This window comes from Staurois parvus, unplaced genomic scaffold, assembly GCF_062004578.1.
Source record: "Staurois parvus isolate SC_StPar_1 unplaced genomic scaffold, SC_StPar_1.0 ptg001400l, whole genome shotgun sequence".
Lineage (NCBI taxonomy): Eukaryota > Metazoa > Chordata > Amphibia > Anura > Ranidae > Staurois > Staurois parvus.
The window spans coordinates 1,005,528-1,077,616 of record NW_028319196.1 but is presented as its reverse complement, the minus strand read 5'-3'; the positions used below and the strand labels follow the sequence as shown (position 1 = coordinate 1,077,616).

General features: G+C 43.3%; 1 protein-coding gene across 1 annotated transcript; it reads left to right on the top strand.

The window, feature by feature from the left end:
- Nucleotides 1–22,913: 22,913 nt before the first annotated feature.
- LDLR (low density lipoprotein receptor) lies at nucleotides 22,914–52,768 on the top strand. The gene is made up of 18 exons (XM_089661887.1): nucleotides 22,914–23,144; nucleotides 39,040–39,162; nucleotides 39,278–39,400; nucleotides 41,360–41,737; nucleotides 41,865–41,987; nucleotides 43,428–43,550; nucleotides 43,771–43,890; nucleotides 44,069–44,194; nucleotides 44,316–44,487; nucleotides 44,584–44,811; nucleotides 45,509–45,627; nucleotides 45,747–45,886; nucleotides 46,428–46,569; nucleotides 47,231–47,383; nucleotides 47,487–47,756; nucleotides 48,314–48,394; nucleotides 49,155–49,318; nucleotides 51,312–52,768. Exons 1-18 carry the CDS (start codon nucleotides 23,075–23,077, stop codon nucleotides 51,345–51,347), a joined length of 2,691 nt encoding a protein of 896 aa, XP_089518013.1. The 5' UTR covers nucleotides 22,914–23,074; the 3' UTR covers nucleotides 51,348–52,768.
- The last annotated feature ends 19,321 nt before the right edge of the window (nucleotides 52,769–72,089 follow it).

The following is a 72,089-nucleotide window of genomic DNA, read 5'->3' as shown; positions in this document are numbered from 1 at the left end:
CATTACAATAAGTCTACGTTAAAAAAAAATGAGTAAAACTCCGCTTTAAAGCAGAGCTCCACCCAAAAGGGGAAGTTCCACTTTAAGGACTGCTCCCCGCTCCCTATTAAGGATTGGCACCTTTGGGGGGCGGGGGGGAGCGTGTACCTGAATTTGACAGGTACCCGCTCCCACTCCCGGTCTGATCGCCTAGGCGATTAGAAGCGGAAGGTGTCCTCCCTCCCTGTAGTCTTTTGGGACAGGTGACAGGTCCCAGAAGACTACAGGACCATTCATGAAGGCATAACATTGTGTATAGATATAAAAAAAAAAACATTATAAATACCTTTATTTTCCCACTTTTTATAAGTGATGACATTCCATCTGTTTTCAGCTGCATAAGAGCTGGGGGAGGAGAAACAGCAGAACATTAGTCTTCCCAATGAATGGCTGTGCAGGGGGGCGTATCAGGACAAGTCAGATCATTAGAGGAGAGCAGAGTTCCTAGCACAGCCAGAAAACTGACCACGCTGTGCTCTCATGCCCAGGGTGGTCAGTTTTCGATAGGAAACAGAGGGATTGGCAGGAACACCAGGGATTTCACACAAAGGAAACAATACAAAGAGAACAGGATACTTTTTTTATACAAGTACATAGTACAGCAGGCACATGTCAGGAATATGAAATGTTGGGATTACATACATTTGCAATAAAAAGTATGTGAACCCCTTGGGATTACGTGGAGTTTTGCATGAATTGGGCATAAAATGTGCACTGAACGTCATCTAAGCCACAACAATAGAAGAACACAGTCTGCTGAACATAATACTACACAAACATTAGATGTTGCCATGGTTTAATTGCACATAACATGTAAACATTCACAGTGCAGGGAGGAAAAAGTATGTGAGGCCCTAGCTTAATGACTTCTCCCAGAGCTAATTGGAGCCAGGAGTGAGCCAACCTTGACTCCAGTCAGTGTGATGATATTGGATGTGTTGCTGACAGCTATCCTGCCCTTAAAAAATACACACCTTTTTTGGTTTTGGGTTTACTGGATTCAAGAAGCACTGTCTGATGTGAACCATGCCTCGCAGAAAAGAGCTCTCAGAAGACCTACGATCAAGAATTGTTGACTTGCATGAAGCTGGAAAGGGTTACAAAAGTATCTCCAAAAGCCTTGATGTTCATGTGTCCACGGTAAGACAGACTGTCAACAAATGGAGAAAGTTTAGCACTGTTGCTACTCTCCCTAGGCGTGGTCCTCCTGTAAAAATGACTGCTAGAGCACAGCGCAGAATGCTGCATGAGGTAAAGAACAATCCCAGAGTGTCAGCTAAAGACCTACAGAAATCTCTGGCACATGCTAACATTTTTGTTGACACATCTACAATAAGGAAAACATTAAACAAGAATGGAGTACATGGGAGGACACCACGGAGGAAGCCATTGCTGTCCAAAAAGAATATTGCAGCACGTTTGAAGTTTGCAAAAGAGCACCTGGATGTTCCACAGCACTACTGGCAAAATATACTGTGGACAGATGAAACCAAGATTGAGTTGTTTGGGAAGAACACACAACACTATGTGTGGAGAAAAAAAGGCACAGCACACCAACATCAAAACCTCATCCCCACTGTAAAGCATGGCGGAGGGAGCATCATGGTTTAGGGCTGCTTTGCTGCCTCAGGCCTGGACGGATTGTTGTCATTGATGGGAAAATGAATTCCAGAGTTTATCAAGACATTTTGCAGGAAAACGTATGACCATCTGTCCGCCAACTGAAGCTCCGCAGAGGATGGGTGATTCAACAGGACAATGACCCAAAGCATACAAGTAATTCAACAAAACAATGGCTGCAACAGCACAGAATACGCCTTCTGGAGTGGCCCAGTCAGAGTCCTGACCTCAACCCGATTGAAATGCTGTGGTATGACCTTAAGAGAGCGATTCACACCAGACATCCCAAGAATATTGCTACACTGAAACAGTTTTGTGAAGAGGAGTGGTCCAAAATGACTCCAGATCGTTGTGCAGGTCTGATCGGCAACTACAGGAAACGTTTGGTTGAGGTTATTGCTGCCAAAGGAGGGTCAACCGTTATTAAGTCCAAAGGTTCACATACTTTTTCCTCCCTGCACTGTGAATGTTTACATGTTATGTGCAATAAAACCATGGCAACATCTAATGTTTTTATATTTCTATATAGCAACACTTACACCCTATAGTATCCCAGAAAAGTTATCTACCTCCACCCTTGAAGGCCAACTAGACAAAATATATATGACTTTTCCTTTAAATAAAATAAAATAAAATAACACCAACACAAAACATCAAACCATGAAGAATTGTCCAAAATCCCACAGTGTCCAAAAAAAGTTCAAAATAAAAAATATATAAAAATCAAAAGCTAACAAAAAATAATCCCCACAGGTGTAAAGTAAAAAAACGTATTCTTCTTCTTTCATCACCAAAAAAAAACCTTCTTAATACCCGCAAATCCTGATGTTCATACACCTCAAAAAAGGGGAGAAAAACTCGACATAGTGTCATACCTTAAATAATATTAAAACACACGTGCCACTCACTGTGCAACATGCAAAATATCTAAACGAGTGTCTATACACATGCAAATATATAAGTGAATGTCAATATAAGTGAAACACATTCACATAGAATGTAAAAAACACTCCAAAATAATCACTGCCAGTGTATATCACCACACCCTATATATCAGTGATGGCCAAAAACCCAAATCACCCCTCTCCAACTCTTGTGCAGATGGGTAATTACCCTATAGAAGAAACAGCAGGGCAAAACACCACTCTGGGTTAATTTCTCCTCACATCGATTTTCTCCAAGACTAGGGCCACTTCCTCCACCTTCCTCAAGAAAATCAGTCACAGTATATAAAAGATATCCTCCTTTATTGGTAACTCACATAAAAATTTGGATGGCAACAGCTCCTCCTCACAAGGGTACAAGCATGGACAGGTTCAGGGAAACATTGGCCGCATGTTCCCACTTCCAAGATGGCCGCGATCGCACTTCCGGTCAACGTCGATACGTCTGACGCCACGTGTCCCTAAGTTTTTTTACTTTACACCTGTGGGGATTATTTTTTGTTATTTTTTGTTAATTTTTGATTTTTATATATTTTTTATTTTGAACTTTTTTTGGACACTGTGGGATTTTGGACAATTCTTCATGGTTTGATGTTTTGTGTTGGTGTTATTTTATTTTATTTTATTTAAAGGAAAAGTCATATATATTTTGTTTAACATCTAATGTTTGTGTAGTATTATGTTCAGCAGACTGTGTTCTTCTATTGTTGTGACTTAGATGACGTTCAGAACACATTTTATGCCCAATTCATGCAAAACTCCATGTAATCCCAAGGGGTTCACATACTTTTTCTTGCAACTGTATTTTGCAAAGCAAGCCTTGCTCTGTCCTGAAGGAGCAGTGTTCAGGTTTGCTGTAGTGTGTTTACAGACATTAAAAATCTGTTATAAAAAAAAACCATGGCTGATTGGACAAAAGTTCTGTAATGTCTGTAGGTACATACAGAAATTAATTTTTAATGATGATATTTTATTTTATTTTATTTGATTTTATAATAATGCTTAGAGAAAATGCCATTTTGTTTATTATTATTTACTACTGCTCACACTACTAATGCTTACTGTATATACAGTGCTCAGCATAAATGTGTACACCCCAACAGATTTGTCAGAAAACCTTTACTTTCATTTCAGAATCAACATTTTCTATGGGACACTATACTACAAAACACTCCCACATATGCGGCCATTGATTGCAAACAAGATTTGTTCATTTATATAAATAAATAAAAGAGAGCACTCTCGTGTCAGCAGCCAGTGCACTAAAGGTGATCACAGCAAACCTTATAGAACAACCAATAAAATAAAGTGCATAAATATTCTCAGTATGTCATAAATTGTCCACATAAAAGCTATAAGCATAGATGAACAGTTCATAAAATGAGATCCACTTGTTATAGCAGAAATACCAAGACTTGTGGCAGGAACAAATGATAAAAATGCGAACTCACCGGACGCGCATGAATAATGCACATGTAATCAATATCCACTGAGATCACGTAGGCAGGTGGAATGGGTGAGCTTCCAGGATAAATCATCAAGTCTTGGTGATGTGTAGTTAAACTGCTAGCTCCAGAGGTCCCCTTAAGGTTGGACGGGTGCACAGCCTGGGTACAGGGCTCTCTCCCTCTGGTGGTGGTGGATCATAAAGGATGTCCGACCTCCTGATGTGCGATCCACACTCCGAACTACCAGCCAGCAACCGACCAAATGCTTCACTGGAAGACAAACTACAAGGTTCATCATGCCTTGCAGGAAAAAAACTAGATTTGTTCATTTGCACACACAAAAAAGTATTTTTCCTAACAAATTAATTAAAGACCATGTTGTAAAAATTATTACACCCCAATGTAAGTCTTAGACTGGCCATACATTATACAATTATCTGCAGATTTTTGGTTTAGATTTACCAAAAACCATATAATAGGAGGACAAACCTAAACAACACTTTCAGTTGTATCCAATTAGGCAGGCCCTTGCACTACATAGTTGAAGGTAAATCTAAAGGAAATTGGGCAGAAAATCTGCAGATAATTGTATAATGTATGGCCAGCCTTATGCAGGCCATAGATGGGGAGAAAAACTGCAGATTTTTCTTTTAAAAAACGAAAAATCGGTTGTTCAAGTGGCCGACGTTACCATCAATGGTAAAAAAAATCGGCCGATTTTCTACCCGTCTAGAGCCGGCAAAAAGTGTCCCTGCAGAGAGCTCTGCTATTTCTTTGACAGTTCTCTGACAGTTCCTTGACATTTATAGAAGTTGCAACAATGTATCTATTTGTTTCCATTTAGGATACAGATGTTTTTATTCGGAAACAAATAGATACAATGTTTCAACCGCTGTAAATGTCAAGGAACTGTCAGAGAACTGTCAGAAATAGCAGAGCTCTCTAGAGAGACACTTTTTGCTGGACTGGAATTCTTCTTATTTTCATCCTACTTCTTCTTCTTCTTCTTCATCCTCATCCTCATCCTCTTCATCCTCATCTTCTTCTTCTTCTTCTTCTTCTTCTTCATCCTCGTCCTCATCCTCTTCTTCTTCTTCTTCTTCTTCTTTATCCTCATCCTCTTCTTCATCCTCATCCTCTTCTTCTTCATCCTCATCCTCTTCTTCATCCCCATCCTCTTCTTCTTCATCATCCTCATCCTCTTCTTCTTCTTCTTCATCCTCATCCTCTTCTTCTTCATCATCCTCATCCTCTTCTTCTTCTGCATCCTCATCCTATTCTTCTTCTTCATCATCATCCTCATCCTCTTCTTCTTCATCATCATCATCCTCATCCTCTTCTTCTTCATCCTCATCCTCTTCTTCATCCTCATCCTCTTCTTCATCATCATCCTCATCCTCTTCTTCTTCTTCTTCATCCTCTTCTTCTTCTTCTTCATCCTCATCCTCTTCTTCTTCCTCATCCTCTGCTTCTTCCTCATCCTCATCCTCTTCTTCTTCATCATCCTCATCCTCTTCTTCTTCATCATCATCATCCTCTTCTTCTTCTTCATCCTCATCCTCTTCTTCTTCTTCATCCTCATCCTCTTCTTCTTCATCCTCTTCTTCTTCCTCTTCATCCTCTTCTTCATCGTCTTCCTCTTCTTCTTTTTCTTCTTTTTGTCTTCCTCTTGCAGGTCACTGCTCATGCGCAGATTTTTTATCGGTAAAAAAATCGGCCGATTTGCCCACTAATTGCCGCGAAAATCGGCCGATCGGTAAAATCGGCCGATTTTTTTCCAACTTTACCGGAAAAAAAAAAACGGCCAAAATACCGAAAAACGGCCGACCAAATCGCCCACTAACGATCCGAAAATCCGATTTTCGACCCATCTATGGCCTGCATTAGGAGCAAATCTAAATTTTAGACAACAAAATCCTAATTAACAAGAATTCAACTCCAGGTGAGTCTAATTATTCATTAAACAGGTCTCCAACAGACTGGTGATTATAAAAGGGTGTTACGTAACAAAGAAAACCCCTTCCCATTTCATGCTGTCAGCAATGGCACCACATGGAAGAGAAATGTCACAAGGTCTGAGAAAGAAAATAATTTATTTACACAAAAAAGGTGAAGGCTACAAGAAGATCAGCAAAGCTTTACTTATCAGTCAGAATACTGTAGCAAAAGTAATACAAAAATTTAACAAAGATGGAACTGCAACCATCTCACAGAGACGCCCAAGCCATCCACGGAAGTTAACACCTCGACAGGAGCGTCTTCTGATGAGAAGGGTTAAAGAAAATCACCATGTAAGTTCACTGTAGTTAGCTAAAGAAGTAGAAATCCAAACGGGGGTGATTGTTTCCAGTGACACAGTGCAGCATACACTGCAGAGGAATGGCATGCATGGATGTCGTCCACGAAGGAAGCCTCTCCTAAAGCCCATGCACAAAACAGCTCACCTAGAATTTTCCAGGGCCCATGCTGAAAAAGAAGACTACTGGGACTCTGTACTCTGGAGTGATGAGACCAAGATAAATGTTTTTGGAACTGATAGCTTCAAAACAGTATGGTGTTGCAAAGGTGAGGAGTACAATGAAAAATGCATGGTGCCTACCATGAAACATGGTGGTGGCAGTGTCCTTCTGTGGGGCTGCTCGAGTGCAGCTGGTGTCACGGAGCTGCATTTTATTGATGGTGTCATGAATTCACAGATGTACTGCTCTATATTGAAAGAGAAGCTGCTACAATCACTCTGTATCCTTGGTCGTCATGCACTTATCTCAACGTGACAATGATCCAAAACAAACATCTAAGGCCACTGTTGCATTATGAAAGTGCAGGGTGCAAGTGATTCAGTGGCCAAGTATGTCTTCTGATCTGAACCCAATCGAGCACATATGGGGAATTCTGAAGAGACAAGTTGAGCATCACTCTCCATCCAGCATTCAGGCTCTAAAAGAGGTCATTATTGAAGAATGGAAAAAGATCGATGTTGTAATATGTCATCAACCTGTTCATTCCATGCCTAGAAGACTTGGTGCTGTCCTTACAAATCACGGAGGTCATACAAAATACTAGATGGAGTAGTTTTTGTTGTGGGGGGTATTCAATTTTGCATCAAATAATTTTGAGTAAAACTGAAGAATTTATAATCTTATATCTATAAGTTATATTACTAACCTTACATTCATGTCACGAGCTAAACAAATGCTGAACTCAGTTTTGTCAAAATGTTGGAAATTATTCTTGTGTTCACTGAGATATTGAATACAATCTTACTTTTCAAAAGGGGTGTACTCATTTATGCCAAGCAATGTATATGTAAAATAATAAAGTGAATTGTACCACATGGCCAATGCCGTGTTTTGTTGACACATGGGAAAAGGGCCTCTATCATACAAATCTAGATGTCAAATTCCAGGTTTCTGTTTGCAAACAGCACACTGGCTTCAGATAAAAGGGATCAGATACCTATAACTGTGTCAAGTTCAAGATCACATATACTGCATGGCCTTGACTCTGCATGTCATATTATCTCTGTATTTTACTAGATGTTACCTCCAGCTTTCTCCTTTATAACCATGTAATCTATCATCTTATCATACAAGATACATGTAGTACTTTTACTACATTATTTACCACCTCTATGATTCGAAAAAAAGCCAAAGAGTGTTGTGTGCTAAATAGCGGAAATTTAAACAATTTATTGATTTTCAGATATTAACTATGTAATTGGCTTCCAGCTCAAGACAAGTTTGGAAAAAGAAAACTAAGGCGGACAATTCATCTAAGAACTGATCAGCTGCAATATATTACATTTTTGTATTTGGGCTTGGATACACTTTAACCACCTTCCGCCCGCCCTATAGTAAAATGACGGGCGCAAGGTGGTTCTCTCGTTCTGATAGGACGTCATATGACGTCCTACCAGACTCACTGCGCATGCGCGGCTCAGGGAGCGCGCAGCGCACCGATCACCGGTGCACTGTGTCCCTCGGACACAGCGGATCACGGAAAGAGCCGAAGATGTCGGCTCGGTCATGTGATCAGCTGTGTCCAATCACAGCTGATCACATGTAAACACGGAAATGCTGGTTATCGGCATTTCTCTCCTCTCGAGCTGTCACGCTGACAGCTCAAGAGGAGAGCCGGTAATCGGCTTTCCGTGGAGGGGACATGTACACTGATCATCAGGGCACTGATCATTGTGCCCTGATGATCAGTGTGGCCCCAGAAGTGCCACCTGTCGGTGCTCATCAGTGCCACCTGTCAGTGCCCATCAGTGCCACGTGCCAGTGCCCATCAGTGCCACATCAATGCCACATATCAGTGCCCATCTGAGCTGCCTTTCAATGTCACCCATCAGTGCCAGTCAGTGCCACCTATCAATGCCAATCAGTGCACCTATCAGTGCTGCCAATCAGTGCCAGTAAGTGTCACCTATCAGTGCCAGTCCGTGCCGCCTATCAGTGCCAGTCAGTGCCGCCTAACAGTGCCAGTCAGTGCTGCCTAACAGTGGCAGTCAGTGCCGCCTATCAGTGCCAGTCCGTGCCGCCTATCAGTGCCAGTCAGTGCTGCCTAACAGTGCCAGTCAGTGCCGCCTAACAGTGCCAGTCAGTGCTGCCTAACAGTGCCAGTCAGTGCCGCCTAACAGTGCCATATATCAGTGCCATGTATCAGTGCTTCCTTTCAGTGCCCATCAGTGATCCCTGTCAATGCCCATCAGTGCAACCTACCAGTGCCTCCTCATCAGTGCCACCTATCAGTGTCCATCAGTGCAGCCTATCAGTGCCCATCACTGCAGCCTCATTAGCGCACATCAGTGAAGGAGGAAAATCACTTATTTACAAAATTGTATAACAAAAACTAAGAAAAAACTTTTTTTTTCAAAATTTTCAGTGGTTTTTGGTTTGTTTAAGAAAAAATAAAAATCCCAGAGGTGATTAAATATCACCAAAATAAAGCTCTATCTGTCTCAAAAAAATGATAAAAATTTCATATAAGTACAGTGTTGCATGACCGCGCAATTGTTATTCAAAGTGTGACAGCGCAGAAAGCTGGAAATTGGCCTGGGCAGGAAGGGGGTATAAGTGCCCTGTAGGCGAGGGGTTAAGGGGTGTAGCAATGGAGGTTTCGGGTTTTTTTCACATTCATGTTCTTGTCTTTAAAAGAAACAAATGATTGATTGCAGATGCTGGAATAATTTAAATTACCTGATATTGGGTCACAAGGATATTATCTTACCCTGCTTAAAATGCATTCTTACTGTTACCAGTTATGTAATAGAATGTTATAGCACCTCTTCTTCTAGCTACACCCATAGCATGACCTCATCTTAGATTTCAATTCATGTCTTATGAAGCCTCTTACTATATTAACTCGATAACAATCGCAGAAATGGGAGAGATGTGAAAGAGCAGCAGTGGTTAATGCAAAATGTATCTCCAGTCTCCTATCAGATATATTTTCAAATGTTCTGTAATGCTCTGAAAAATTTATGGAATCCACTTGATCCCTGTGGGTTATTTTCTCCATTTCCCTTTACTTCTTGTAGATCCTTTTTAGACAGTTTTGATAACAAGGATTAGACTGGATGGTCAAACTGGGTTTGTTTATAATCACAACTCCTTGCCAGAACTAGGGTTCTAAAGCTGAGGTTGTGTTGGGGAGACTGACCTGCTACTACTTTGGATGGAGGTGGCTTTGCACTGACCCATCTTCCATGTGGGATTTGCCTTATAATGGAACACCAAGAGAACTTTTCTTGTTCTTTTTTTAAGCTTCCAGAGGGAACAGTTATTGTAATTTTACTCCCAACTAATAGAATCTCTGTAAGTGTATAGACCGAGGGTTCTCAACCATTTTTGAGACTAGAATTTTCCAAAACCTTTCATGCTCCAGCAGTAGAGTATAAAGTTCCTACTCATCCAATTAAAATGTGGGAAAGCAAAACATATATTCAAGATTTGGAAGGCTCTGGATAGGGCTGGGTGTCATGGGATGGCAGAAGGGGCTGGATTGTGAAGTGGGTTGGGGGACTCTACAGCGTATCTGATGGCCCTGTATGGGATAAAGTTGATAGAGGAAGCTGGGGAACACTGTGGGAAGTTGATAGGTGCTCTGGGACACTGTTGGAGGTTAAGAGTGCACTGTGGAGGGCTGAAGGCTCTGCAGCAAGCTGGGGGGTACTGTGGTAGGTTGGGGTTACCTGTGGAGGCTGAGAGCTCTCAGGGGGTAGTGTCGGCCACAATGGGAGGCTAAAGGGCACTATGAGAGCTGGGAGGCTCTGTGGGAGGGTTAGGGATCTGCAGCTGGCTGGGAGCCCGGGAGAGGGGAGGCCGAAGCCCAACAGATGGCCACACCAGTGATTAAGAACCACCGGTATAGAACATTGAAAACCATATTTCAATTAATTCCTTTCACATTGGTCCTGAAGAAGTAGATTTAGTTGTGGGCGGGGCTGACTCGTACGGTGCGCACAGGGCCTTTTTTTTATCACTTTGCTGTGTACAGGTGTCTCACAGTTCCATGATACATACATCTGCTCAGGATGCGATATTTTGAAGGAAACACTACATTGAAGTGTCCTGTTCCACCAGTCCAGCTAGACTCCGCCACCCATCTCCCAATGACAGAGTGGATCCCACTGGAAACCAGCGTGGACCTCATGCACACACATAATTGTTCTGCACCATACAGCTAGGTCCCTAGGATCTCTGTCACATGGGGCTCATCCTGGTTGCTGGCGCACCAACGGCTCAGGAAGTAGGCTCTGAATCGCTCACCTCACTATACATGAGACCCATCACCCCTGCCGGTACCGTTCTTCTACTCTGTGGCTCTCATATCCTCCTTCCCTTCTGCTTGTGACCCCTAGAAACAACATGTCACCACTTCATCCCTTGTGTGCATCTACACATCTACATCATCTTGTGCGCAATACAGGTTTGTGTCTGCCCCAGCATACCTGCTTAGGAAAGAGTCTATTGCTGACATCTTCTAGGAGGACTGCAAGTCCCTGCAATCCCCCCAACATGTGGAAAGCTCCAGGACATAGCTTTGTAGCAGCTTTGCTGGAATCAGGAACAGAAGCACTCTACCACACCTTGCTGGCTGTCTTTGTCTTTCCTTCTCATACAGCAGGCTATGTGTTGTGGGCCTACAGGTCTCAGAAGCCCCAGGCAAGTCGGCAGGCACCTCAAGTGGGCAATCTCTAGTGAGGACAGATGGAAGAGAAGACTGCTGAAGCAGGGAAGAGCAGAGCTCCTCTTGGGCTGGATGGTGTACTGGAGGATTGGGTTACATTTACAGCTGTCAGCCTGTCTTCCCCATGTGCTGGATTCCTCTGGGCAGAGCTACCTCCTGAATATATATGCACAAGCAAAGGGGCAGCGAGCTGCAAGTGCTGACTGAATGAAAATTTTCCAGCAGAACTGTTCATGAGAAGTCGATTGATAGAAATCTGTCCACCGACAGTTGGATTGAAATTTGGCCAGTCCCTGCTGCCAAATTTTGAACTATGTATGGCCAGCTTTAATGTATAAGCAAAAAGTTTTCCCAGCACACTTTTAGATGCACACATTTGTAGATGTATGTGGAAGCTGCATTGCCTCGCCAAGGCTCCTCTGTAAACTGTGGTCCTAACACTTATATTTGAGAGTCTCCATATTGGATATATATGGGAAATATGGGAGAAGGTATGCCTGGAGGGAGCCCATTCCTACTTAAAGATTCAGGGACACATTAGAAGCCCAGCAAGAGGACAATGGCAGGTGAAGGTTTACCTGCAAATATACGTGGAAGCCACACTGCCTTGTCCAGACTCCTCTGTAAAGTGTGGTTCTATATCTGAGAGTCTCCAAGTTGGAGCATATATAGCAGTGGATAAATTAAAGGCAGATATTCCTTGTGGGATATGTTAATGTAATTTCAAAATCTGATTTCAATTGTTTTAGATGTGCAGCTTTTATTAAAAGAAAAAATATAATGATCCTGCTATAAAGGGTTTTTTTCCCAATTATGTTCCTGTGGCATTTAGCAGGAAATGGTCAAAGACTATGGGCATGCTACACAAGATGGTCAAAGAGTGTAGACATGCCACAAGAGATGGTCAAAGACTACCAGCATGATACAAGAGATAGTCAGAGACTGTAGACATGCAGTAGAAGATGGTCAAAGACTATGGGCATACTCCAAGAGATAGTCAAAGAGTGCAGACATGCCACAGGAGATTATTAAAGACTACGGGCATGCAACAAGAGATGGTCAGAGAGTGCAGATATGCCACGGGAGATGGTCAAAGACTATGTGCATACTACAAGAGATGGTCAGAGGGTACAGACATGCTGCAGTAGATGATTAAAGACTACGGGCATGCTACAAGAGGTGGTCAGAGAATGTAGAAATACAACAGAAGATGATCAAAGACTATGAGCATACTACAAGAGATGGTCAGAGCATACACACATGCCACAGGAGATGATCAAAAACTACAGACATGCTATAAGAGATGGTTATAGAGTATAGACATGCATCAGAAGATGGTCAAAAATTATGAGCATACTACAAGAGATGGTCAGAGCATGCACACAAAGAGATGATCAAAAACTACAGTCATGCTACAAGAAATGGTTAGAGAGTATAGACATGCAGCAGAAGATGGTCAAAGACTATGAGCATACTACAAGAGATGGTCAGAGCATTCACACATGCCACAGGGGATGATCAAAAACTACAGACATGCTATCAGAGATGGTTAGAGAGTATAGACATGCAGCAGAAGATGGTCAAAGACTATGGGCATACTACAAGAGATGGTCAGAGGGTACAGACATGCTGCAGGAGATGATTAAAGACTACAGCATTCTACACGAGGTGGTCAGAGAATGTAGAAATGCAACAGAAGATGGTCAAAGACTATGAGCATACTACAAGAGATGGTCAGAGTATGCACACATGCCATTGGAGATGATCAAAACTACAGACATGCTATAAGAGATGGTTATAGAGTATAGACATGCAGCAGAAGATGGTCAAACACTATGGGCATACTACAAGAGATGGTCAGAGCATGCACACAAGAGATGATCAAAAACTACAGTCATGCTACAAGAAATGGTTAGAGAGTATGGACGTGCAGCAGAAGATGGTCAAACACTATGGGCATACTACAAGAGATGGTCAGAGCATGCACACAAGAGATGATCAAAAACTACTGTCATGCTACAAGAAATGGTTAGAGAGTATGGACATGCAGCAGAAGATAGTCAAAGACTATGGGCATACTACAAGAGATGGTCAGAGAGTGCAGACATACTGCATTTGATGGTCAGAGAGTGTGAACATGGTAAAAACCTGCTAAAGACTGTGGACATGCTTCAGGAGACAGTCACAGGCACATTACATAAGGCTGCTAATGACTGGAATAGAGAAGCAAAGACCACCATCTTCAGGGGCAGCACAAAAAATATGAAAGGACAAAGTATGGCCCCTAGATCACAGGTTGGGCACTAAGGATTTACATCAATTGATGCAACGTAGTAAGATAGTGATTGCAATAATAATAATAATAATAACCCCTTACTTTAGGGCTTCTAATGGCCCTTGCGGTTTGCTATTGCAGCCAATCCTTGCTTAGCTCTTGTGCTGAACCTCTGTATGTATATAGGTTACAGATGTCAAAGTCCTATCTTGTGTTTGAAAACAGTCCAGCAGTCAGATAAAAGGGGTCATCACTCAGATACAGTCACTCGAGTTATGAAATCGCCCTGTAAAGACGTCAGCGCAGAGAACTTTCCATATTTCTGCGAGTGGCGGGAGGAGGTGGTGTGGAAGGAAGGCCGAGGCCTGAAGCAATACACAGGTCACATGTCGTTGTGCTCAAGTAATAATAATAAAGATGGAGATTTGATAACTGAGCTTACTAAATCATTTGAGCAAAAATACAGCCCTGTGACACTGCTGATGCAACACACCTTGGCTGGAAAAAGTGGCAAAATTATCACAAGGAAGGTGTGGGGTACCCTGTGAAATAGTGATATGAACAAAGACTGCTATTGCTGAGCTCTCCTGAAAATGCTAGTTGCCTGGCTGTCTATGGCCTCAACAGTTTCTAAGCGACTGTCTAGATTGGGAGCTGCATGCTTTGTCAGGGTTTAAGCAGGGGTGTCAAACTGCGGCCCTCCAGCTGTTGCGGAACTACAAATCCCATGAGGCATTGCAGGACTGACAGTTGAAAGCATGACTCCCAAAGGCAGAGGCATGATGGGACTTGTAGTTTCTCACCACCTGGAGGATCGCAGTTTGACACCTGTGGTTTAGAGAGTATGCAATTATATATTATACACCAGGAGATGGTGAAAGACTACAGGCAAGCTACAAGGCATCTGATGGTCAAAGACTACCGACATGCCAAGAAATGGTCGGAGAGTGCAGACGTGTGGCAGAAGACAGTCAAAGACTACAGGCATGCTGCAAGATATGATCAGAGAGTGTAGACAGGTGTCAGGCGATGGTCAGAAACTGCAGGCATGCTACAAGAGAGTGCAGACATGGCATCTGATGGTCAAAGACTACCGACATGCCAAGAAATGGTCGGAGAGTGCAGACGTGTGGCAGAAGACAGTCAAGGATTACAGGCATGCTACAAGATATGGTCAGAGAGTGTAGATAGGCATCAGGCGATGGTCAGAAACTACAGGAATGCTACATGCAATGTACAGAGAGTGTCAACATGCAGCAGATGTTCAAAGATTACCAGCATGCTAAAAGATAGTGCAGATGTGCGAAAGGAGATAGTTAAAGACTACTGGCATGCTACAAGATATGGTCGGAGAGTGTAGACGGGTGTCAGGCGATGGTCAAAAACTACAGGAATGCTACAAGCGATGTACAGAGAGTGTCAACATGCAGCAGATGAATAAAGATTACCAGCATGCTAAAAGATAGTGCAAATGTGCGACAGGAGATAGTGAAAGACTACAGGCATGCTACAAGATATGGTCAGAGAGTGCACAGGCCATACAAGACCATGGCCATACAAGACTATGGCCATACCAAGACTACGTCTATACCAAGACCATGGCCAGACCAAGCCCATGACCATACCAAGACCATGACCATACTAAGACCATGTGACCTTACCAAGCCCAAGACCATGACGATACTAAGACCATGGCCATATCAAGATCATGACTATAATATGAACATATACCAAGACTATGGCCATACCAAGACCATGGCCATACCAAGACCATGGCCATGCAAGACTATGGCCATAAGACTACAGCTATACCAAGACCATGGCCATACCAAGACTATGGCCATACCAAGTCCATGGCCAGACCAAGCCCATGACCATACTAAGACCATGACCATACCAAGACCATGACCATATCAAGACCATGGCCATACTAAGACCATGTGACCTTACAAAGCCCAAGACCATGACGATACTAAGACCATGGCCCTATCAAGATCATGACCATAATATGAACATATACCAAGACTATGGCCATACCAAGACCATGGCCATACCAAGACTATGGCCATACCAAGACCATGGCCATACAAGACTATGGCCATACCAAGACCATGGCCATACCAAGACTATGGCCATACTAAGACCATGACCATACCAAGACCATGACCATATCAAGACCATGGCCATACTAAGACCATGTGACCTTACCAAGCCCAAGACCATGACGATACTAAGACCATGGCCCTATCAAGATCATGACCATAATATGAACATATACCAAGACTATGGCCATACCAAGACTATGGCCATACCAAGACCATGGCCATACCAAGACTATGGCCATACTAAGACCATGACTATACCAAGACCATGACCATACCAAGACCATGGCCATACTAAGACCATGTGACCTTACCAAGCCCAAGACCATGACGATACTAAGACCATGGCCCTATCGAGATCATGACCATAATATGAACATATACCAAGACTATGGCCATACCAAGACCATGGCCATACCAAGACTATGACCATACCAAGACCATGGCCATACCAAGTCTATGGCCAGACCAAGCCCATGACCATACTAAGACCATTACCATACCAAGACCATGACCATACCAATACCATAATGATACTAAGACCATGTGACCTTACCAAGAGCAAGACCATGATGATACTAAGACCATGGCCATATCAAGATCATGACCATAATATGAACATGAGCATACTAAGACCACAACGATGCCAAAATTAAGACCATACCAGGATGGGTTGCAGGATCATTCCTAGTCCTTTCACCAGGAAGGATAAGAATTATATCAAAGTATGTGTTTGAGATACAAGATTCTTATTTTTTATTTTGTCTTTTAGTTCATCCCAACAAAAACATTTACATTTAAAGCAAACCTCCTGGACTGATATAAAAGACATAAATTAATTCTGCTCTGCATTCAGTAATACATCATTATGTTTTTTTTGTAACAATATCTGCTTGTTAGAAGCCATTTGAAATTTCTGTACAGCAGTGCAGAGTCTGGGAAAAGGAGAATTAGATTAGGGAGCCACTCAGTTGTGCTGTAGTCATCATGTCATAACAAGACTTGTTTGTTATCAGACTTGTACCTATCAGCAAGTACTTGCTGATAGGACGAGAGGACTAATAGTGACAGGAAGAGGAGCTGCTTTTCTTTTTTTGATGAAGTCACTATGTTTGGTGGGACAGGGCCTGTAAATGTTACTGAACTGCAGCCAAAACAAATCAGGTCCCCTGCTCTGCCAGCTGAGGATGTGCTGTGTGGCACAGCTGTGCAAATCTTTGCACACCCCTTATGACTAAGTGCGTTGGCACGAAGCGCGTCAAGGAGGAGCTGTACGCCGTGACATCACGCCGCCGGAGCCTCGAGCAGGTCCGGCGGCCATCTTGGATTTTCATATGGTCAGTGATTTTTGTGCTTTTACTTGTTTTACCCACGGGTGAAATAAATTATACCTTAAGAATTACTACACTATGGGCAACCTTTTCTTGGGCTCTTTAGGAGCTTACAAACCCACAGAGCCCATCACGGAGGATGGCTGAGGTACTGCAGATGACCCAGAGGAAGGGAATTCCAGATCAGGCTGTATGCATCCTTAAAGGGACCTCCGGCTGAGCACAGTGTACTATTACGCATCTGGTGAGTGCGTAATCTTACTACTTACCCGGCACATCACCGAAGTATTGAGCATAGCATGTGGAACACCGATTTGAGATCATACCTACCTAGATCTCCACTATTGTCACTTTATGGACATTGAATTGTCATTTCCATGCAATTGATAGTCGTTTTTTGTCACTTTACATATCAGCACTGTTAGTCACTTTATTGGGATACTATTTATTGTTCCTACTCATTGCCGATTGCACCATTTATTGTCACTTCATTGGGACATTGGTTTATTATTCCTTCATATATTGATGATTGGATTATTATTAGCACTTTAATATATCAGCAGTATATTTTGCACTTTATTACACATTTGTGACTTATATCAGTATTCCACTAGTGGTTTTAGTCTTTTACAACGCTGCATCTATTATATATTACATTACAGGGACCGTTTTTTTTTTTCTTCTCGCTGTTTATGAATCTCGGTTTTCAGGCAGTTTATAGGAACAATATTTTTACTTTTTCTCCAAATGACAGTTCGGGATTGTTAACCATGTCGTACAATCACTCTTATCTGGGTGGTGAAGGGCCATGTGAATGAGCCCCAACCTGCTTGTCTCCCTTTATATAGTGAGGCTCAGTACAGAAATCCTCTATCAGGCCTCATTCACACGAGCGCTGAAGCCTGTAAGTGCATGAATAGGCTGCATGTTTATGTGACTTGAGATGCCAGGCGCTACATGCATGGGGACATGCAGACAGACCATGCGCAGGACATGCTGCACCCAAAGAAATGCAGCGGAATGCCAAACAGGTCAACTGCAGCCTCTGAACTGCCCTGTGTACTGCTCAATCAGGGCTCATTTTCTGCACAGAACGCAGGTTCTTGCTGAAGATCCAATATAAAACACGAACAAGAATTTGCATTGCGGGTGCATTTAGGGCCGCTTCACACCACGTGCAGTGCAGTGCTTTTTTCTGCTTCAAAGTAGGTTGTATGGGTTCCAATGGCATAGTTCACACCAGCGCAGTGCGTTCCAGTGCTTTTCAGTTCCAGAAAAAGAAGTACTTTTTTCCTGCACAGAACTGTCCTGGAATGCGGTAAAAAGCATCAAAAAAGCACCGGACCCCCTGTACGGTGAACAAAACAGGAAAAGCATTGTCTTTATGAAAGTATAGATTTTGCAACTGAAATGAAAAAAAAAGGAAAGAAAAGCATCTGGAATGCATCCGGAAACACATCAAAAACGCATAAAAAAGAGCAGGGCTTGACAAATTTGCTTTGAATCTAGGAGCCAGCTAAAAAAGTTAGGAGCCTTTTTTTTTATCATAGCATGAGTTGTCAGCGCCTGGGACAAGGCAGCTTTTGGGCGATCTGATTTGCTGCGCAACAATCATGACAAAACCGCACATTTTAGTTACCATTTAAAATAATGTTCCCCACCGTGATCTCAAAACCCCACGTGTACATGGAGCAGCCCTGGTTCACACATATTCGATTTTGGATGCGTTTTCAAACTCCCAGATCCGCATGACAGGCTAAATATTATAATAAGGTTCATGTACACTGCGGCTGATAAACTCACGTTTAAGAGCTGTTCAGCGTTTTTTTCAGCAGCCCCTGAACTCTCCCTAATGTTTTCCTATGTGTCCATGTACACATCGTTGTTTACAGTCGTTTACAGGCATTTGAGTTTGCAGTGGTTTTTTTGAACGCAGAAAACTTGCGTTCAGCAGTTGATTTTTTTCAGCGTTTCAAACATAAAACGCTTGTACACGCAGCTAAAGGCTGCAAATCGTGTTTGACATTTTTTTTAACTCTTCCAGTTCACGATGCTGTCCAGAGCCTTTTTTCATCATGAAAAATGCATGTAAAGCGTTTTCAAGGTGCTCAAATGGACAAAACACTGAACACAGGATGTTCCTACCAAGCTTGTCACACATGGCAATGACCAATTCACACCTCAGACCTCTCCCACCCTTGGAAACACAAGATATGTTAATGACCATTCACACCTCAGACCTCTCCCACCATTGAAAACACAAGATATGTTAATGACCATTCACACCTCAGACCTCTCCCACCCTTGGAAACACAAGATATGTTAATGACCATTCACACCTCAGACCTCTCCCACCATTGAAAACACAAGATATGTTAATGACCATTCACACCTCAGACCTCTCCCACCCTTGGAAACACAAGATATGTTAATGACCATTCACACCTCAGACCTCTCCCACCCTTGGAAACACAAGATATGTTAATGACCATTCACACCTCAGACCTCTCCCACCCTTGGAAACCCAAGATATGTTAATGACCATTCACACCTCAGACCTCTCCCACCCTTGGAAACCCAAGATACAGTATGTTAATGACCATTCACACCTCAGACCTCTCCCACCCTTGGAAACCCAAGATATGTTAATGACCATTCACACCTCAGACCTCTCCCACCCTTTGAAACACAAGATATTTTATGACCATTCACACCTCAGACCTCTCCCACCCTTGGAAACACAAGATATGTTAATGACCATTCACACCTCAGACCTCTCCCACCCTTGGAAACAAAAGAAATTTTAATGACCATTCACACCTCAGACCTCTCCCACCCTTGGAAACAAAAGAAATATTAATCCCTTTAGGCTGGCTGCACACAAATGTGGGGCCTCCCGGCGTCTGGGCCTAGACGCCGGGCGGCCGCACATTTGCGTTCAGGTAAGAAAAAACATATGTGCTGAGAGCACGCACCCTGCACGCTCCCAGCTCACATGTCCGGTACTCACGGAAAGGTCCCGGTCTGCTCTTTCACATGATCCCTAAACCCCGCCCCCCGGCTTCTGAAACTCTTAAAGGGCCGGGAGGCGCTGGCGGGAAGGGGTTAAGGACCATTCACACCTCAGACCTCTCCCACCCTTGGAAACAAAAGGGTGATCAGGCTGTATAACGTGTATGTTCCAGTGAGTGTATAGTGGTGGAGGAGTCACAGGGAAGATCGCTTTTTTGTGCTGCTAAATTGCATCTGCAGTGGAGTTCGTTCACCATCATTATTTGGAATGGACTATTTCACCATCACTTGGTTCACGTTCAGTATCATGCACCTGCACTTTATGATTGGTCACATATATTTGTTGCAATCGGTTATATTCATTTTTTGCTACATTTGAACGGAATTTACACGTTTCTGCTGTCTTGTATGCACTTTGTCACTTGTGATTGCACAATTTAGGTTTGAATTTATTCTCACTTTTATTCATTTGTAGCGCTGCACTGTTCGTTTATATGGGCTAAATATTATGTGTTCCTACTAAGGCGGTTCACACAGACGCTTCTGAGTGCCATACTGAAAAGGGTCCTGTGTGAGTTTGTAGAAGTGCGTTCCAGACTCACAAATTATAGAGAAGAGTGGCATGCGTAGATAAGTGTTCACATTGACAGGAGTTGTGACATTAAAATCAATGAGAGCTATTGTTGCATTGAAGTCTATGGGGCGCAATTTTGCATCGAAGTCAATGGGAGGTATTTATACATTGAAGTTGATGGGACACGATTTTGCATTAAGGTCAATGGGATGCGATTTTGCATCGAAGTTAATGGGAGGTGTTTATTCATTGAAGTCAATGGGACACGATTTGGCATTGAAGTCAATGGGACGCGATTTGGCATTGTAGTTGATGGGAGATGTTTATGCATTGAAGTAGATGGGATGCGATTTTGCGTTCCAGACTTGCAAATTATAGAGTAGAGTGGCATGCGTAGATAAGTGTTCACCTAGGATTGCTATTGACAGGAGCTTTGGCATTGCATAGTCAATGAGAGGCATTTTTGTATTGAAGTCAATGGGATGCGATTTTGCATTGAAGCCAATGGGAGGTGTTTATGCATTGAAGTCGATGGGACACGATTTTGCATTGAGGTCAATGGGATGTAATTTTGCATTGAAGTCAATGTGAGGTGTTTATGCATTGAAATCGATGGGATGCAATTTTGCATTGAGGTCAATGGGACGCGATTTTGCATTGAAGTCAATGGAAGGTGTTTATGCATTGAAGTAGATGGGATGCGATTTTGTAATCCAGACTTGCAAATGATAGAGTGGCATGCGGAGAGGCATTTTTGCATTGAAGTCAATGGGGTGTGATTTTGCATTGAAGTCAATGGAAGGTGGTTTTGCATTGAAGTCGATGGGACGCGATATTGCATTGAAGTCGATGGGACGCGATATTGCATTGAAGTCAATGGGACGTGATTTTGTTTTGAAATCAATGGGTGGCAATGTGTGAACCCAAGCACCAGGACACAATTTCTAGTCACCATGGTGACCTGGCACCTCGGATTTGTTGAGCCCAATTTTATGCATTGAAGTCAATGGGACGCGATTTTGCACTGAAGTCAATGAGAGGTGTTTATGTACTGAAGTCGATGGGACGCGATTTTACACTGAAGTCAATGAGATGTGATTTTGCCTTGAAATCAATGGGTGGCAGTGTGTGAACCCAAGCACCAGGAAACAATTTCTAGTCGCCATGGTGATCTGGCACTTGGGATTTGTTGAGCCCAATTTTTTGCATTGAAGTCAATGGGACGCGATTTTACATTGAAGTCAATGGGATGTCATTTTGCATTGAAGTCAATGGGACGTGATTTTGCCTTGAAGTCAATGGATGGCAGTGTGTGAACCCAGGCACCAGGACACAATTTCCAGTCGCCATGGTGACATGGCACCTGGGATTTGTTAAGTCTTGAAAAAGCGCATGCAAAAGCGTTTTTGTGGTGTGAACTGGCCCTTAGAAGCGTACAGCGTTTAGATGCATGCAATATTTTTAATTTCAGTGAATGACTACACATTCGTGCGCTTTTATGCATGTAGACGCAGCTGTGTGTACAGGCTCATCGACTACTATAGTGTTGCATTTAGCTGCACAAAAAACTATAAACTGCGCGTATCTAAACGCATTTTTTCTGCCCAGCGTGAATGAGCCCTTAAAGTCAACAACATATTGGTGGCCTGTGTGCGTTCTTCAGCGCACATCAAACGCAGGAAAACACCTGTCTGTACAGGCGTGCAGATGCAGGTGAATGCCACGCCGCTGCGTCCTCATAGACTTCCTGGCTCTAGACGCACAGACACACCGCCCATCCACGGACTACGGGCCGCGCCGCTGTGTGAATGAGGCCCAATAGTAACAATAATAAACAATTTCACTGTTTTTTTTACATCCAGTGCTTCTTTTTGCTTTTTATCATTCTAATTATTGAATTAAATTAGAAATCAAAATCCAAGGTTCGATGAAGATTTGCAAAAAATAACATTCGGCGTCTCACGGGTCGCTACGGGCAACCCCTGCGTTTACGGTTACTAATATCCCCGCGTGGGGCTTAGCGATGGGATTATTACATTGGCTCGATTCGCTCACATAAAAAGGCTTCTCTATATTTAGAGCAGGATGGTCGATTCCCCGTCTAATCGTCCGGATCCATATCATCATTATCCCCATATCCTCCCAGCGTACGCAGGCATTTGAGGTATGCCTGTAGGAGGGCCTGTGCTGCCTATAGGAAATGAGTCAGCCCCAGGGTGTGTGCCTGTCTCCATTGCCCAGCATAGGAGTGCTCTGCCTATGTCACATCATGTGTTGTGTGCTCCTCCTCCTGGGTAGGAACAATACCATCTTTAAAAAATCACACCACTTTTTTGCCCCTCCCCCTCCACTACTACTAGTGTGCAAAAAAAAAAAAATTAACTGCAATTCACTGGTGACTACCCTAAACACAGTGCAATCTGAAGCAGAGCTGTGTCACTCTCCTCCATCGTACAGGGGGAAGCCCACATCACACTGATACAGCGGGGGGATCTGCCCTTTAATTCTCCAGACATAGGGATCAGCAATAAGGATCTAATGATGACACCTTCCAGGTCATCTCTGGCTCTCATGCTGCTTTTATTCCAGCTGACATCTGCTAACTCAGGTAAGTGTGCACTCTGTACATCTGGGTGTGTCCACTGGCTGGCCCCTTCAATGTATGACACCTGAGTCTTCTGTCCAGGATGCTGTGGTTGGGATCTGCATGTGTTGGAGGGATCAGTGGAGGCAGACCGTTATGTGACTATAGGAGGCGAGGGCTGACCAGGGGGCAGCGGACAGGTGCAGCATACCTGAGCAGTGCTACAGAGGCGGAGCCTTTTATAGTATGGAGGGGAGGGGGGGCTGCTTCATTACTAGGGGTCACCCAGGGCTCTCTGAGACTTGTAGTCGTACATGAAGGCAGTAGACAGGGCAGAGGGGGCTCCTTTATTTCTAGGTGTCACCCAGGGCTCTCTGGGACTTGTAGTCCTACCTGAGGGCAGCAGAGGGGGCTCCTTTATTGCTAGGTGTCATTCTGGGACTTGAAGTCCTACATAAGGGCAGCAGACAGGACAGAGGGGGCTTCTTTATTACTAGGTGTCACCCAGGGCTCTCTGGGACTTGTAGTCCTACCTAAAGGCAGCAAATGGGTGCAGCATACCTGAGCATTGCTATGGCTGTGCCCTCTATGATATAGGACTGAGTCCATTATTAGGTGTCACCCTGGGCTCTCTGGGACTTGTAGTCCAACCTGAAGGCAGCAGAGGGGACTCCTTTATTACTAGGTGTCACCCAGGGCTCTCTGGGACTTGTAGTCCTACCTGAGGGCAGCAGAGGGGGCTCCTTTATTACTAGGTGTCATTCTGGGACTTGTAGTCCTATCTGAAAGCAGTAGACAGATCAGAGGGGGGTTCTTCATTATTGGGTGTCACCCGGGGCTCTCGGGGACTTGTAGCCCTACCTGAGGGCAGCATACCTGTATGTTGCTATAGATTAGCCTTTAAAGTGGCTCTTTCATTGCTAGGTGTCACCCAGGGCTCTCTGGGACTTGTAGTCCTGCAGCAGACAGGACAGAGAATGCTCATTATTACTAGGTGTCACCCAGGGCTCTCTGGGACTTGTAGTTCTGCAGCAGACAGGACAGAGAATGCTCATTATTACTAGGTGTCACCCAGAGCTCTCTGGGACTTGTAGTCCTGCAGCAGACAGGACAGAGAATGCTCATTATTACTAGGTGTCACCCAGGGCTCTCTGGGACTTGTAGTCCTACAGCAGACAGGACAGAGAATGCTCATTATTACTAGGTGTCACCCAGGGCTCTCTGGGACTTGTAGTTCCACAGCAGACAGGACAGAGAATGCTCATTATTACTAGGTGTCACCCAGGGCTCTCTGGGACTTGTAGTTCTACAGCAGACAGGACAGAGAATGCTCATTATTACTAGGTGTCACCCAGGGCTCTCTGGGACTTGTAGTCCTACAGCAGACAGGACAGAGAATGCTCATTATTACTGGGTGTCACCCAGGGCTCTCTGGGACTTGTAGTCCTACAGCAGACAGGACAGAGAATGCTCATTATTACTGGGTGTCACCCAGGGCTCTCTGGGACTTGTAGTCCTACAGCAGACAGGACAGAGAATGCTCATTATTACTGGGTGTCACCCAGGGCTCTCTGGGACTAACCTACAATGCAACTGTGTTATTATGAGAGTAGAAGGCTGCAGGGCATGCTGGGCCTTGTGGTTCTACACATGGCGGGCCCAGCAGCATCCAATTTCTCCTGCTATTATGGCAGATATCACCGGGCAGGGGAAGGCAGGCAAAGTTGTGCCGGTTGTTCTTCATTTATTATTTATAATTTCATTATTACTGTGAACCAAGGGTGGTTCCCTGCAGGGCATTCTGGGAGTATTAGTGCTACAAGGATAGCCTCCTGCTTCTCTGGGTGTCACTAGGGACAGAAGTTAAGGTGTCAGGCAATGCTGAGACTTCTGGTGCGTCCATGATATGTCATTTATTATTGTTTTAAAGCTAGGGTTGTTCCCTGCAGGGCATTCTGGGCCTTGTAGTACTAGAGATGGACTCCTGCCATTATGGTCATTGGGGTGTAGGCTGCTGGGAACAGAACCAAAGTTGTCAGGCATGGCTGGGCTTTCCTTTATTTTTATATTTATTTTTGTTTTTTATATATTTTTTAATATTATAAAGCAAGGGTGCGTTCTCACACACGCACACTGGGACTTGTAGTCCCACACTATGGATACAATGGCTGGTTAGGTCAGCCATTCCTGTCAGCTTGGCATGCTGTCAGCCATTTATGGGGGTCCCCTGCTGCTGCTGGGGGGTGGGAGCAGTTTTACCTCAGATAACCGCAGAAACTGAGGCGTGTGAGGTGAAGGAGGAGGGCGGACGTGACGTAATATGGGGGGGATACACGTTCATGGTTTTATTATGTGACTGATACATACTGTCATTATCGGGGGTGTCAGTGTGAGGCGATTCCATAGTGATGGACGCTGTACATCGGCACTTGTCACTGACAGATACAACCACCGGCATTCACGCTGCAGCCACGCCCCGACTCCACACAGGATGCCGCTGCCTTCTTCTGATTGGGTGACGTCATATCTGCCGATAGTGAGCTCCCTCCTCCGGTGAGGAGATGGAGGGGGCGTGGTTTCGACTTGGCAGCCTCAGCTTTCTCCGAGTGGAATTTCCCGCCCTTGGTCTTAAAGGGCCCTTGAATTCACTTTTTAATAGAAATCCTTGCAGCAGTAGAGCATGATGCTGTCGTAAAAAAGGAAATAGTATAATAAAGAAGACGGTATAAGAAAGGAGGGGTTATGATAGTATAATAAAGGTGACAGTAGAAGGGGTGGGGAGGTCACTTGTCTCTGTGAGCCTTTGGTCATATGAAACGTGTCCATGCAACTGCTGGGATGCAGAAAGAAGTAATGGGGCTGCTGCTGCTCCGCCACTTGTTTTTGCGTCATATGACAACAAGGTGGTGCAAGGCAGACAGGCTTCTGCTACTGACAGAAGTGTCAACGTTCTAATAATCTTTCATACCTCAGAACGTAATATAACGAAGCAAACCTGTGTGTTTCAGCATCAGGGTCTCTAAGAAATGGCTTCCTCTCCTCACTGCCAGGGTTTAATAAAAATGGTAGTGTGGCGACAGGTCCTCTTTATGAAATGGCTCACTTCCTCCTATTGCAATGGTTTTAATAATAAACAGGGCCAAGGAGCGTGTCACTCTCCTCACTGCAAGGGTTTTATAAAAATGGAAGTGTGGCGACAGGTCCTCTTTATAAAATGTCTCTCTCTCCTCACTGCAAGAGTTTTATAAAAATGGAAGTGTGGCGACAGGTCCTCTTTATGAAATGGCTTCCTCTCCTCACTGCAAGAGTTTTATAAAAATGGAAGTGTGGCGACAGGTCCTCTTTATGAAATGGCTTTCTCTCCTCACTGCCAGGGTTTTATAAAAATGGAAGTGTGGTGACAGGCCCTCTTATGAAATGGCTCACTTCCCCCTATTGCAATGGTTTTAATAATAAACAGGGCCAAGGAGCGTGTCACTCTTCTCACTGCAAGGGTTTTATAAAAATGGAAGTGTGGTGACAGGTCCTCTTTATGAAATGGCTTCCTCTCCTCACTGCAAGAGTTTTATAAAAATGGAAGTGTGGTGACAGGTCCTCTTTATGAAATGGCTTCCTCTCCTCACTGCAACGGTTTTATAAAAATGGAAGTATGGTGACAGGTCCTCTTTATGAAATGGCTCACTTCCCCCTATTGCAATGGTTTTAATAATAAACAGGGCCAAGGAGCGCTTCACTTTCCTCACTGCAAGGGTTTTATAAAAATGGAAGTGTGGCGACAGGTCCTCTTTATGAAATGGCTCACTTCCCCTATTGCAATGGTTTATAGGCCAAGGAACACATTGCTCTCCTCACTGCCAGGGTTTTAATTCAAATACAAGTGTTTTGACTGGTCCCCGTTAAGAAATGGCTGATTTTCCCTATTGCAAGTGTTTTAATAATATAAAATTGAAGTGCGGTGACAGGTCCTCTTTAAGCAAATGGCTGACTTTCCCCATTGGAAGGGTTTCTATTTAAAAACAGGGCTTGTTTAAGGAGTACGTCACTCTCCTCACAAGAAAGCATGTCATCGCTTCTTGCAGCGAGGGAATCCAGGGTGTGGCGTGCCGATAAGAGCGGCCGCTTACCAGCGAAGTCATACATTCGTGATTGCTTCATGGCTTTGTAGTTTTCCTAGAACATCTGTAACGTAGTAATAGAACAATAGTAGAGGGCGATGGCGGATAAGTGGAGGACCTGGCTGAATTTCACCTTTGACATCAGCCAAACAACGTTGTTTATTCTCTCCCCGCCAAGAAAGTGTAAAGCGAAGGGTTAATCGTATTCCTGGATGGTGCTGATCTGTAAAAACTGCTTAAAAAATGGAGTTGTTGTCAATAGCGACCAACAAGTGCGTCAAAGGAGATTAGCTGCTATAGGCAACCGCTGTGAGATTTTGCGCCTGTGTTGTTAAAATGCGTGGCTGCACTTGCATTGGCACCTGGTGCTTTCCACCACCTTGGTGGACATTTATTCTTGTTTTCCGGGGATGTCCACATGGAACCTCTGCCTGTTTTTTTACTAGTTCTCCCAAGCAACTCTAAGGTTACCAATGCTTAGCAACGCTGCTCGGACATCATAGCCTACCTTGTGAGGCCCATTGGGTTTTTTGCGCATGTGCAGTCACGCCTGCTGATCGTCTGGGGATGGGGGGGCTTATTGTCAATGGTCTTCAAGTAGAAGGAAAACCAATACAATAACCCACCTTTTGAGGCCTCAATAACACGGTGCGGTTAGGGAAGATGATCGCCCTTGGGCGCAAGCTGTTTGCATCCAGAGGCATTCATCTATCTCCAACTGCAGGTAATTGTGCCACGTACTATTATATCGGGATAGCTGCGCCTACTGTCGGCCTGTCAGGCTGAGCGACCGCAACACTCAGTGTTGTCCTGTGAATCCAGCAGGAATACACTGGACTCTTGTTGCAATTGTAATAAAAATCCCATGTGAATGAGGCCTAGATGTTGCCTCCCCACCGCTCTTTAATTTCCTTCATATAGTTACTAATAAGCTTGATGTGAATACCTTTTTTTTTGTTAGTGGTCACATGACCGCAAGGCTTTAGCGTGTACATCTGTCTGTGTGGCCGGCGGTGTTTATTCTCCCGTGGCCAACATTGCCTTAGAGCTAAGGACGCCGGAGGGATGGTGCATGGGGGTGACGCCAGTGCTCTAAAGATTTGGCAGTTTTGTGGGCCCTGGAAATTTTCTGTCAAGTGACCAAATGGAAAATGTTTTTTTAAAAGAGGTGTTTACATTGAAATTTATTAAAAACTTTATGAGTAAATATAATAGTAGTGATGGGGATTGGGCAACATTTAACCTCTTGGTCCCACGTAACACATATGCATGGCGGCAGCGAGGGTGAGCCTTATTGTATGCAGCACATACAGTGACTGAGGTTTCGGTGCTGGCATTGCGCAATAAACTGTTTCCAGCTGCTTAATCTCTTGCCTCCCATGTAACGCATCTAGGTGTGGCGACCAAGAGGGTGAGCTTTAACGCACATGTGCCCCACATATGTATCCCATATGTGGGTTTTTGTGTTGGGATTGTGTTCTATGCACGCTCCCAGCAAAGTTAACAAGATGGCAAAGACTGCGGGACCAGCTCCTGATCCTGTGACCACTGCGACAACCATTTACAGTGGCCACGTGATCGGGCAGACCTTCTTCCCCGGGCATAAAAGTCCAGTTAAAGGGACACCAGGGCTGGGCTTTAATGCCAAGAGGGTGGGATTTAACGCCCATGTGCCCCACATATGTATCCATAGACGGGTGGGTTTTTGTGTTGCGATCATGTTCTATGCACGCTCCCAGCACAGTTAACAAGATGGCAAAGACTGCGGGACCAGCTCCTGATCCTGTGACCACTGTGACAACTATTTACAGTGGCCACATGATTGGGCAGACCTTCTTCTTCCCCGGGCATAAAAGTCCAGTTAAAGGGACACCAGGGCTGGGCTTTAATGGCAAGAGGGTGGGATTTAACGCCCATGTGCCCCACATATGTATCCATAGGCGGGTGTTTTTTTTTTGCTGTGATCATGTTCTATTCACGCTCCAAGCACAGTTAACAAGATGGCAAAGACTGCAGGACCAAATCCTGATCATGGGACCATTGTGACAACCATTTACAGTGGCCACATGATTTGGCAGACCTTCTTCTGCCCTGGGCATAAAAGTCCAGTTAAAGGGATGCCAGCAGGGCAAGAAGGGGATAAATGTTGGATGGCTATATTGCCTTTCCTTCTACTTTAAAGTGTACCTGAGTGCTCTTCCATACTATGATTATCAGCCACCTCTAGGTGCCTTCTTGTTGCATTTAATCATCTGGATACCACCCCTGAAAGAACTGACCAGCATTCTAGTATCTAGCTCTGTCCCATCACCTGTGGTCATAATATTGGTTAGAGAGATCACCCATTGGATGGTCGGATTCCTTGAGAGCCCCAGAGCCACTCCTTTCTTGAACTCACTGAAATATCTCAAACAGCTCCTTTGAAGGACGCACAAATGTACATATTTGAGCGCATGGCAAAAACACTCAAAAACTGCATGTGCCTATAATCTGGCCTATAACTTTGCAGGCGGGTGAATAAGTCTGCTAAGTGAAACAAAAGTTTGAGGTCAGAGGGCATTAAGTACTGGACTATATAAGCAATACACTAGGAATAGAAAGTAGTATACATTAGCATGAGGAAAGCATTGAGGCCTGTAGGGTGATCACCACTCCCTTGCTTATTTTACTAACAATTTGCTATATAAAAACTGTACAGTAAATGAACGTAGCACAGCGTATTTGTATTTTATGTATATATAGGAAATTCCTTGGCTCATGGAGTCTGCAGGCTGGCATTGATGGCGCCATACCATGCCAAAATCCCATCCCTTTCCCAGAGGCCCTGGTTTATTTTCAGAGAGAGCACATGTTTATTACTAACGTCTTCTACTTTAAATATCTTAACGGCCCTTGGTTTATTTTGGTCTATATGACGTGTATATTGAATGTTACCAGGCTGTAAATAATGAAGTTTACTGGCAGGTCATTGGAACATTGTATTGTGGCATTCAGAAGACCTATAGCAAAATACCATGCCCTTGATTGGAAGTAGAAGGTGCAAGGATGTAATCTACACTTTTTTCTGCAGCCCTGGCCTACAGGTCCAAAATGCAGGTGTGGTTGGAGACTGGAGACATGGTGTAGGACACAGACAGAGTCTGAGAGCATGTTACAAAAAGACTATGCTCCCACTACTGACTGCTGGGTTCTGAGGGCCCAGCAACAACTACCAAGGGCCATGTCACCCTTAAGAAGGTGCAAAAATATAATCTACACTTATCTCTGCAGCCCTGGCCTACAGATCCAAAATGCTGGCACCAGAAAATTCCTACAAGGCAAATATTTCTCCAACACCTTACAAACTTGTAAAGGCAGTGGTTGTCAAGGTATGAGGCATATGAGACCACCTGTGGCCCCTGACATCACCAGCGGGCAGCACGTAATGTTCATTCTGTTTATTACTACAGAAGACTGTCTGTGAATATACCACAGGAGATGGTCATAGAGTGTGGACATGCTGCAGGTGTGGTTGAAGACTGCAGACATGGTGTAGGACACAGATGGAGTCTGAGAACATGTTACAAGAGACTATGCTCCTACTACTGACTGCTGGGGTCAGAGGGCCCAACAACAACTACCAAGGGCCATGTCACCGTTAAGCATTGGTTGGGCATCAGGGGTTCTAAAATGCGCATATGCTGTGCCCTCATTGAGTTGAGGAGTTTGGTAAACTTTTCAGGTTGCCAACTCCTGGCAAGCATTGGTGGCGAGATCAAAACTAAACCAAAATGACCCAAATGCATTGTGATTTTTATGTGTGTACTAGACTGTTCCCTTTGCCTTTGAAAAGCTTAAATCCAGAGCAAATGCTCCTTACACCCATGTAAACAAGGCCTTGGGGTGGCTCAGTATACTCACAATTTAAAGTAGAGTGCATATACTTGCATGGGGAGGCTCCAAATAACTTTTAATGTTTAGAAATATTTTTAAAAATTTCACAAAATAAATTGTTTGATCAAATTAGAGAGAATTTATCAGGACCCATTTTATATGCAAGGCAGTTATAAGAAATGTGCAGAAACAAATTTCTCTTTTGACTATGTTCTGCCATTTTGTAACCTGACTTGCAGTGCTGAGGTTCTTTTGTTTTACACTAGTTCAGTTCTTGTTAGATCAAATATATATATTAAAATTTTTTTGCTTAAACCTATTTGCAAATTGAAAATTAAGCAATTGCAAAAATTTTGAGCGCATTGTTCCCCTTGCTATTCTGAGTTCACATTCCTCTGAGTCAACCATTTTCAGTAATATAGAACAGTTGTGTTCTGGCATCCAACATAGCAACAACCATCTCCAGGAGTGCAGGCCAGGCTTACACCCATAAGGGCCACGCCCTGTGTTGCTTGCGAGTTTATGAAGCCTATAACTTGTGGTCTATTTATAAATGTGTTCACACAATGTTCACCTACGATTCACACATTTTTAGTTGGATTCAGTTATAAAAATGTGTGAATTCTGTGTGAAAACACTTATAAATAGGCCCCTGAGCAGGGGTGGACTGACAACTCATGGGGCCCCCGGGCAATAGGGGATCATGGGGCCCCTGTGTCCTTGCCCAAACTCAAAAAAGCCTATGAAAAAGGTACATGGGGCATCTCATGGGGCCTCCTACTGACCCCGGGCCCTCGGCAGTGCCGAGTTTCCAAATGGTTAGTCCGCCCCTGCCCCTGAGTGTCTTCCATTATAATTATATGGTACATATTTAATCTCATATTGCTTTTGAGCAAATAAAAATGTTCAGTAAGAAATTTATACCAATTTAAATCATTTGATGAACTGTTCTCCCAGCTATTTGCGTTGGGTGGTGTGTGTCTGTGTGGGTGGTGCCGCTGCGGATCCGTAAGAAAATCCGTGTAGCCGCACCACCCGCACAGAGAAATGCGGACCCGCGGGTGCCATTAGTTCTAATGGCACGCCGCCTGCACTGAAAAAACAACCGTACTGGGAACAGAGGTTCCCGTGCGGGCTGCGTTTTCCAAAGGAGTGTAGGGACTTCTTCCCCGCATGTCACGGGCATGGGAGTCCATTCAAATGAATGGGCTCTCTTGCCCGTGCAAAACGCGGCACGCACGGCCGCAGAGATGTGAATCGGGGGTCATCCACTATAAGCGTACAATGGCTGTCCATCAGAAAAGTCAGATAGGCTGCTGATTTTCAGATTAGAAGAGGGCGTGGTTTGAGTGTAATATAAAAGGTGTTTATTGGGCTGAAAGACAATTGGCAACTGGCATTTACAACTAAAAACACTTGTCATTGTGTTTAGCTGTACCTGTGAGTTGCCAATTATCTTTCACCCCAATAAACACCTTTTATATTACACTCAGGCCGCGCCCTCTTCTCTTCTAATTTTTGTACTTCGAGTTATGCAGGCCATCGAAAATCGTCCGATTTTTCTTTTAAAAAACGAAAAATCGGTCGTTCAAGCAGCCGACGTTACCAGCAACGGTAAAAAAAATCGGCCGATTTTCATCCCGTCTACAGCCGGCAAAAAGTGTCCCTGCAGAGAGCTCCGCTATTTCTTTGACAGTTCTTTGACATTTATAGCGGCTGCAACAATGTATTTGTATCCATTTAGGATACAGATGTTTTTATCCAGAAACAAATAGATACATTGTTGCAGCCGCTATAAATGTCAAGGAACTGTCAAAGAAATAGCAGAGCTCTCTGCAGGGACATTTTTTGCCGGACTGGAATTCCTCTTCTTCATCCTCTTCTTCTTCCTCCTCTTCTTCTTCATCCTCTTCTTCATCCTCTTCTTCATCCTCTTCTTCATCCTCTTCTTCCTCTTCTTCATCTTCCTCTTCTTCTTCTTCTTCATCCTCTTCTTCTTCTTCTTCATCCTCTTCTTCATCCTCTTCTTCTTCCTCTTCTTCATCCTCTTCTTCTTTTTCTTCCTCTTCCTCTTCTTCTTCCTCTTCTTCATCCTCTTCTTCATCCTCTTCTTCCTATTCTACTTCTTCCTCTACTTCATCCTCTTCTTCTTCATCATCCTCTTCTTCTTCCTCTTCTTCATCCTCTTCTTCTTTTTTCTTCTTTTTGTCTTCCTCTTGCAGGTCACTGCTCATGCGCAGATTTTTTTATCGGTAAAAAGATCGGCTGATTTGCCCATCACTGCCGCGAAAATCGGCCGATTGGCAAAATCGGACGATTTTTTTTCCAACTTTACCGATAAAAAAATGTGCCAAAATACCAAAAAACGGCCGAACAATTAGCCCACTAACGATCCGAAAATCGGCCGATTTTCGACCCATCTATGGCCTGCATTACTTTGATCTCTTTATAGGTGCAGCACCAAGTGTCTAAGGCCAACAGGAAGTTGCCCTGGATGCTCCAATTGGACTTCATGGACTTTTTGCTGAACTTTTTTAATTTTTTCCGTGTACACGTGTCACTAATCGCACTGCCTATTCCTTTTCTTCCACCTTTTTTCCCCATAGCTTACGTGTTGTTCTATAAAATGACTCCAAAATATCAAATTACAATTTATTTCACTTCTCTGGTTTATCCATTTGCCAGCTTTTAGGTTATATGATATCTTTCTTAGTAGTGGATATAAAATCGGGGTAAAGTTCAGACGTGGGTGTTTACCGTACCATGCTGTTAATGTGTAAGCCAAATGTGACTCTCGTAGCACATGCTACCAAGTAGATGATGAAACTTTATACTGTGACAGCATCCTTTTCAGTAAAATGGCTCCCTATACCCTTTATTTACTGGCATAGTCAAGATATATTTTTTGACAGGCCAGCTTAATGACAAAATATCTACTTTAGTCAGCTTAATGAGAAAAGAGCTGCAGGTTATGTCAGTGTCAGCATGGCTTGCATCGGTCTTGGGTGCTTTGTTTTAGACGTTTAAAAGCCTTGAAGACTGGGACCACATCCTGGTGAACATGACGCAAATGCTTCTTGTGAAATAGCAAAGCATCGGCTGTTCTGTCACTCATCCACTGAAGTCATTGCCAAGGTTTCCTTTTTCCTGCCAACCACAGATCGTCAATTGTGTCCTTTTTATTTTATTTTTTTATATTCTAGCACGTCTCCTGTTTTTTGTATGGATACACGTATTAATGGTTACATCACCGATCTGATATCCAAATACCACCCAAAACGTACTCTCCGCTCCTCACAAGACCTCTTACTTTCTAGTTCCCTGGTCTCCTCCTCCCGTGCCCAACTCCAGGACTTCTCCAGGGCTTCCCCCATCCTCTGGAACTCACTACCCCAATCCATCAGACTGTCACCTGCCCTACTCACCTTTAGGCACACCCTGAAAACCCATCTCTTCAGGGAAGCCTACCCCGCCCTCAGCTAATTGCCGATCTTCTCCACTCTTCCTACAACTCCATCCCCCACAGCTATTTCCTCCTGTACCACTATCCCCTCCCTCCTAGATTGTAAGCTCCAAGCAGCAGGGCCCTCGAACCTCTTGTGTATTGTATTGTATTGTTACTGTACTGTCTCGTGTACTGTCTCCCATTGTAATATACTGAGCGAATGTTGGCGCTATATAAATACTGTATAATAATGGTTTAAAACAGTAGAAATGTGTTTTTAATATGTTTAAAAGCAGTATAATATATATTAGGGTATAATATGCGGTTATAATATAACTGATATGTTGAAATAACACAATTGAGGACCTTTTTGCACGGGCGTTGTGAAAAAATGTGTGTTTTACTGCACATTGCTACAATAACGCATGGGTATATGTGCATAACTGCTGCATGCCATTGTTTCTGAATGGCATCCCAATGCCCACGTCCTGTAGATCCCAATGCATACATCATAGTGCACTACAACTTGCACTGTCCATAATTTTATAAGGGCACTCCATTCTAAAATGGGAAAAACTATTCTAATAGTTTTATATTAAGCAACTACATCCACACATGTAGGACACCCAACGTTAGAGGTGATTTATTCTTCCAAAGCAAATAGACTTTTGCACACTGGTACTGACTAGTATACCAATGTTTCTCTTCTTCCCCCAGTTTTTATCCATCAATCAGCTAATGTGACCCCAGCACTGATAGAGAAGGAAAGGGGAGGGTCAAACAAGAATGCTGTGCAGGCAACTGACATTCTCCTTATCAATGGATGATGTCATTGGTTGTCAGGATGCCGGCAGCTAGAAGGTTGTAATGGTGCACAATGAAAACCTGTGGCTTTGTGTAACTAAAAGACAGGCTCATTCCACCTGCTGGTTTGTATACAAGTTTTGGGAATGTTTTTAGACATTTTGCCAAGGCACCCCTGAAGAAACCTCAAGGCACCCCAGGGTGCCTGGGCACTCTGGTTTAGAAAGGCTGACTTAACCAGTAGAAGAGAAATTCTGAAAGTAGGATGCTGGAGGGAAATCACCAAAGTTTGCATTTAGACAGAGCTGATAACACAGGGACATTTTATGACTAAGCCTGTTGGTAGCTGAAAAATTCCATGTGTGAATTCTCAGATACCGCCAAAAACTGTGCCAACTTGTCCCACAGAGCCAGTGTAGCCTGTCATCTCAGAATACTAGAAGGAGTAGTTGAGCATGTGGATAAAGAGCGGGTTCTCTTCTCAGTCCAGGAAAGGCTGGCAGATATTGAGCATCTCAAATTTCTGTCTCCTTCTCACATGAAAATGCTGCAGTGCGTGACTGACTGGATATAGACCAGGCTGACTTTATGTTGGTATGGGAAATATTCGCTACGCCTATAAAAAAAAACAAAAAACCTCAGGTGTTTCTCACCATGTTCAACTTTACACCAGCTTTAAAAAGAAAAAAAATCAATCTGCTCAGTTTTCTATTTCTACTTTCTGATTGGAAAATATAAGAGCCATGATTTTTTAAGGAAAAAATATTACTGTTAAAGTGGTTGTAACAGAACCGACCCAGTCTGTGTTTGGGTACTTCCATTATAATACCATTTCCCCGTCCGAACACCGACCACAGACACCACAGCCGACCAAACAAGACTAGACAACACCAGTCTGTCTGATCATGGAACTCTTTATTTGAAACTCGAACTGGCTCTTTATACACTCAGGGGGCAATCCCCCCTCCCTGCATAATGGCACAGGGCAGGGAAATCCCCATTCAGTAACAAGAGACACACAGGTATTCAAACTTCACAACAGCAGACAGTCCCATCAGAAGGAAAGGCTGCTGGAGACACCCCCCCCCCCCCACTAAGCTAATACACATAAACACATACATCCCATAATAGTTTGCTCCCAAGCAAGACACACAATAGAGCAATGGGATGCAACCACATGGCATTAAACAATCAACAACCCCTCATCCCAATATTAGGACAGATCACCCTGTACCCCTAACAGGCACAGGGTGACTTACACATAATAGGGATATGGGGAGTTGAGACAGGGGTCTCCCCACCTCTATAAAGCGAGCTGGGTTTCATGGGCCCCCCACCCAAAGTGACTCCCGTCACAGTGGTGGTATTTGCTAAATACACTATGTGACCTGACCATCACACCTACATGAGCTTTTGGACATCCCATTCCAAAACCATGGCCATTTGTATGCAGTTCCCTCCTGTTTTTGGGGCTATAACATCCTCTGCTCTTCTGGAAAGATTTACTACAAGAGCTTGGAGCGTGTTTGTGGGAATTTGTGCCCTTTCAGCCAAACAAGCATTTTTCAATTCAGGTAATGATGTTAGACAAGAATACTTGGCTCATCATCGGTGTCCTAACTCATCCAAACAGTTGTTTCAGTAGCGTCGAGATCAGGACTCTACGTAGACCACACAGGCTCCCACACCAAACTCATCAAACCATGATGCCTTTATAGACATGACTTTATACACAAGGACATTAGGATGGAATTGCCCCTTGCTATATTGGCCTCCACTCTTCTGTTGAGGCTTTCTGCAAGATTTTGGAGTGCATCTATGAGAATTGCACCTATTCAGCCAAAAGAACATTTGTGAGATTAGGTACTGATGTTGGCTGAGAAGACAATCGCAAAGGTGTTCAGCTTTGCTGGTCAAGTAATCTGAAGCAGTTAATAAGTAATCAATATGATTCATCCTGTTCCTTGCTGAGCATTCTCCACCTCCATGGTATGATAAATATAGTGAATGTTACATGCAGGGAACTTGCCTATAAAAAACAATTGTATAATATGTTACGGTAGACTAAACTTGCCCTTTCTGTGGAAAAACTGTACAGAAATGACACATAACTACACCCCGCAGGTTGTTTCATGTTCAGGAGATATAATCTACACTTGACGTCTTGACATGAAACATATTTTATCGACCTGCTGAACGCCAGACATGTATGTTAAGCGAGTGTATGTCAACGGTTTATATGTTTAGGTATCAATGTCTTATAGTCATGAATAAAGAGGATGATTAGCAACCTTTAGATGCCATTTAAGTTTTATTGACCTTTTTGACATGATCCCTTACTATATACACTTTAACCACTTCCCGTCCGGCCCATGTATATAAACGGCTGGACGGGAGCAGTGCAGGGGAGGGTGGCCTTTTATAAACGTCTTCCCCACTCCCTGCTTGTGCACGCTCCCTGGGAGCCCTCCCGCAGCGGAACACTGAACGTTGTACGGGACCTCTGTGTGAGGTCCCGATCATGTGATCACTGATTGGCCAATCTGTGATCACATGAAGAGTAGTAAGCAAGATGTCACTTCTGAAATTGCTTACTTCTAGTGAAATCTGTGAATGATCACAGAGATCACATGGTACAAGGCTATTCACAACAGCCTTGTACCATGTGACAAGCTGTGACCAATCACAGCCCCTTTCATATAAGCATTCTGTCAGTCCATTTTTGATCTGTGATTACACGGTGCATCCTTATGGGTGGCCACCTATATCTGTGCACATCTGTATGTGTCCAGGCTCTCTGGACTGAATGCAAAATTGTTTATGGCCAGATCTGCTTTTATGGACCTGAATGGATGTGGACAGGTATAAGCGGATGCCTGTCTGCCTATATCAGAGTTGTCTGTTTTCCATTAGAGAAGCAGATGAGTCTGTTTTTCCTCCATCACATTGGAAGGAAAATTAGAACAGACATGGATGTCACATATGTGATATTGGTCTCCATTCAGATCTGACTTGCCAGGGGATAAGTCTAGGATCCCCTTCTGAGACAGAGTGGATGGCGCCTATGTGAAAGGAGTGTGAGACATCAATTGGGCTTTATGTTCTGGAACAAGAACTGTATGTGGATAAGGACTTCTGACTTTTTCCTGACTTTACATGTATGTATATTTACTCCAGGTCAGTGATTCATGAGGCACTAAAGCTGAAGGATCAGCATAATAGTCAGGAAACTAGCATTTTCAGAAAGAGGGCATCAGCGGCAGTCTGATCAAACATTTAGCAGTGCCATTGGTTACTATTGTCGCATTTCCTGGAAGGATTGTTTGTTAGCATTGTTCTTCAAAGCTTTGGACTTCCCCTTGTATTCAAGGACAGTTCGTATCTATGATATACAGTAACGCTGGCTTCCTGGTATTTACATTTCTGCTTTTTTAGACATTTCACACCTTCTTTGAACTGACTTTGTAACTTTCTTGTAGAAAAATTGCTGTAGATCCAGATTGACAAGCCATGTAAAAAAAAAATTAAAGGATCATTCCATGAAATTTTATGTAAGGTTTTGTTTTGGGTAGATGACAACACCTTGTAGATTTAGTTTGATTATATAGTTATTTTTGCCTTCCTAACATTCATTTGTAGCCCATCATTACTTATTTTATTCTATTTTTCTTTTTAATTTTAGGGGTATCAAAATGTGAAAGAAATGAGTTCCACTGCGGAGATGGCAAATGCATTCCATACAAGTGGGTCTGTGATGGCAATGAGGAGTGCAGGGATGGATCTGATGAGTTCCCCGAGACATGTCGTAAGTTCTGGGACACTGTAATGGAGGGTGGGGTACAGGCAATAGAAAAAGTTCAAATTAAAATTCTTGAAATTATTATAGATCAACTTCTTATACACTGTGGGTCTCTTCTCAGGAACTGTAACTTGCAGTGCTGAACAGTTCAGCTGTGGTGGGAGGACGAACCGATGTATCCCCCTGTCATGGAAGTGCGATCATCAGGAAGACTGTGAAAATGGCTCAGATGAGAAGGACTGCAGTATGTATTTATACAAATTGACTATGCATATGTGTTATCACATTCTGCATGCCAGTCCCAAGCTCAAGCAATTGGTAGGGTTGGGAACAGACTTGGTGACCTACCTCATAAAAATGGCAAAGTTGTATCGAATTATTACCATAATTTTCTTTTCCTGGTGCCAGTCAATGGCAGCATACATGTGGAAGTGTGCCGCCATGTTGGCACCAGGAAAATTGTATCAAATACTTACCCTGGTTTTCCTTTCCTGGCACCAGTCAATGGCAGCAGGCAGAATACATGTGGTAGTATGCCGCCATGTTGGCACCAGGAAAATTGTACCAAATACTTACCATAGTTTTCCTTTCCTGGCACCAGTCAATGGCAGCATACATGTGGTAGTATGCCGCCATGTTGGCAGCAGGAAAATTGTATCAAATACTTACCATAGTTTTCCTTTCCTGGCGCCAGGCAATGGCAGCATACGCGTGGTAGTATGCCGCCATGTTGGCACCAGGAAAATTGTATCAAATACTTACCATAGTTTTCCTTTCCTGGCACCAGTCAATGGCAGCATACATGTGGAGTATGCTGCCATGTTGGCACCAGGAAAATTGTATCAAATACTTACCATAGTTTTCTTTTCCTGGCGCCAGTCAATGGCAGCATACACGTGGTAGTATGCCGCCATGTTGGCACCAGGAAAATTTTATCAAATACTTACCATAGTTTTCCTTTCCTGGCGCCAGTCAGTGGCAGCATACATGTGGTAGTATGCTGCCATGTTGGCACCAGGAAAATTGTATCAAATACTTACCATAGTTTTCTTTTCCTGGCGCCAGTCAATGACAGCATACACGTGGTAGTATGCCGCCATGTTGGCACCAGGAAAATTTTATCAAATACTTACCATAGTTTTCCTTTCCTGGCGCCAGTCAGTGGCAGCATACATGTGGTAGTATGCTGCCATGTTGGCACCAGGAAAATTGTATCAAATACTTACTGTCATTTTCCTTTCCTGGTGTCAATCCATGGCAGCATACTACCACATGTATACTGCCATGTTGGCACCAGGAAAAAGGCTTTCAACCATATCAGAAAAGCTGGCCCATAGAATTGCAGAGCTGAATACAAATGAACGGATGTATAAAATCACAGTTGAAATACTTATATGGGAGTTGTTGTACCTGGCGATTGGTATTTCTGTCTATTTAGTTTTGAGATTTAAAAAAGCGCTGCCACACAGCACCGCCCAATCTCGCAGAGCAAGGGACCTGATTCTTCTGCTAAAGTTAAATAACACTTACAGGTCTTGTCCCTCCCCCAGCCTGGGACTGGACAGTGAAAAGAGAAGCAGCAATCTGATGAGCTCATCTCTCTGTCACTCTTCTCTGTGATCCTATCAGCATGCTCCTTGTTAGTACATGAGCACTACAGCACAACTGCCTGGCTACTTCTCGCTCTCCTACTCTGCGCTTAGCTGTACAGGGGCTTGGAAGAAACTGATACAAGGTCATATTCATATAAGCATGCTGCTTGCATTAAAAAAAATACATTTAATGATGTAATAATGAATACAGGGCTGCATTCGTTTGTGTCTTTTATACCTGCCTGGAGTTCCATTTTGATCATATCAGCTGCATTTGGAAATAACTTATAAAAGATTATGCTAACTGTTAAACGTGTGTATCATGTTAAAGAGAAGAGCTTGACATGTTACATCATATAACATCAGTAGTGAGCAGGGGCGGACTGACCATTTGGAAACTCGGGCACTGTCCGAGGGCCCGGGGTCAGTAGAAGGCCCCATGAGATGCCCCTGGTACCTTTTTCATAGGTTTTTTGAGTTTGGGCAAGGACACAGGGGCCCCATGATCCCCTATTGCCCGGGGGCCCCATGAGTTGTCAGTCCGCCCTTGGTAGTGAGTGTCTTGTGATGGTTTATGCGTGTGTCTAACTGGCCTGTCTCATTTGCTGTAGCTCCCATGCCTTGTGCCTCAGATGAACAGTTTCAGTGCAAGAGTGGAATGTGTATCTCTCTGGAATATGTATGCGATGACGACCGTGATTGCGATGATGGTAGTGATGAAGAAAATTGCCCAGTCCCAACCTGCAATCCGAACTTCTTCAATTGCAAGAACTCCACTTTGTGTATTCCCAAGCTGTGGACCTGTGATGGAGATCCAGACTGTGAAGACAGCTCAGATGAGGAAAACTGTGAAGGGAAAGAGCCAATTAAGACTGACAAACCCTGTTCCAACCTGGAGTTCCACTGCGGCAGTGGAGAATGCATACACATGAGCTGGAAGTGCGATGGAGGGTTCGACTGCAAGGACAAGTCAGATGAAAAGGACTGTGGTACGTACTGGAGGCCAATATGACCACTATGGCCAACTTGCTGATGAGGGACAAAAAAGTGATATAGTGGCTAATTTTAAAAAACAGTGATATAGTGGCTAATTTTATGCATCTTTTGTACTTGCAGAAAAACCAACTTGCAGCCCGGATCAGTTCCAGTGCAATGATGGAAAGTGTATTCATGGCAGTCTGCAGTGCAACCAAGAATATGACTGTGATGATCATAGTGATGAATTTGGATGTCGAAATGGTAAGGATCCAATATGTTTTGTTTGTACCTAAATAATTTTTTTACAGTACCAGCATATTCCCCAGTGCTTCCCAAAGAGGAGCCTACCACTTAAATACACTTCAGTCCCAATCACTGAATGAGTTCACAATATAGTGACCCCACCACAGTCCTACAGACACATATTGGCGCCAATAGAATGTGTGAGCCAGTTAAACCAGTTGTACGGTTAACCCCTTTACGCCGACCGCACACAAATGTGCGGCCTCCCGGTGGTTGGGCCTAGACACCGAGCGGCCGCACATTTGCGTTCATGTAAGAAAAAAACATATGTGCTGAGATCACGCGCCCTGCGCGCTCCCAGCACACATGTCCGGTACTCACGGAAAGGTCCTGGTCTGCTCTTTTGATCGGGACCTTTCCCGATCATGTGCCCACTGTGACGACGCGTCACAGTGGTCACATGATCCCTAAACCACGCCCCGCCCGCTACGCCTCCTGGCTTTTGAAACTCTTAAAGGGCCGGGAGGCGCCGGTGGGAAGGGGTTAAGGATTTGAAGAGAGGGCTGGAGCTCCAAGAAGTAACCCAGGCTTATACATGGGACATATACAAATGCCAAACACATGGAGGCGTATTCAGGGGTGTATTTAGGTTTGGTTTTGTGCTGCCCTAGGCAAATCAAAAATTGGTGCCCCCCCCCACAGAAAGAGCCTGACATTGACCAAGAACATCCATTCCCTCAACCCGAGCCTTCCACTACCACTGCCCCTTATACACCAGCCACCATCCCCCATGGCGAGAGAGAGAAAGACACTCACCTTCACAGCTCTGGACATCCCCAGGAACGAGATTCAGGCTTGCATACACCATCATAAAACCCACAGCTTCTTTCGGAACCCACCAGATCCCCATGCTGCATGTGTCCCTTCTTCCATCCCTTCTTCCAAGGAGTAGTGCTGCCCCCCCCCCCGGAAAATGCCGCCCTAGGCAAATGCCTTGTTTGCCTTGTGGTAAATACACCCCTGGGCGTATTTATAAAGTGTTGAAGGTGACTTTTACCAACTATTCACCGGTCATGAATCAATCACTGTCATTTAAAACACATGCACCAGGTTCACCTGCAGTGAATGTTTAGCGAAGGTCAACTTAACCACTTTATAAATATGTGCCATAAGGGGAGATTTACTAAAACTGGTACACCCAAAATCTGATGCAGCTGTGCATAGTAAATGATCAGCTTCCATGTTTTATTGACAAAGCTTAACTGAGCAAGCTGAAGTTAGAAGCTGATTGGTTACTATGTACAGCTGCACCAGATTCTGTCTGCTCCAGTTTTACTAAATCCCCCCAAAAATCTCTGATGGGAAATGACCCCAGGACCTCAAAACAATTACCTCACATCTGTTTTTATACCTACCTATTCTGCACGGCTATAATCTGTTTTTCTTTTTTCCTTTAAGTGACAAAATGTGAGGGTCCAAACAAGTTCAAGTGTCACAGTGGAGAGTGCATCAGCATGGACCAAGTGTGTAATGGTGTGCGAGACTGCAGAGACTGGACTGATGAGCCCCTGAAGGAATGTGGTGAGTCTCCCATTTGTACAGTAGATGGGTGCAGGGGCGGACTGACCATTTGAGCACACGGGCACTGCCCGAGGGCCCGGGGTCAGTAGGGGGCCCCATGAAATGCCCCTGATACCTTTTTATAGGCTTTGTTGTGTTATTTCACCTTACTTCTCTGCAGTTTCTTAACAGACTTTGGCTTTCAACTCACTGACACAAATATCTCCATTTTCTCCTGAAGGTGAAAACGAATGTCTGAAAAACAATGGTGGATGTTCTGATATCTGCAAAGACCTTAAGATCGGTTATGAGTGTTTATGTGAAGAGGGCTATCGGCTCCTGAATGGAAAGAAATGTGAAGGTAATTGGGGCTTTCTATGACTATTAATTGCCATCATACAACCACACCTGTACTCGAAGTAGCAGGTAGCAAGGTGCCATCAGGATGGGAAGTGAAATCTCCATTAGGGACTGTTTATTGTGCACATGCCTTGAAATTTGTACATTTCTAAAATATAATTCTGCTTTGTTTCCTACAGATATCGATGAATGTGAACAACCTGACATTTGTAGTCAGATTTGCATTAACCTTGAAGGAAGTTACAAATGTGAATGCGAAGAAGGCTACCAACTAGATCCAGCAACCGGCTCCTGCAAAGGCATTGGTAAGTACCTCTAAAGGACACCATTTGTTGTTTTTAATGGCTGAGCTGTGGCATCCCACACTGCACAGAAATTACATTGTGAAGACATCTTTCTAAGGATGCCACATTGTTCTCTTTCTAGGGACAGTGGCATACCTGCTCTTTACCAACCGTCATGAAGTGAGGAAGTTGACACTGGACAGGAGGGAGTACACCAGTTTCATCCCTCGTTTGAAAAATGTGGTGGCTTTAGATATGGAGATATCCAACAATAGAATCTACTGGTCTGATCTATCACAGAGGAAAATTTACAGGTAAGGCATGAAGGACTGATATTATGGGAATCAACTAAAAAGAGTTGTACTGCAAAGATTAGAATGAATTAATTTCCTCTGTCTATTCCTCTGCAGTGCCTATATGGACAAGGCTCATAACTTTTCTCACCATGAGACTGTGATTGGGAACGAGATCCAAGCTCCAGATGGTATTGCTGTAGATTGGATCCATGCCAACATCTACTGGACAGACTCTGTCTACGGCACCATTTCTGTGGCCAACACACTTGGAACCAAGCGTAAAACTCTCCTCAGGGAAGGTCTAGTTAAGCCACGTGACATTGTGGTGGATCCCACCAAAGGGTAAGGCATTTTTACCCTTTTTTCTGTATAATAGCTGATATTCTAGCTTCCATAGTACATTGATTTCATTTTCTGCAATACACTGGAAAATTGCGGCTACATTTTGATTGGTTGATATAGACAGAACCTCTATCACTGCAGTAGAGTAGTCACAGTACTGCACATATATATAAAGTGAGGGTTGAAAATCACTGTTTAATTGTGGAACCAGGGAATGCAGCCTATTGGCATATGTTAAAAGCCAAAAAGACATGTTTTCTTTCCAAAAAGCAATGGAGACCTGTGATTTGTCCAGTCCTGATAAGAAAGCCTTATCCTCATTCTAGGTGAAGGAGGAAATCAAGTTACTGTCAACCTTTTTTCTTTTAACTATTTTAACTAACTTATCCCATTCCCTTGCCAAAGAGCATGGGACTCATGAGTGCTGGTGCCTCACGATTAGCTCAGTGCTCTTACATGGGGAGTAGGGAAGGGTACAATAGCTCTGTACAGGCTTTGACAAGTCAGTTTGAAGGCTAGTGGGGAAAGGTGAACTGTTGGTGGGGAGCGAAGATGTTAGGTGACCCTTTTACTTTGTCCCATTTGAATCTCTAATGCACTCAACTGCCCTGACAGATGTAATTCCATATCCAACTGTAGTACTTCTGTTTTGTATACCGACTGTAGCACTAATCCTTCTTGTATATTTGTATTTCAGCTTTATGTACTGGACTGACTGGGGTTTCCCTGCAAAGATTGAGAAGGGAGGCCTAAACGGTGCTGCCAGACAGACTCTTGTTAGCGAGAATATTGAGTGGCCTAATGGCATTACTCTGGGTGAGTGAGTTTTACTATATATCTGTAGGCGTCTCTCACATAGTATATGGATGTTTAATGGGTGCTTAATAATACCTTGATGATTAAACATATGTCAATATTTTTTGTTTACCTTTTAGATATGATCAGTCAGCGGTTGTACTGGGTGGATTCCAAACTGCATACTCTATCTAGCATCGATGTTGCTGGTGGAAACAGGAGGATGGTCATATTCGATGAAAACCACTTAGCTCACCCTTTCGGCCTCACCATCTTTGAGGTGAGATTAAATCTCTATTGATAGTTTAAGAACATTTGCTTCTTGCCTTATCAAATCTTGACTGTTTATTTTCTCTAACAAACTGGTTAGATGGGAATAGACATAAGCCAAAAAGCTATCAGTTATTTTTGGGCTGGTTGGAAGATTCTATCATTCGTGGATTGAAACACCTTTGTATTGCCTCCCCACCTGCCTGGGTCACTGATGTCCCTCAGTTGTGGTCATCATCTAGAACATCATACCTAGGCAGTTAGATGTCGTAAAGTTAAAGTCCCGGGCAGATGGTTCTACAGGTGTATCAGCAGCCAACCAATATATAAAAAAAGGATTACACTTTGAAGTCTTGTCACATTTGTAGCCAAACCAAAAAAGACTATTCAGCATTTTCCTGTCTCTGTCAATATTTGCATGTTTATCTTTGTCTGGTATCACCCTGGGTCACAGGTTGTACTGCTCTCATACAAATATTCGCTATCTTTTGGTCATTTTCTTTGGTCTGACTTTTCAATAACCTGCATCTTTTTTTTTTTATTTCTTAAAGGATCTGGTGTTCTGGACCGATATTGACAATGAAGCTATATTCAGTGCCAACAGACTGACTGGAAGTCAGATAAGAAAGGTCGCTGAAGGCCTTCAATCCCCGGAAGACATTGTCCTGTATCACAACCGAGGACAGCCTACAGGTATGATGAAATTCAGCTTGAGTTGTGACGGTAGAGTGGAAAGTAAAAAAAAAAATATAATGTTGCAGCACTTAAATTGCACCATAAGAAAAGGGGGGTTTTATAATGTCCTGGAAAGCAATGGCGTCCTGACTGGGTTTTTTGCAGGAAGATGGCACATGTTGTAATGCATGACAAGACTCTGAGGTTAAAGTGTCACTAAAGCCTAAACTAGAGAATTATGAAAGCCACTTTTTGTGTGTCCTACTGAAGGACATATCTTTCGCTTGTCTTGTAGACACAAAAGGAAGTGAGAAGAACTCTCTACAAAGTGAGAGAAATCCACTATTGAACAGTTGTCACCAGAACAAATGTCTATATCATTTCCCTCCTATTCCATTTCTTGTGACAGCTTAACATTTTGGATTTTGCCTCATTTTCAGTTCTGGTGAGGACAAATGGAGATGGTGAATCTCCTTTTTGGGGACACAGACAGAAATCAAAACATGACATTGTGTCTAGCCCCCAAAGTCCTATCTAAAACAAAGAATAAAATAGTTTTAGCTTTAGCAACACTTTAAGGGGAATGTCTCCCAAAACTGGTGGAATGCTTTGGAAAGAATAACTTTTCTATGCAGTTAAGTTTAATTGAATTTCATTTTCTTTCTTCTGTGACCTTCAGGTGACAATTGGTGTTCCTCTCACCACCTTGGCAACGGAGGTTGTGAATACTTGTGTCTGCCCGCTCCACAAATCGGCACTCGTCCACCTAAGTACACATGTGCTTGCCCTGATGGAGAACACCTTGGTCCAGATATGAGGAGCTGTGTGAAAGGTAAGTTATGAAATATGATGTCTGCATACTAGTGAAAGCTTTCTCTGTGAGTGCTTTGTAGACATGTCCAGGACTGTAACAAATGTATTGGTTGTCTCTTCAGAACTTGTTACTCCACATGCCACTAAGTTCACCTCTCCTCTGGTTACGACAACGCCTTCCACGGTCACCACTCCCAGAACTACTCTCCTTGCCAAGATTACTTCTACACCAAGGAGGTCCACTACTGTGAAGCCTGAACAGCCAACAGCAAGGCCTAAGACCACTGTTTCATCTACCACAAGCCGACCAGTTGCTAAAACGGAAATGCCCCAGACTGCGAAAGCAAATCCTGATCTCTCTACCCCAGAACTTTCTACAATGTCACATCCAGGTAAAAGGCTCTTCCTGTATCTCTTGTGGTAGAAATCATAAGGTGTTCCTTAAGTACCAGGTGTAATCCAAGTTGTAGGCCCTCATCTAGGAAAAAGCCAGGTCTTTTCTCTTACACTTTCAGTGCGCAGGGCTGATTTGACACAGAGAAGAATAAAGTGTCTTCAAAGTTCATATCACTTCCTCTATGCCTCAGTCTGTTCCATTTAATTGCTTCCCATTTTTTCTGAGTGGGAAAAGTGTATTAATCAGTCCTGTTACTCAGAGGAGCTTGCAATTAAATTTCTTACATTTCTCTGCATCCTATAGAAAAGGTAATTGCAGTTCTGAATCATTCTCAGAAGAACTCTTCAAAACTTGCCTTTTTCAGAACATGGGCTGGAGAGCACCTGAGTTATGTGTTGGGAATGATAGTGGATTTTGTGGACAAATCATGCAAACATCATGCTATGAAAGCCAACAATGTGTGGGACATGAAACATTATAGACATTAAGCTGCACATCACTGAAAGCAAATATACAACATATCACTGACCTCTGTCATGTCTTTACTTCCAGCTGAAAATAACATTGATGTTAAGATGCAAACTACAAATTCCCATACCCAGTCCAATGCCATTTACGCTGTCATTCCTATTGGTAAGTTTTTCCTCTCATTTTTTTTGTTCCATATACACTTATAGCAGTATGATCTTTTTTATATTAGTGAAGCTGTTTATTGAACTGACCCAACAGATAGGCAACACAAACCATCGCTAAAAAGCTGATCTGGCCTGCCTACTGGTTGTTCATAAATCATCTGTGCAAAAGTCTTTGGTCTCTTCTATTACGTGTGTTGTGGCTTAGTTAGCAGCAGCAGTGGTGAAAATAATACATTTATCATCAGCCAAAACATTGGATTGCTTAAAGTATCATTTTTTGGATTGATTATCAGCAAAATTAGGCTGTTTTAAGATTATCTGGTAGCATGTTGACCAATGACAACTATTTTTTAATTCTCAGATATAGAAAAATCCAGACGTGAAAATATCATGACCATATGTGGTCAACACATATGTATGTGGTCAATGTATGACTGCATTCACTGTTCCCTGCACAGCCTGAAAGTTAGTTTTGACCAGCAAGCACCCACGTATGACAGATGTATGCCTATCTGTGCTGGAGCCCAAGTTAGACTAGGCATTAATGTCCATTTAGGTTTAGCGTCAAATATCGGCATGTCTTCTACAATTGTCCTTACGTTATGTAACAAACTTTTTCATATTTGTTAATGTGGTAGTCTATTACTGGGGCATGCCTCTTGGAGTGTTTCCTAGATAGGACTTTCTGGTTTGTTGATATTTTACAACTACAATTCTTCCGGTCTGTAACAAACCAACATCTCTTTCTTTATTTCCAGTAATAATCTGCCTGTTGGCTTTTGGAGGCTTCCTGTTATGGAGAAACTGGAGGTTAAAGAACACCAACACTATCCACTTTGACAATCCTGTGTATCAGAAAACCACAGAAGATGATGAGATCCACATATGCAGAAGTCAGGATAGTGGATACACATACCCATCGGTAAGATATTGATATTGATTTTGATTTTCTGTTTGTTCTTCTGTTCAGTTAGCCTAGAATATTTCTACAGCTGGCAACTATTATCCCACAACCTAGCCTTCTAGAGCATTCTTGCTCAACCTTTTACTGCAGAAGAACCCCTAAAATAATGTTCAGGCCTTAGGGAACCCTTATCAAAACCAGTGAATCTGGGGTCAATGGAAAAACATTGGTGGTAAGTAGGAAGAATGCGACTGTGACGGAAGAAAGGCAGGACAGAACACACAGAGTGGATGGCAGATGCACAAAGCTTTATTGAGACAAACAGACGGCAGTCCTTCAATACGGGGGTGGCAGAGAGGGTGGATTTGCCACTAAATGGTAACGGGGGGCCCCACCCACCCCGTTACCAGCCAAGGGGGTGTCCCTGTAACAGGGGTAGTCCGACACAGGAGAGGGGTGCGAGGAGTCACCACCGCAACAGTTCAGGTAACAGTGGGGAAGCAGGTACTCATGGATCCAACAGGGTGCCTGGTCTCCCAGGTACCTGTGGAGTCCGGAACAGGCGGGTGACCTCTGGCAGACGGGCTGTGGTAGTCTCTCCCCCTTCTGTGGGGTCTCGCGCAATCACAGGCAAGCTTTCTCTGGCTGCCTCTTCCCACCTGTGTGGTCTCTGTGAGGCTGGGGAGTAGACTTGCAGAGTCTAGTCAGAAAGGTCTCGCCGGAGCTTGAGATCCTTTGCTGACTGCACACCGGAATGAATAGCGGAGCTCCTAGCATCAGCCTCTTAAACTGCTGCAGGATGCTACCGGGAGGGGGGGAGGTAATACTAGACCCCAGGGAGAATCAGACTGGTTACAGGGACATCCTGGGGGGCAGGGATGATGTCTGCATAGATGAAAAGTTGGGAGATGTGCAGAGAGCTCCCAGCCAGCTGGCCGGGAGGGAGGGGGCCCAGAGTAATTTGATTAGGCCATTTGGCCTAGTGACACAGGGGACAATTGGAACAATACAGAGCAGGACTCTGAGGGCATGTGATACAAGGCATTAATAAGGGGATTAATAATTGGTAGGCTCCCATACCGTGACAGCGACCCTTACTGTGGTACTCAGAATGCCACCTTTATAGACAGATAAAAAAATCATTAGTGTCCTGCTGCTGGCTTTGCCAAGTGGGCTTGGTCCATATTCAAGCATCATTAAATAGGAGGTCATTCAGCCACAGCTCAAAGAACCCCTAGTAACCTCTGAAGGAACCCTGAGAATGGCTGTCCTAGAGCACCCATTCTTAAGTAAGGTTCTCCAAAGTTTGGTAAGGGTTTCCTGAGCTGTGTCTCATTGAGCTCCCATCTGATGGTGCCTGCATAATCCAGAATCCTATGCCACATGGCAGGGCCAGCAGCCTGACACCAAATCTCTTTAACTTGCTGTTTACAAGGGTGGCATTGTGACCACCACTGTATAGGGAGTATTCTTGCCCCTGACCGACAAAATATTTTTAGGTGGGGTTGCTTAACAGTTTTAGCAGGAGTTTCTATGGACTAAGAGTCAGCTGTTGTGAAACTACATTTCCCATGAGGCATTGCAACATTACAAAACTGACAGTTACAGCTATAACTTGCAGAGGCATGATGGAACTTGTAGTCCTGCAACAGCTGGAGAGCCGCAGGTTGCCTACCCCTTGAGAAAAGCATTCCTAGAACTATTAAAATCCATATACAACAGGGTGAAATAACATGACACGACAGGCAGGCTTTAAAAATATGGTAGGTTGTCCTTTTGATCATCCTTCCAAAACACACTAAAACCCTTATTACTAAATAAGAGGCCATTGGCTTAGCTTTACTACCCGTTTTCTTTTCAGAATGGAACTGTTTATGTCAGTTGAGGTTGCCTGATCTCAGCTCCCTAAGCAAAGTAGAGTAATAATTGGTTTTTTTAATATAATGTTTTACTTATTCTATGCTGAGTATTTTGCCAACTGTTAATTCAGCAATTCTTGTTAACTTTTCAGAGACAGATGGTGAGTTTGGAAGATGACGCTGCTTGAACAACCCTTGACCACTGTGCCTAACACCAAAACTCTGCTGCTCAAATATGTATCGGGGGCAATGACTGCTAAGCAACCAAAAGATACCTGTCCAAACCACTGCGCCAGCTGGCACAGCCCAGAGATTTTCCAGATTTATTATTATTGTTATTTTTTTTTTTTTTACAAACTAAATGGTCTACTATGTACATAAACATTAGTTACAAATTTTTGGGTTATTTATGAAGTCGTGCCAACTACCCACCCTGGTGCCTCTTTCTGCGATGTGAAGAGTTCTTTGAGCCATGAAGGAGAAAACTTGATGAGGTGTCTGAAGGGACGGGAAGAGACTGGAAGTTACATTAAAAAATAATAATAAAAGCACTGGGGGACTATGAAGGACTGAATGTGACCTACCTGCTGGGGTTTATTTTTGTTTGTTTTGTTTTAAAAGCACAAAACCGTTCTTAAAAAAACACTAAAACGTGGAAAAAAAATATTCAAACTGGAGGGAAAAGAAGGAACAATGCACAAAGTTTTGTAGAGAATAGTGTATATCGAGATCTCCTCAGGGCGTCGATGTGTTTACTGCCTTGAGGTTTAACTCTTGGGGTCGGAGTAAAGCCATTTTGATCCAGGCTCAGCATTCCCGCTACAATGTAGCAAGCCGAAACAGGCCACCAATCACCCAAAAGTGCCTCGTCTTACCACCATCCTTTGCTTCTGATCCTGTTTCTCTGAAAAAAAAAAAAATCCACGTACCTCCGCTTGCACTTTCTTTGTTCTTCGTCTCAAGTGTTCTGTATATTATTTTGAAGCATATTTTTTTTTATATTTTGGCTTTTATTTGCACAGCTTTATATTGTTCAACGTCATGCTTGGCCAACTGCCTGTATCCAACAGGGTATGACGGCAGACAAAGAAAACGAAAAAGTTTTGAAGTATGGAACCTGGAAAAGTTTTGGCTGTTTCTTAAGCTTTAATGTTCATTTTTGTATCGGTTACATGAAAACAGAAACTGTTGAAAGTGGTGCTACCTACAAGAGAACTGTGAAACAAGACGTTCAGCCTGCTCTTTGGCAACCAATCTGCCTTAATTTGCAAGTGGCGCAAAAAAAAAAAAATCTTTTTCTTCTATACTTGAAATCACTTTCATGGCTGCACGCGATATCGCCACCACACCAAGGCCTTATCTTATCTTCGCTTACCTCTCTTTATCTCTCTGCCTGTAGAAATTAGCCAATCTTTTATTACAGTATTGAAATCAAAACAATCTGCCTGAACCTGTAAAGAGATTTTGTTTTTGTTTTTTGTGAAGGGTGTAAATATTAATTTATGTACATATTGTCATATTGCATACGGTTTTGCTGTATATACATGTATTGATTATGTCACAACTGGGAAAAAAGAAGTTTAATATATAATTTATTTATTTGTTCAAATCCTTTGAGTCTTGTGTTTTTATTTTATGGGTAGGCGTGGAACCATTAAAATGCAACAAAAGATACATATACTATATGGCCAAACGTTTGTGGACCCCCTATCATGACACCTATATGAGTTCTATGGACATCTCGTTCTTGTTCAATGGATTTTATTCAGTATTAGGCCCCTTTCAGACAGGACGGACTCTGTTCCAATCAGCAAGGGATCCTCTTACAGTTCCCCTGCTGATCAGAGCAGAGGAAGCAGATGACAGATCTGTGTCCATTCAGTTTATGCAGAGCGGACATGGACTGAGCCCTGCTCAGGTGTAAAGAGACTCCACTGCCTGTTTACATCCAACTACCCTCCAATCCGATCCTCTGAAATGGAAAAGGACGGATCCCCTCCCGTTTTTTTTTTGTTAGTGGACCAGATTAAACCTGGACGTAGGCGAGGGTAAACGGATACAAGTCCGTTTACACCTACCTGTTCATAGGGGCGAATGGACCATCCAATTTGGTCTGCCGGAAAAACTGATTGGTGGACCTGATCAGACTCGTCGTGTGAAAGGGACCTTAAGAGAAAGAGAGATTGAAAATCTTACATCATATAGTAGCGCATCATCATGTTGAGTACAGCACAGAGGTAGTAGATAGGTTATCTAGTTCAGCGTTTTTCAATTGTTTTTCAGTCACAGCTCACTTTAACCACCTCCCGCCCGCCATATAGTCCAATGATGGGTGCAAGGTGGTTCTTTTGTTCTGGGAGGACGTCATATGACGTCCTTCCATTCTCACCGCGCATGCGCAGCTCAGAGAGCGGACACAGCGGATCACTGATCACGGAAAGAACCGAAGATGTCGGCTCGGTCATGTGATCAGCTGTGTCCAATCACAGCTGATCACATGTAAACAGGGAAATGCCAGTTATCGGCATTTCTCTCCTCTTGAGCTGTCACACTTACAGCTCGAGAGGAGAGGAGAGCCGGTAATCGGCTTTCCACGGAGGGGACATGTACACTGATCATCAGGGCACTGATGATGAGTGTGCCCTGTGGCTGGAGCTGTTAGGTGCTGTGTGTAGGCAGCCCAACTAATGCAGGCCATAGACGGGGAGAAAACCGGACGTTTTTTTTTTGAAAAACGAAAAATCGGTCGTTCAATCAGCCGACGTTACCACCATTGGTAAAAAAAAAGTCGGCTGATTTTCGTCCCGTCTACGGCCGGCAATTAATATAATAGTGGTGCCCCTGCAGAGAGCTCCGCTATTATATTTGACATTTAAAAGAAGAGGAAATAGAATTTGAAAAAGAAAAAGAAGAAATAGAATATGAATAAAAAGAAGAAATAGAATATGCAGAAGAAGAGAAATAGAATAAGAAGAAAAAAGTTGAAACATTGTATGTATTTGTATCCATTTCGGATACAGATGTTTCTGTTCGGATACAAATAGATACAATGTTGCTATACTTTTAAATGTCAAATATAATATCGGACTGAAATTCTTATTTTTTCTTCTTCTTATTCATATTCTATTTCTCCTTTTCTTCTTCTTCTTTATATTCTATTTCTTCTTTTTGTTCATATTCTATTTCTTCTTCTTATTCATATTCTATTTTTTTCCTTTTTTATTATTTTAAAACTATTATTTTCCAGCAGGACCGATAATCCAAAAGGGCAAAAATCACAAAGAAACAGCCGACTGATTACCGCACTAACGATCCGAAAATTGTCGGGTTTTTTTTTCGGCCATTTTTCGTCCCATCTATGGCCCGCATAAGTCTATGTGGTCACAGGTTCTCATCCTAGTTTAACAGGTGTGCCGGGGAATAGATGGCTGTGTTCAGGACCACTGTCCCATGCCTGCATGTTTGTCAAATTAGGATAAGCGGCTGTGTCCCCATAGACCTTCATGGGCACCTGGTGGCTCCAGCCACCTAAACAAATGCCCAATTCCTGATGTATGGGCCTGTGTGCCTGTGGGCCTATGTGAATGAGTTAAAGCTAGTAATAGATTGTGTATATTTTGTCTGGTTCCTGAGGAAGCTCAGTGGGTGGCCCTGCTGTCTCCACTCTATTCAACTAAAGTCAATCATTCAACAGATTTTTTTTCATAGGTGTCTTCTGGAAAATTTTCATCCAATTGCGGCTGCATCCAATCAGATGCAGCCACATTTGGGGTATTTGGACAGCAGCGGGATCATTGTCCACCCCGCTGTATAGCATGGATGGAAGAATCTGTTCATTTCAGAGTATGGCCAGCCTACTGGAGCCATACTCAGCTGGATGGCTGGAGACCACCATGGGTCCACACCTGCATAGAAAATAAGCTGTCTAACAATTATATATTCTTGGTATGCTAACAGTGTTCAATATTATATTTTAAGCTAAAGAAGGTTTGTAGTTGGCAATTGGTAGTATTATCGTATGGGAACCATGAACAGGAAAATGTCTCCCCCCAGCTATATGAAGGCCAGTTTAAAGATGGACTTCAGGCAAGCCAGGATAACCCAATAAATATTCAAATTATCAGTAATTCTGTAGTATCAGCCTTGTGATCCAGGAATCAGTTGGAGACAGCACAGCCAAGTCCTTGACCTTCACCACAGCAGCAGCACAGCCTAGTCACAACTACGCCCCCAGACCGGACAATGGAAAAGAAGAAGCACATCAATGAGGTCATCAATGTGCTCACTCTACTCTCTACTGTCAGTGTCAGCACATGTACCCTGCACACACCTGAGTGGCAACCAGTGCAGGGGCAGACTGACAACTCATAGGGCCCCCGGGCAATAGAGGATCAGGGGCCCCTGTGTCCTTGCCCAAATTCAAAAAAGCCTATGAAAAAAGGTACCAGGGGCATCTCATGGGGCCCCCTATTGACCCCGGGCCCTCGGTCAGTGCCCGAGTTTCCAAATGGTCAGTCCACCCTTGAACCAGTGCCTTCTCTCCCTCTTCCAGGGGGCTGATATTGACTACCTGCACTAGTTGCAGTTAAAATACATTTTGCATTAATATACATCTGTTTTCAGTTGAGTTTCTTTTATACCCGGGCCGCCTAGAAGCTTTGAAATTACGTTTGTTAATGTAACTGTAAAAATTGTTTTACCTAAACCAGCTAGTATGCTATATACAGATACGCAGTCACATTTTCAGTTTTGCATCTGTTACCTAAGTATATTTTCAATATTTTATTTGCCATATAGAATATTTTATGTACCGCAGCGTAAAGATATTCTTGTGTAAATACTCAAAAATGCTATATAAATATATGAATATATAAATATCCAAACTTGAATGTGATTTTTATAGCTTGAAATAATATTCAATTATTCAGATAAATATCAGTTTACTAGGAAATGGAGATGAATATGTCAAAAATATAGAGATGGACATAGAGTTCCCTTAAAAAACAAAAACAAAAACGGACATTTAAGGTACAAGTAGAAGTTGATGTGTATCCTCTTATATCTCCATTCTTATATCTCCAAGGGACGTAACGAATTAGGGCTGGTTCATACAAAGAATTGCACAGGAACACGCTGTGCGTTCTTTTGCAATTCACATCCAGTTCAGTTTGGTTCAGTTCAAACCCATTCGAACCCATTCATTTTGAACGAAAAAAGACCATTACATATAAGCCCAACATTAGAAGTGAGGGGTGGATGTGTGGTGGAAGCTTCTAATGTTGGGCATACACTTCTTCTGGCAGAGATTTCTTCATCCACATTGATTGATTGTGAATGAGGGAATCCGTTACATTCAGCCCATAGGCTAAATGAAAAAAGAGCATTACTTGTATGCCCAACATTAGGATTGTGGCAGAAATTGTTGGTGTCAGTAAGAGTAAAAAAAAAAGTCCCATAATTGCCATCACTACTTGTATAATAAAGCCCTATCCTTGACTTATGCAGGCCATAGATGGGGAGAAAACCGGACGGTTTTTTAACAAAAAAAACTAAAAATCGGTCATTCAATAGGCCGATGTTACCACCAACAGTAAAAAAAAATCGGCCGATTTTCTTCCCATCTACGGCCAGCATTTAATTACTTTTGTCCCTGCAGAGAGCTCCGCTATTATATTTGACATTTAAAAGTATTGCGGTTGCAACATTGTATCTATTTGTATCCATTTCGGATACAGATGTTTTTTTTCGGATACAAATAGATACATTATTGCAGCCGCAATACTTTTTCATGTCAAATATAATAGTGGACTAGAATTCTTCTTTTTCTTCTTCTTTTTCTTCTTCATCTTCTTTTTTTTCTGCTTTTTCTTCCTCTTCTTGCAGGTCATGGCTCATACGCAGATTTTTTATCGGTAAAAAGATCGGCTGATTTGCCCATCATTGCCGCGAAAATTGGCCGATCGACAAAATCGACCGATTTTTTTTCAACTTTACCGATCAAAAAAATCTGACAAAATCCAGAAAAACGGCTGACCAATTAACCCATTAACAGTGCGAAAATCAGCCGATTTTTTTTTGGCCAAAAAATCGGCCGATTTTTGACCCATCTATGGCCTGCATTAGACCTCCTCTGCTTTCATTCCATAGGCAGAAAAAGGCTGTGGCACCTCTTCTCCCATGCAGCCACCATAGCACTACATTCCCATGCATGCACCAAACTACTTCCCGAAGCGCCTGTTCTGCAACACACTGTAGATAGCATTTGTCAGCATAATATCCAGTCCTGACACAGTAAGACCAGCTATTTTTTTTTCTTAATAAAATTTTTTTTATATAAATATTTGTATATGTGTAAAAGGGAATGCTGCGGATTTCATGTAAAGGGGAACACTGTGGACTGTGGTGTAAAGAGGAACTCTGATGTTAGAGGGTCTCTGGTCAGCAGAGTCCACCCTTATACAAGAGTCCCCATAGTTCCCCTGACATCAGACTCCTCAGAGTTCTCCTTTACATCAGAATCTGCAGGGTTCCCCCTTACAGTGCAAGGGGGACCTCTGCCAATCCTGATGTAAAGGGGAACTCTGATGTAAGGGGGACACTGCGGATCCTGATGTAAAGGGGAACTCTGATGTAAGGGAGACACTGTGGATCCTGATGTAAAGGGGAACTCTGATGTAAGGGGGACACTGCAGATCCTGATGTAAAGGGGAACTCTCATGTAAGATGGTCTCTGCTCACCAAAGCCCCCCAACCTTACATCACAGTCAACAGCGGTCCTCTTTACATCAGGGTCCGCTTACATCAGAGTTCCCCTTTACATCAGAGGTCCCGTTGCAGTGTGGGTGGTGAGCTCTGGTGACCAATACCCTGCTCACATCTCTGTGGGGGGGGGTGATGTTGCATTATGTACACAGTAACCTGTTCAGTGTGATCCCCCCTCCGCTCCCCCATCTTCTGTGTGCAGGACAGCTGTGCAGAGACTCCCCCATCTGATCACCGACAGGGACTCGCTGCTTGTGCCCTCTCCGCTCCACCTAGAGAGATCCTGACTGTCCCCGGCACAGACTCCTCCGCTCACTTCCCTCCCCCATTACCTACTGAAGAGGGGATGGCTCCGTTCACAGCATCTGCAACCCAACTAAGCTTGTCACACCTGCACCAGATGGCGGGCCGGCGCTATCACCTCCAAGGAGACCACAACCCCTCCCGAGTCGCCAATAGCTGCTGGGGACTAGAAATCAGAGGAGGCAGAGGGAGGGATCTGTGTGCCGCAAGTTATGTCTGCAACCTGTCCCTCCCCGCAGCATCTGTTTTGGTGCCATCTCCACTAAGTTCACTGCAAGTAGCTCACAGGCCTTCATTTCCAGGACTCCTTGGGACAGCTGTAAAAAAAAAAAATAACTCATACAGATGGGCGCCCCTCTAGGAAGGGCGCCCATAGGCACAAGCCTACAATGACTATCTGAGTGCAGACTCAAGTATTCTCTGCAACCCATGGGAAGGTGCCCCTAACCTGCATAGGCAGTGTTTCGGTAAAGGTGAACTAACACTTTAAAGAAGTGGTTTGGCCATTTTTTTCTGCCTTGGGAGACTCAGAGGTAAGAAAGGAAAGAGTCACCACCTATAGAGGAGGCCTTGTCATGAGCTAGGAGTTGGCTCAGTCCACCTATCATTAATACACTATGACGTCTGGGTGGACTGACTCTTTACAACAATGATGAAGGGTTTTTGGTTACCAGTCTACAAATCTCCAATGAATAGGATTGTGTGTATTATCACTGAACTCTCTATAATTCTAGTGTTGATCCTGCCTGCAGTGCTCATTATGGGATCAGGTTAGACAAGGTGTGTGTACATGCTGCTTAGCCGGCTCTCCTCTCTGCAGAGTATAACGAGTCCAGTCTTGGAGGCCCTGATACTGAACACGCAGGTTGTGTACTACCATACACCGGTGCCAGCTGGCAACGACCCACAGCATCCACCCCTGCCCCATAGTGGGAGTCACGTGGGAGAGGTGCAGGCCAGGAGGAGGGCTCCATATCACACCACCAACGAGAGGAGGAGACACCACCCCAGATACACCTATGTGTGTGTGTTACCTGGCAGAGGTGTGCCAGCCCCAGGGTGTCATGACTTCACACACGGCTCAGCCAGCATAGGAATGCAATACGAATCACACAAACCAGAGAAAATATAGAGACTGTCTGAAGGAATCAATACAACATTATCATTACAGACATTAAACATGAGTGGGGTCTATAGGCTTATGATCTCTCCATTTGCTCCAGATTTTTTTTCTCTGAAAATTGTGGATGACCCCCTACAGTGTTTTGCATGTGACTATACAGTCCACATGTATCATTATTGGTGTGTACAGTATAAACCCAGTATTATACGGCGCGGTGTGATCATTATCAGTGTATATATACTCGGTGTCATTATACGGTGCGGTGTGATCATTATCGGTGTATATATACTCGGTGTCATTATACGGCGAGGTGTGATCATTATCGGCGTGTATATACTCGGTGTCATTATACGGTGCGGTGTGATCATTATCGGTGTATATATACTCGGTGTCATTATACGGAGCGGTGTGATCATTATCGGTGTATATATACTCGATGTCATTATACGGTGCGGTGTGATCATTATCGGCGTATATATACTCGGTGTCATTATACGGTGCGGTGTGATCATTATCGACGTATATATACTCGGTGTCATTAAACGGCGCGGTGTGATCATTATCAGTGTATATATACTCGGTGTCATTATACGGTGCGGTGTGATCATTATCGGGGTGTATATACTCGGTGTCATTATACGGCGCGGTTTGATCATTATCGGTGTATGTATACTCGGTGTCATTATACGGCGCGGTGTGATCATTATCGGGGTGTATATACTCGGTGTCATTATACGGCGCGGTTTGATCATTATCGGTGTATGTATACTCGGTGTCATTATACGGCGCGGTGTGATCATTATCGGGGTGTATATACTCGGTGTCATTATACGGCGCGGTTTGATCATTATCGGTGTATGTATACTCGGTGTCATTATACGGCGCGGTGTGATCATTATCGGTGCATATATACTCGGTGTCATTATACGGCGCGGTGTGATCATTATCGGTGTATATATACTCGGTGTCATTATACGGCGCGGTGTGATCATTATCGGTGTATATATACTCGGTGTCATTATACGGCGCGGTGTGATCATTATCGGTGTATATATACTCGGTGTCATTATACGGCGCGGTGTGATCATTATCGGTGTATATATACTCGGTGTCATTATACGGAGCGGTGTGATCATTATCAGTGTATGTATACTGGGTGTCATTATACGGCGCGGTGTGATCATTATCGGTGTATATATACTCGGTGTCATTATACAGAGCGGTGTGATCATTATCGGTGTATATATACTCGGTGTCATTATACGGCGCGGTGTGATCATTATCGGTGTATATGCACTCGGTGTCATTATACGGCGCGGTGTGATCATTATCGGTGTATATGCACTCGGTGTCATTATACGGGGCGGTGTGATCATTATCGGTGTATATATACTCGGTGTCATTATACGGCGCGGTGTGATCATTATCGGGGTGTATATACTCGGTGTCATTATACGGTGTGGTGTGATCGTTATCGGTGTATATATACTCGGTGTCATTATACGGCGCGGTGTGATCGTTATCGGTGTATATATACTCGGTGTCATTATACGGCGCGGTGTGATCATTATCGGTGTATATATACTCGGTGTCATTATACGGCGCGGTGTGATCATTATCGGTGTATATATACTCGGTGTCATTATACGGCGCGGTGTGATCGTTATCGGTGTATATATACTCGGTGTCATTATACGGCGCGGTGTGATCGTTATCGGTGTATATATACTCGGTGTCATTATACGGCGCGGTGTGATCGTTATCGGTGTATATATACTCGGTGTCATTATACGGCGCGGTGTGATCATTATCGGTGTATATATACTCGGTGTCATTATACGGCGCGGTGTGATCATTATCGGTGTATATATACTCGGTGTCATTATACGGCGCGGTGTGATCATTATCGGTGTATATATACTCGGTGTCATTATACGGCGCGGTGTGATCATTATCGGTGTATATATACACGGTGTCATTATACGGCGCGGTGTGATCATTATCGGTGTATATATACTCGGTGTCATTATACGGCGCGGTGTGATCATTATCGGTGTATATATACTCGGTATCATTATACGGCGCGGTGTGATCGTTATCGGTGTATATATACTCGGTGTCATTATACGGTGCGGTGTGATCGTTATCGGTGTATATATACTCGGTGTCATTATACGGAGCGGTGTGATCGTTATCGGTGTATATATACTCGGTGTCATTATACGGAGCGGTGTGATCATTATCGGTGTATATATACTCGGTGTCATTATACGGTGTGATCGTTATCGGTGTATATATACTCGGTGTCATTATACGGAGCGGTGTGATCATTATCGGTGTATATATACTCGGTGTCATTATACGGCGCGGTGTGATCATTATCGGTGTATATATACTCGGTGTCATTATACGGAGCGGTGTGATCATTATCGGTGTATATATACTCGGTGTCATTATACGGAGCGGTGTGATCATTATCGGTGTATATACACTCGGTGTCATTATACGGTGCGGTGTGATCATTATCGGTGTATATACTCGGTGTCATTATACGGAGCGGTGTGATCGTTATCGGTGTATATACACTCGGTGTCATTATACGGAGCGGTGTGATCGTTATCGGTGTATATATACTCGGTGTCATTATACGGTGAGGTGTGATCATTATCGGTGTATGTATACTCGGTGTCATTATACGGAGCGGTGTGATCATTATCGGTGTATATGTACTCGGTATCATTATACGGCGCGGTGTGATCATTATCGGTGTATATATACTCGGTATCATTATACGGCGCGGTGTGATCATTATCGGTGTATATATACTCTGTGTCATTATACGGCGCGGTGTGATCATTATCGGTGTATATATACTCTGTGTCATTATACGGCGCGGTGTGATCATTATCGGTGTATATATACTCGGTGTCATTATACGGCGCGGTGTGATCATTATTGGTGTATATATACTCGGTGTCATTATACGGCGCGGTGTGATCATTATCGGTGTATATACTCGGTGTCATTATACGGAGCGGTGTGATCATTATCGGTGTATATATACTCGGTGTCGTTATACGGAGCGGTGTGATCATTATCGGTGTATATATACTCGGTGTCATTATACGGAGCGGTGTGATCATTAGCGGTGTATATATACTCGGTGTCATTATACGGAGTGGTGTGATCATTATCGGTGTATATATACTCGGTGTCATTATACGGCGCGGTGTGATCATTATCGGTGTATATATACTCGGTGTCATTATACGGTGCGGTGTGATCATTATCGGTGTATATATACTCGGTGTCATTATACGGCGCGGTGTGATCATTATCGGTGTATATATACTCGGTGTCATTATACGGCGCGGTGTGATCATTATCGGTGTATATATACTCGGTGTCATTATACAGCATGAATGGGAAGAACAGTGCCCCATCGTTGGCATGGGAGGAATAATGACAATTGTTGATGTAAGTAGCAGGAATTATGCCCCCTTGTTGGTGTCAGTGGGAGGAATAGTGCCCAGTTGTTGGTGTCAATAGGAGGAGTAGTGACTGTTGTTGATGTAAGTAGCTGGAGTTATGCCCCCTTGTTGGTGTCAGTGGGAGGAATAGTGTCTTGTATAAGTGGGAGAAAAAAAGTGCCCCAAGGGCCAGATAAGGGCAAGCAAAGGGCCGCATCTGGCCCCCGGGCCATAGTTTGGAGACCACTGGTATAATTGGTTAATCCTTCACCTGACTCTAAAAAATCCCTGACTGTGTGCAAATGTAGGAATTGATGCCGGTTTGAAGCCAAAGAGTAGTCAAACCAAATATGTATTTGATTTAGATTTTTTTTCTGTTTGCTCACTTTGCATTTTGTAAATTGATAAATAACTAAAATATATATTTCTGAAAGCATTCTTACTTTACAGCATTTCTTCATGCCTGCCTAAAACATTTGCACAGTACTGTATACATTAGGTATCATTTTATTTTACTGGTAGTATATAATTCAATATAACAATAACATAGATATCAGAACACTATCTAGTGAGGGGAAAACATTGTGTAATGTAGAATTGTACATGTCAGCTGAATCCATACAGAAATAGTCATTCATTTTGCTTCCCAAAGCAAACACTGCCACCTACTGGGTATTATGAGATACTGTACCATTGATGCTTTTACCCCCCAATAGCATTGAGTAGCTGGAAGCTATCCATAATCATGCCTATTTACATAGTTTGTAAAATTGTACATGTCAGCTGAATCCATACAGAAATAGTCATTCATTTTGCTTCCCAAAGCAAACACTGCCACCTACTGGGTATTATGAGATACTGTACCATTGATGCTTTTACCCCCCAATAGCATTGAGTAGCTGGAAGCTATCCATAATCATGCCTATTTACATAGTTTGTCTGGCTGAAAAAAGACAAAAGTCCATCAAGTTCAACCAATAAAAAAAAGAAAGTTATAATCCAACATCCACAAATAAATGTACAGCAGTGTGGGACACAGTAAAAATATAGAAATATTGTGCACCTGCACAGGGGCGGACTGACCATTTGAGCACTTGGCAGTGCCCGAGGGCCCGGGGTCAGTAGGGGGCCCCATGAAATGCCCATGGTACCTTTTACAGGCTTTTTTGAGTGTGGGCAAGGACACAGGGGCCCCATAATCCCCTATTGCCCGGGGGCCCCATGACTTGTCAGTCCGCCACTGCACCTGCATGACTATCAAATCAGGTCCAGCAGCTGTGTGCAATTTATATATGCATCTGTTCTCATCCTTTTTTACCAATAAAATTTTCTACATTAATTACTATACTATGAGTACTTCCCTCGGTCTCCCTTGAGGAGCTTTAAATTTTCAGAGCCCTGCTGCGATCCACCTACCAGTCCCAGAGAGGGGAACTGCCTGTAACCCAGGAATCTTCACCCGCTTACCCCTTAAAGGGGACATCTGGCACTCCGGATCCATCTTCAACCATACGAGGGCATTTCATCTTCACCATCTCGAGTTCCAGCCCATACCCTGACCAGAGAGAGGGGGGATCTTGACGATATTTATACATCACGTATTTTTAATACGCCTCTGGTTAGTGCGCATTTATACCATATGCACAGGGAGCACCATTACAGGACTGGAATTTCTTGCAGTTTTTCACCAGAGATCATCTGTTCACCAATTTTTATCACCATTGCATATCTATTGCTATATATATCAGTTACCTCTGATTGACTATTAGCGCTGCATTTTTAATTTTTATGCTATTTTTTTTAACAGCGCAGCACATCACAATGCATAGTAGTGGGTTGCCTTGCATTGCATTGCTTTAGTGCAGGGGGCAGGGGCGGACTGACAACTCATGGGGCCCCCGGGCAATAGGGGAATATGGGGCCCCTGTGTCCTTGCCAAAACTCAAAAAAGCCTATGAAAAAGGTACCAGGGGCATCTCATGGGGCCCCCTACTGACCCTGGGCCCTCGGGCAGTGCCCGAGTTTCCAAATGATCAGTCCACCCCTGGCAGGCGGTCTCCAAACTTTCTAAGCAAAGGGAAAGTTTACTATCCTTCAAGCTCCAGGAGGGCTGGACTGTGGCCAGTGGGCGTAGAAAATGGCATCAGTGGGCATAAACAATGCCCCATCATTGGTTTTGATTAGGGAAATAAGGCCCCATTGTTGATATCAGTGGGAGGAATAGTGCTCCATTAATGGTGTCAGTGGGAGGAATGGCGCCCCATCATTGGAGTCAGTTGGTGGAATAGTGCCTCAAGGGCCAGATGAAGGCAAGTAAAGGGCCACAGCAGGCCCCCGGGCCACAGTTTGAAGACCACTGCTTTAGTGCATTGGAGAGCAAAATCCTCTCTTGTATTAAAAGAGGTATAGACTCCAGAGAGAGATATTATTTCCCCCGGTACAAATCATTAGTAAGACCTCATCTGAAATATGCAGTTCAGTTTTGGGCACCAAATCACAAAAAGAACATTGGGGAACTGGGGAAAGTACAGAGAAGGGCAACTAAACTGATACGAGGCATGGAGGAGCTCAGCTATGAGGAAAGATTAGAGGAACTGAATTTATACTCTCTTGAGAAGAGGAGATTAAGGGGGGATATGATCTCCATGTATAATACATAAGGGGGGATATGATCTCCATGTATAATACATAAAGGGGGATATGATCTCCATGTATAATACATAAGGGGGGATATGATCTCCATGTATAATACATAAAGGGGGATATGATCTCCATGTATAATACATAAGGGGGGATATGATCTCCATGTATAATACATAAGGGGGGATATGATCTCCATGTATAATACATAAGGGGGATATGATCTCCATGTATAATACATAAGGGGGGATATGATCTCCATGTATAATACATAAGGGGGGATATGATCTCCATGTATAATACATAAGGGGGATATGATCTCCATGTATAATACATAAGGGGGGATATGATCTCCATGTATAATACATAAGGGGGGATATGATCTCCATGTATAATACATAAGGGGGGATATGATCTCCATGTATAATACATAAAGGGGGGATATGATCTCCATGTATAATACATAAAGGGGGATATGATCTCCATGTATAATACATAAGGGGGGATATGATCACCATGTATAATACATAAGGGGGGATATGATCTCCATGTATAATACATAAGGGGGGATATGATCTCCATGTATAATACATAAGGGGGATATGATCTCCATGTATAATACATAAGGGGGGGATATGATCTCCATGTATAATACATAAGGGGGGATATGATCGCCATGTATAATACATAAGGGGGGGATATGATCTCCATGTATAATACATAAGGGGGATATGATCTCCATGTATAATACATAAGGGGGGATATGATCTCCATGTATAATACATAAGGGGGGATATGATCTCCATGTATAATACATAAGGGGGGATACGATCTCCATGTATAATACATAAGGTGGGATATGATCTCCATGTATAATACATAAGGGGGGATACGATCTCCATGTATAATACATAAGGGGGGATATGATCTCCATGTATAATACATAAGGGGGGATATGATCTCCATGTATAATACATAAGGGGGGATACGATCTCCATGTATAATACATAAGGTGGGATATGATCTCCATGTATAATACATAAGGGGGGATACGATCTCCATGTATAATACATAAGGGGGGATATGATCTCCATGTATAATACATAAGGGGGGATATGCTCTCCATGTATAATACATAAGGGGGGATATGATCTCCATGTATAATACATAAGGGGGGATATGATCTCCATGTATAATACATCAGTGGTTCATATAGTGAACTCGGTGTAGTTATTCACCCTGAGGTCATCACAGAGGACAAGGGGGCACTCTTTATGTCTGGAGGAAAAAATAAACTTAATCTCCAAACATGGAAAGGTTTCCTCACAGTAAGAGCTGTGAAAATGTGGAATAGACTCCATCATGAGTTGGTTCTGGCCAGCTCAGTGGATTGCTTCAAAAAAGTCCTGGATTGTTTCTTAGATACACAGAATATAACTGGATACTAACATTTATAGGTAAAGCTGATCCAGGGAATATCCGATTGCCTCTCGGGGGATCAGGAAGGATTTTTTTTCCCTGCAGGAGCAAATTGGTTCATGCTTTGCTGGGGTTTTTTTGCCTTCCTCTGGATCAACTGTGGGTGTAGGATAACTTTTTTTTTTTTTTTTATGGTTGAACTGGATGGACTTTTGTCTTTTTTCAGCCAGACTAACTATGTAACTATGAGTTCCACTGTATATGTGAGTGCATGGTGCATTGACTACAAAGCAAAGATGTAAAGCCAGCTAAAAAGATCAGTTCATTGAACCTGTGTTAGAAGCAGGCTGTCGTATAATGCCCTGATATCTCTTCTTTTGTTTTTAAAGATGGTGCATAAAATATCATGAAAAATGGACTTTTGCAAAGGAATATCTTTGAGAAAGACAGACCCCATTGTTGCATTGGCTAATTTTTATTTCATCATTAAAAAAACACTTTAAATTTCTGGTTAGTCAGTTGCAAAATGATTAGGTATGTAATATGTGTATAGAGGCTCTCAGCCTTTAGCTCATGTACCCTAACCAGCACTTCTGACAACTTCAAGAGGTACTTTTACTTCTCAACATACACTTAGAAAAGGAGTTTCACATTTCTGTAAATAATAACCTATGTTGATTTAGGCATGTTTCCTTGTACCAAAGCCTAAAAGATACATTTGTAAAACACACACATGTAGGGGCTATCAGAGGCAGGGGCGGACTGACAACTCATGGGGCCCCCAGGCAATTGGGTATCATGGGGCCCCTGTGTCCTTGCCCACACTCAAAAAAGCCTATGAAAAAGGTACCAGGGGCATCTCATGGGGCCCCCTACTGACCCTGGGCCCTCGGGCAGTGCCCGAGTTTCCAAATGATCAGTCCACCCCTGGCAGGGGGTCTCCAAACTTTCTAAGCAAAGGGAAAGTTTACTATCCTTCAAGCTCCAGGAGGGCTGGACTGTGGCCAGTGGGCGTAGAAAATGGCATCAGTGGGCATAAACAATGCCCCATCATTGGTTTTGATTAGGGAAATAAGGCCCCATTGTTGATATCAGTGGGAGGAATAGTGCTCCATTAATGGTGTCAGTGGGAGGAATGGCGCCCCATCATTGGAGTCAGTTGGTGGAATAGTGCCTCAAGGGCCAGATGAAGGCAAGTAAAGGGCCACAGCAGGCCCCCGGGCCGCAGTTTGAAGACCACTGCTTTAGTGCATTGGAGAGCAAAATCCTCTCTTGTATTAAAAGAGGTATAGACTCCAGAGAGAGATATTATTTCCCCCGGTACAAATCATTAGTAAGACCTCATCTGAAATATGCAGTTCAGTTTTGGGCACCAAATCACAAAAAGAACATTGGGGAACTGGGGAAAGTACAGAGAAGGGCAACTAAACTGATACGAGGCATGGAGGAGCTCAGCTATGAGGAAAGATTAGAGGAACTGAATTTATACTCTCTTGAGAAGAGGAGATTAAGGGGGGATATGATCTCCATGTATAATACATAAGGGGGGATATGATCACCATGTATAATACATAAGGGGGGATATGATCTCCATGTATAATACATAAGGGGGGATATGATCACCATGTATAATACATAAGGGGGGATATGATCTCCATGTATAATACATAAGGGGGGATATGATCTCCATGTATAATACATAAGGGGGATATGATCTCCATGTATAATACATAAGGGGGATATGATCTCCATGTATAATACATAAGGGGGATATGATCTCCATGTATAATACATAAGGGGGGATATGATCTCCATGTATAATACATAAGGGGGGATATGATCACCATGTATAATACATAAGGGGGGATATGATCACCATGTATAATACATAAGGGGGGATATGATCTCCATGTATAATACATAAGGGGGGATATGATCTCCATGTATAATACATAAGGGGGATATGATCTCCATGTATAATACATAAGGGGGATATGATCTCCATGTATAATACATAAGGGGGGATATGATCTCCATGTATAATACATAAGGGGGGATATGATCACCATGTATAATACATAAGGGGGGATATGATCTCCATGTATAATACATAAGGGGGGATATGATCTACATGTATAATACATAAGGGGGATATGATCGCCATGTATAATACATAAGGGGGGGATATGATCTCCATGTATAATACATAAGGGGGATATGATCGCCATGTATAATACATAAGGGGGATATGATCGCCATGTATAATACATAAGGGGGGGATATGATCTCCATGTATAATACATAAGGGGGATATGATCTCCATGTATAATACATAAGGGGGGATATGATCTCCATGTATAATACATAAGGGGGGATATGATCTCCATGTATAAATACATAAGGGGGGATATGATCTCCATATATAATACATAAGGGGGGATATGATCTCCATGTATAATACATAAGGGGGATATGATCTCCATGTATAATACATAAGTTGGGATATGATCTCCATGTATAATACATAAGTTGGGATATGATCTCCATGTATAAATACATCAGTGGTTCATATAGTGAACTCGGTGTAGTTATTCACCCTGAGGTCATCACAGAGGACAAGGGGGCACTCTTTATGTCTGGAGGAAAAAATAAACTTAATCTCCAAACATGGAAAGGTTTCCTCACAGTAAGAGCTGTGAAAATGTGGAATAGACTCCATCATGAGTTGGTTCTGGCCAGCTCAGTGGATTGCTTCAAAAAAGTCCTGGATTGTTTCTTAGATACACAGAATATAACTGGATACTAACATTTATAGGTAAAGCTGATCCAGGGAATATCCGATTGCCTCTCGGGGGATCAGGAAGGAATTTTTTTCCCTGCAGGAGCAAATTGGTTCATGCTTTGCTGGGGTTTTTTTGCCTTCCTCTGGATCAACTGTGGGTGTAGGATAACTTTTTTTTTTTTTTTATGGTTGAACTGGATGGACTTTTGTCTTTTTTCAGCCAGACTAACTATGTAACTATGAGTTCCACTGTATATGTGAGTGCATGGTGCATTGACTACAAAGCAAAGGTGTAAAGCCAGCTAAAAAGATCAGTTCATTGAACCTGTGTTAGAAGCAGGCTGTCGTATAATGCCCTGATATCTCTTCTTTTGTTTTTAAAGATGGTGCATAAAATATCATGAAAAATGGACTTTTGCAAAGGAATATCTTTGAGAAAGACAGACCCCATTGTTGCATTGGCTAATTTTTATTTCATCATTAAAAAAACACTTTAAATTTCTGGTTAGTCAGTTGCAAAATGATTAGGTATGTAATATGTGTATAGAGGCTCTCAGCCTTTAGCTCATGTACCCTAACCAGCACTTCTGACAACTTCAAGAGGTACTTTTACTTCTCAACATACACTTAGAAAAGGAGTTTCACATTTCTGTAAATAATAACCTATGTTGATTTAGGCATGTTTCCTTGTACCAAAGCCTAAAAGATACATTTGTAAAACACACACATGTAGGGGCTATCAGAGGCAGGGGCGGACTGACAACTCATGGGGCCCCCAGGCAATTGGGTATCATGGGGCCCCTGTGTCCTTGCCCACACTCAAAAAAGCCTATGAAAAAGGTACCAGGGGCATCTCATGGGGCCCCCTACTGACCCCGGGCCCTCGGGCAGTGCCCGAGTTTCCAAATGGTCAGTCCGCCCCTGATCAGAGGGGTCTTGTTCACAGGGTACAAAAGGCAATTGCCACCACCAGCTAGTCTTGCATCATGTTTTGAACAGATGTCACTGTGGTATCACTGTGTCTATCTATATCTTATCCATATTATTATTATACAGTATTTATATAACGCCAGAAGGTTTGCTCAGCGCTGTACATTATAGTGGAGGACAGTACATGAGACAATACAGTAACAAAACAATACACGAGGGGTTCGAGGGCCCTGCTCTTTCGAGCTTACAATCTAGGAGATCTATCTATCTATCTATCTATCTATCTATCTATCTATCTATCTATCTATCTATCTATCTATCTATCATTATTATTATTATACAGGATTTATTTAACGCCAACAGTTTGCTCAGCGCTTTACAATATAAAGGGAGACAATACAGCAACAATACAGTTCAATGCAAGAGGGATAGGAGGGCCCTACTCCTTGGAGCTTACAATCTCGGAGGGAGGGGCTAGTGGTACAAAAGGTAGTAACTGTGGGGGATGGACTGGTAGGAAGAGTAGAAGATTCCATTATTAGCTGAGAGCAGGATAGGCTTCCCTGCAGAGAGAGGTTTTCAGAGATCGCCTAAAAATGAGCAGAGTAGGCAATAGTCTGATAAATTGGGGTAGAGAGTTCCAGAGGATGGGGAAACTCTGGAGAAGTCCTGGAGACGAGCATGGTAGGAGGAGACAAAGGAGCTAGAGAGCAGGAGGTCGTGCGAGGAGCGGAGTATGCTTTGGGTGATATTTGGAGACAAGATTGGTGATGTAATTTGGGGAAGAGTTATAAATGGCTTTATACAGTGGGACAAAAAAGTATTTAGTCAGCCACCAATTGTGCAAGTTCTCCCACTTAAAAAGATGAGAGAGGCCTGTAATTGGCATCATAGGTAGACTTCAACTATGAGAGACAAAATGAGAAAAAAAATCCAGACAATCAATTTGAAATTGTGTGACTGTTTGAGGTTGTGCACAGGTGTCTTTTATACTGATAACAAGTTCAAACAGGTGCCATTGATACAGGTAATGAGTGCAGGACAGAGGAGCCTCTTAAAGAAGAAGGTACAGGTCTGTGAGAGCCAGAAATCTTACTTGTTTGTAGGTGACCAAATACTTATTTTCCACCATAATTTGCAAATATATTCTGTCCAAATCAGCCAATGTGATTGTCTGGATTTTTTTTCTCATTTTGTCTCTCATAGTTGAGGTCTACCTATGATGCCAATTACAGGCCTCTCTCATCTTGTTAAGTGGGAGAACTTGCACAATTGGTGGCTGACTAAATACTTTTTTGCCCCACTGTATGTTATTGTTAATGTTTTGAATTTTATCCATTGGGCAATGGGAAGCCAGTGGAGGGATTGGCAGAGAGGGGTGGCAGATACAGAACAGTTAGTAAGGTGGATGAGTCTGGCAGCAGCATTCATGATAGACTGAAGATGGGATAGCCTGCGATGAGGTAGGCCAATGAGGAGGGAGTTACAATAGTCAAGGCGA

Coding starts and splice junctions, on each gene's coding strand:
- LDLR (XM_089661887.1), top strand. CDS start 23,075: ATGATGACACCTTCCAGGTCATCTCTGGCTCTCATGCTGCTTTTATTC. Junction 44,488..44,583: donor TCACAGAGGAAAATTTACAG/GTAAGGCATGAA, acceptor ATTCCTCTGCAG/TGCCTATATGGACAAGGCTC. Junction 45,887..46,427: donor TCGGCCTCACCATCTTTGAG/GTGAGATTAAAT, acceptor TATTTCTTAAAG/GATCTGGTGTTCTGGACCGA.